The 72089-nt window shown below is 39.9% G+C and overlaps 1 protein-coding gene across 1 annotated transcript; it reads left to right on the top strand.

Annotated features, from left to right (window-relative positions):
- Window positions 1–13953: 13953 nt before the first annotated feature.
- Window positions 13954–45021, top strand: CD55 (CD55 molecule (Cromer blood group); the record flags this gene model as incomplete). The annotated part of the gene is made up of 8 exons (XM_080647798.1): window positions 13954–14053; window positions 15418–15603; window positions 17230–17421; window positions 18020–18119; window positions 19428–19513; window positions 31832–32711; window positions 43723–44714; window positions 44956–45021. 7 exons carry the CDS (start codon window positions 13954–13956, stop codon window positions 43835–43837), a joined length of 1659 nt encoding a protein of 552 aa, XP_080503924.1. The 3' UTR covers window positions 43838–44714; window positions 44956–45021.
- Between the last annotated feature and the right edge of the window lie 27068 nt (window positions 45022–72089).

The following is a 72089-nucleotide window of genomic DNA, read 5'->3' on the forward strand; positions in this document are numbered from 1 at the left end:
CAATTTCTAGGAAGCATTGAGAGACCTTGAATTAGTGATCTACAATTAAGTGACCTGAGGTTTTATTATTAAAAGCCCATGAGATGAGAGTTACTGCGTACCAACCTCTGTAACAGGGCTAATACAACGGAGTGTTGAACCAAGTCACTGCCCTTGACAGCTTCACTTATCAACTTATTCATGTGTATTGACTATATCTTCTATGTCATGCACTGCTAGGTAAACATAAAGCTGATTCACTCCTAATCCCTGTCTTTGAGAGGCCATGGTCTAGTGACTTAAACAAATGATGACAGATCTTTGTGAAGGGCTGTAATAGAATACCCTACAAAGGGTTATGAACGTCTATGTGGGGAGGCTACAGAGGACTCCGGGAAGCTGACTATAGTTCACCTGCATTAGAGTAAGAGACTTAGGTAAAGGACCTAGCAGTTGCAGTGAAAAAAGAACATAGCAGGTAGGAAAGAATAGCTAGTTCAGCCAGGCTTTAATGTAGGGTGCGTGGAGGCAAGAAGCAAAAGGTATCAATGGGAAGGTATAGAGGAAGCAGATTCTCAAGGGCCTTGAATGTTATGCTAAGGAGTTTGGATTTTAATCTATAGAAAGTCAAGGTTCTATAGAATTTAGAAGAAATATTTTTAGATAGCAACACAAATTGAGAATAGAGGAGGGGTAAGGGTACGGGAAACTCAAGGCTAGACGATCACTTAAAAGATAATTACGAAAGAAAAAACTTGTGATAAAGAAAAAAGATAGAAAGAAAATAGGAGATGTTTAGAAGGTAGAATCCATCAGACTTGATGAGTGAAATGTATGTTGAAAATGAGAGATGAGTAGAGAAATTCTAGAATGACCTCAAGGATCTGACCCAAATGTACCTGGTGTCTTATAGTGCCATTAATTATGATTAGAGACAGTGGAGGAGATGGAATTTTGGTTGGAGGAAGAAGAAGAGATGACAGTACTGGTTAGGGAGGGAGATGAATATATCACTTTTACAGGATGGATTTGTGATGGCTCTGAGAACTTCCGGAAGTGGTCTCTGTAAGTGGATGGTTATGTGAGTCTGGAACTCAGAAGAGAGTTCAGGCTGAAAGTATAATTTGAAAGTCAGTGTCTACGTTCTCCCCAAGGCCATGAAAGCAGATCTTAGAGGGCACGGAGCTCCGATGCTCCGTCTGAAAGGCCTGAGATGAAGCAGACACAAATGAAAATGTTTTTCCCTTTAACTTTTTCCTGCTACTTTGAAAATCATCTTTGCTGAAAAACAAAACAAACAAACAAAAATAAGTGGGATAGAAGTTGATGAAAGATAGCAGAGTGGTGGAGAGCATGCAGTCCCCAGAGGAAGCTCTAGATGTCTTATGTTTTTTCCTTATGCATACATACCTATGATAAAGTTTAATTTATAAATTAAGCACAGCAAGAGATTAAAAACAACTAATAATAAAATAGGATCATTATAACCACATGCTGCAATAAAAGTTATATAAATGTGGTCTCCCTCAAAATCCCTCACTGTACTGTACTCACCCTGGTTCTTGTGATGATGTGAGGTGACACAATGCCTATGTGATGAGGTGAATAGAGGTGAATGATGTAGGCATTGTGATGTAGCATTAGGTTATTGTAAGAGTTACTAAAACACAAGCACTGGGATACCTCCACAGCCTAAGCAAGAGATGGTTTATTTTTTCTATCTCTGTTAAGTATAACTTTGTTTCCATGTTAATGCATAGTCAGATTATTATCTTACATATAGAATTTATAATGTTCATCTTGCTTGATACCTCAATTGACTAAGACGGCTCCTAAGCAACTAATCGGTGAGTAGTGTAGACAGAGTGGATACACTGGACAAAGGTGATTCACATCCTGGGCAAAGGAAGCAGAATGACATGGGGTTTCATCATGCTACTCAAAATGGTGGGCAATTTAAAACTGATGACTTGTTTCTTTCTAGAATTTTCCATTTACTAGTTTTGGGTTGAGCCGGTGTAACTAAAACTGTGGAAAGCAAAACCTCAGCTAAGGGAGGACTAATGAACTTGGACCATGCTAGGTGGGGAGGGGTTTCCTTTTAAGTGAGTCAAGGTAAACTGTATGCTAGAGGTCAGCAGGAAGGCAAGTTAACCCGGAAATAGCAAATTGTGTTCATCCAAAAATAAGACCAGTGAGAGAAAGGCAGGGAGGAGTTCATGTGAAATGATAAAGGGCCTTGATGGCAGAGTAAGAAGACTAGTTTATCCGGTGGAAACAGTAAGTGATTGTTGAGCATGTGGGAGCTTAATCTGGATATGGTACATGTAATCAGTTGACAGGAGAAGACGAGGTGGGAAGAGCAGGTAAGAGCTTGTGGGGACAGCCTCAATGAGAGTTACTAGGATCGAGACTGGGATGAGTGAGAGTGGGAAGAGAGGGCTGAGCTCTGGGTGGGAAGAATCACTGAGACATAAAAAGAAAGGTTGGATTTTGTCTTCTCTACCAAGAAGGAAGATTTTCAATGTAGAAAGGATGAAACAGATGCGATTAAAATGGAATTAAACTGCAAGAAGTTCAAGTAGAATATCTGTGTTTTTTTAAAAGTAAGTTTAAATCACTAGATAACCCAGAATAATCAAATATTTAGCAATTATGAACAGAGTCAGCTAACAGAATTTATTTTAAAATGAAATAAAGATTTCTAGAATAAGTAGTATTTTTGCTCTATATGGGAAATGAATAAAAATAGGAAGAAGAAAAAATAAGCTAACTTCAACCCACCCCAGATTTAATTGACATTTTGGTTTATTTTTTCCATCACTTTTAAGTATAACTTTGCTTCCATGTTAATATATAGATTGATTATTATCTTATGTATAGATTTTATAATTTTCATCTTGCTTGAATAATCAAGATCTTAATAAAATACTTCATATTCTATTACAAATTTATTTGTACACATGACTTTTAATAATTGCATAGCATTTAGTAATATGAGAATATTATTTAACCAGAGATAGTTGGATATTACTACATTATAAATTTTCTTTTTACATCAATGTAATATATTTTTGCTTAAACCCTTTTCCTGTATTGTGGATTATCTCCTTGGGCTATTTTTCCAGATATAAATCTTCAAAAAAACACACAAAATATGAAATAAATATTCAGTTTAAACATAACTTTTTAAAAAGTTAGATGAGATAGTTCATCTGCAAAACCTTAGTGAAGGAAAAAAAAAAAAAAAAAGAAGAAGACCATTGTTTAACCACCCTGCTGCCCTGAGGGACAGCTGATAATGACACATGGGAAATAACATGACATAAAAAACATCTAAGGAGGCACAGTCAGGTTTGATAATTAACATCAGAAGCACAGCCCAGTTAGATCTATATTTATGTTGTTATATTGCACTTAAGTCTATTTATATGTATTTCTATTTAACTGCAGAAATGAACAAAGCATCGGTATAATTGTTCTCTTAATTCATCATGTTGTTGTTTTAAAATTCTGAATTAATGGAAACAGTAGACAATAGTAAAAAGATATCTGAACCAGGTAATACCCATTGAGACTTACAGTAGAGGGAAAATTCTGGTGCCTGCAGGAGTCAGCTATTGACTTGGCAGTTTACTGTGAAGAGTGAGTGGTATCCAGGACTAAGCACACAGTCTGCAGTCAGATGAATTGGGTTTGTTTCACCCTGATGGTTAGCAGTTGTATGCTTTGGGACTAGTTAAGTAATCTTTGAAATTCCTAACACCTACTTCACAGAGTGGATCTGAGGGTTACACCCCAGAGCAATGAAGTCCTACACACATCTAAATTGTTGCTGTCATCACTTCTGTCCTTGCATTATCCTGGCACAAGATTCATGGTGATTCACTGAGCAGGGGAGAGAATGTTGCAGGAGAGCCAGAATCGCTCCTCACCAGCTCTGAGATCATGTCACCAGCTCCTCAGAGGGAGCAGGTAGAGCACACTGGGCTCAAAACTGGATGGATAATGGGATCTTCTTGGTATCATCTGGTGGGAAGTTGCACTGGAAGTTGCCATGGATATCCTGGTAACTGTGAGTAGCCTGATTTGACCCTGTGCCTCTCTCAATAGGGTAAACAAACAGGCTATACTATCCAAATTAAACGGTCTATCCGACATGCTTTTATAATTGTCTTTGTCATGTTGCCAATGTTCTCACACACATAACAGCTCAGTTTTTTGAAAGTCAGTAAAGTCCACTAATGTTGTTCCATATACTAAGATTATTTCCCAAGCCAGGTTAACTCTACTTAAAACTGATTACTAAAATGGGGGACAAAAAGAGAAACGGTATATTTGATTGCGCTATCCTTGATCCAATGACCTGCTTGGTTTTCTGTGGCGAAAGCCCACCGACGTCAGAACTGAAGCCTCTGATCTCATTTTATGGTTTTAAATCGATTTTATTAAGGGGTAGTTTGCATAAAACAATGGAAAATTTCAGGTAGTTAGTTTGATAGATTTTGACAAATGTAGACACCATGTAACCACCACTCCAATCAATATATAGAACACTTTTGTTGTCCCCAAAAGTTTCCTCTTTCCCCTTTTCAGTCAATCCTCCTACCCTTTGCATTCCCCACCCTCCACAGTCACTAATTTGATTTCCATCACTGTAAACTGGGATTCCAGAATGTTATATAAGTGGAATGATTAGTATGGACATATGTATCTAGCTTCTCTGGCTCAGCATATTATAGAGATGTGTCCATGTTGTATATGTCACTAATTTGTTCCTTGGGTCAATACTTAGACATAGAATTGTTGGGTTACAAAGTATTTATTTAACTTTACAGTAAGTTACTGGAGTATTTTCCAAAGTGACTGTAGCTTTACATTCTCACAAGCAATGTAAGAGGGTTCTATATCCAATTCAATATCTTCACCAATGCCTGGATTTTTGTTTTAGTCTTCTAAAACTTTAGTCATTGAACGTGTGGTTAGTAGTATCTTATTGTGCTTTTGATGTGCATATCCCTGATGAATAATGATGTCTAGCATTTTTTTCTGTGCTTATGTTTTCCAATCCAATATCTTCTTTCATTATATTTCTTCAAGTAATGGAAGCAATAGGCAGAGAGGCACCTAGGTGTGGATAAATAAGAGGGCTGTTCTTTGAGGTTAAGCAGGTTTGAAGTAGAGAGAAAGATGATGAATATGAAAGTAAGCTCACTTCCATCTATTTCCCAGATAACCTCAAAATCATACTATATAGGTCTTTTATTCTGGAATATTCTTTCCTCTCTTTCCTACTTATCAAAGTTCTAATATGGCATAGAAGTCAGTGAAGGTTTACCTAAACTATGAATCAAGAGAGAGAAATGCCAAAGGTTGAAATGATGTTTTCAGTCACTTGTTTAATATACCTGTAGTATTTATTGAATAAATAAATTCCATGATCATAAAGAAGGTAGACTGGTAAATCCAGTTTAACAAACATTTATTCAGTGTCTACTGTGGGCGTGGTATTGCACCAGGGAGTCACCCTTAATGAATTCAATCCCTGAGATGTAGACTTGTTTCAACTAGAGGCTGGTGCACGAGATTCGTGCACTTGCGGTGGGGGGTGGGGGTCCCTCAACCCGGCCTGTGCCCTCTCGCAGTCCGGGAGCCCTCGGGGGATGTCCAACTGATGGCTTAGGCCCGCGTCCTGGCAGGCCTAAACCAGCAGGCAGTCAGACATCCTTAGCACTGCCGCGGAGGCAGGAGAGGCTTCCGCCACTGTGCTCGCCAGCTATGAGCCCAGCTTTTGGCTGAGCAGCACTCCCCCTGTGGGAGCACACTGACCACCAGGGGGCAGCTCCTGCGTTGAGCGTCTGCCCCCTAGTGGTCTGTGCGCATCATAGCGACCAGTTGTTCAGCCGTTTGGTCAGTTTGCATATTAGCCTTTTATTATATAGGATTAGACCATACATGGTGGAATGGACTAAGAAAGTACCAGCAAAGAGATGATAAGTGCTTTGGGAACACAAGGATTGATGCATAGGAGGGGAAAGAAGGGATATCACAGAAGTCTCAGAAGAAGGGGTAATAGATGGGGACCTTGAGGAAAGAGTAGCAACACATTGCAGATGGATCAGGAGAATTCTCACTTCATATTACACAGTGTTTTACAAAGTATCATACTTTAAAAAGATATTAGCTTGTAAGAACATGTAATGAATAACTTCAAAATGCAATGGGGATTTAATTTTAAAACGTGCCTTTAACATTTATGTAAAATGTTCTTTTGTACCCATTCAGTAGAAACTTATCTGGCCACTGGGTAAAGCTGGCAGTAAAACTACTGGTCTGCAATGTGTTAATTGCAGTTATTGCTTGTTTAAGGTAAACTGCCTTCTTTATAACAGACTATTTAGATTTATATGATAAAGTGCAATTTACCCTAGGGAGATACTCAACATTTAGGTAAATAGTTTATTTGACAACTGAAAGAAAAGTGGTAGGAAAGTATTTACCCACTAAGGCATACTTCTGAGAAATATCAAGGAAACATTTAGCTTTATTTATGCACCAAGGTAACACATGTAATGGAAGGACTATAATCTCTGATGTACTCAGACCTGCGTTCAAATTTTGGCTTTACCATCTGTATGCTTTGGTCCAATTATTTTCTCCTCTGAATCTCTGTTTCATCATGTGAAAATGGATGTAATAAAAGTTTATTCATGCCATTGCTGTAATGTTAGGTCTCAAACTAAGAGTAGCACATGGTATGTGATCCTTAAATGTAAATTTCTTTCTCCTTCACCCTTGCGCAATTCTAATGAGCTCAGATTGTAAATCTGCTTCTTCATTGGCAAGATCATAAATCAAGGCAAACAAAATGCAGATGGGACTACAGTGGAGGTAGGGGAAAAGGCCAAGGTTTAAAAATACTGAATCTTGTAAATGACCTAATTTTTGCCAAAAAAAAAAAAAAAAAAAATTCTAATGGGTGGGGAAAGAATACTGAATTACCTCAACACTATTAGCATCTCCTTTGGATACTTTATATTTGTTTTATAGATTTTTTTCTGATTACATGTCATGACATGTCCTCTTTTATAGATGACATGAAAAGTAGGCAAGTCCTGGTATATGAACGATTCATTCATGTCAGTCATTACCATCAATTATTTCTAATACTAGAGGCCCAGTGCACGAAAATCGTGTGGGGGTGTCCCTCAGCCTGGCCTGCACCCTCTCCAATCTGGGACCCCTTGGGGAATGTCTGACTGACCAGCAGTCAGACATCCCTCTTGCAATCCAGGACCACTGGCTCCTAACCACTCACCTGCCTGCCTGCCTAATGCCCCCAACTGCCCTCCCCTGCCAGCCTGGTTGCCCCCAATGGCCCTCCCCTGCCAGCCTGATCTCACCCCTAAACCCCTGCCAGCCTGATCTTGCCCCTAATTGCCTTAGCCCCCACCACCGTGGCTTTGTCTAGAAGGAAGTCAGACGTCTGGAAGATGGCCGGTTGACCTGGTCTAATTAGCATATTACCCTTATATTAGTATAGATTTATTGAACTAGAGGCCCAGTCTACAAAATTCATGCACAGTGGGGTCCCTAGGCCTTGCCGGTGGTCAGGGCTGATCAGGGCCAGGCTGATCAGGACCAGGCCGGAAAGGAGGCAATGGTCGCCAGGCTGGGTGCAGAAGGAACAGACGCCAGATGCTGACGGCACCATCATCAGTGCCCTGCCACCACAGGGTTCCCCCCCTCCCCCCTCCTCCTTCCCTTGATGCTGAGCTGCCACTGCAGTGTGGATTTAATGGCACAGAGCAGTTGACAATCAGGCTGCACAGAAAGGGAGCAATGGAAAAGCATGTGAGTCTGTCAGTTTGACTCCCAAACCCTCCCACTGTCTCTGTGCTATGCTGTCTCCCATCTCTTTCTCTTTCTCGCTCTCTTTGTCTCTCTCACACATACACACACACACATATACAGCACTCACATCCACACACTCACACAGTCACACACTAATGTACACATACATATACACACATATACATATACTCACACACACAGTCATACTCACACACACATATATTCATACATACACCACACACATACAACACTCACATACACACTCACACAGTCACACACTGATATACACATACATATACACACCCACATATACATATACTCTCACACATAGTCACACACTCACACACATATATATTCACACACACACACCACAACTTTCCTGGCCCCTGCCTCTACCTCTGCTTAGGTGAAAATTCACTGTTGTCTCAGAATATTCGGGTTTGGCAAAGAAATGCTCGTTCACTTGAGTCAAGCATTAGATTTCCATGTGGCTGCTGAGCCTTTCCTTATGAACACAGGGAAGCTAGAGGCAGGGCAGGAGCCATCATGTCAGGTTACATTGTCACGTGGTGCTAGGCCATGTTTACTAGGTATTGCTAAACGTTCATCTAGTGACAAAAAGAAAGACATACTATACTCAATGTATGCCTTGATTAGTGAGTTCCTGGAGAATAAACTTCCTTTATAAGAAACAGGAGATCGCTTTGCCAGTCACATAAATGTCTAACCACTACGCTGTACAACTGAAACTAATATAATATAGGCTGTCAACTGTAATTGAAAAAAGAAATAGGAGTCTGCTCATTTGTTTTCATTTATTTTTAGAAAACAAGCCTCTTATTCTGCAAAACACAATTGCTCTCCTTTGCAGCTGCATGAAAAATACCTCAATAAAACATTTTTGCTTTTCATGGCCACTTTAAGATTCACTGAGAATGATGTTTGACTGAGTGATGATTGAAAATATGAACTAGACTGATTCCTTAGACTGAGAAACTGACAGGCACACGCAGGACTTGGTAAGCATAGAGGAAGGTACTTGATCTGATGTGGGGAGGAGGTGATGTCAGACAGTGTGACAGAGAGGTTACGATCCAAGCCCCAGCTCACCCCTCACAAGCCATGTGGTTGGGGCTGGTTACACAGTTTTCCTAAACACCAGTCACCTCACCTACCTGGTGGGTGATACTATTTGGCTCAGTTTTGTATCCACGGACTTACAGGAAATCACATTATCCTCTTTTCTTTCCACTACCTTCTCCTTCCCCTTCACTGTACTCTAATTTGGGGGTCCCCAGGGCTCACCCCTTGGGCCTCTTGGAGTTTCTGTTTAACTCTCTCCCTTGGTTACCTCGCTTTCAGCCATGTCTCCTCCAACATTTCCATCTCATGCTGTGCATCTCCACACAGACACCCTGCTAAGCCACTTTAAATCAACAACAACCACGCAGCCACGTTTGTTATTTCTTCCCTCCATTTCAAAATAGGGCCCCTAGTCTCAGACACCCCAAAACTCTGAGTCATCTTTACCGCTTTTTTTTTTCTTGTTCTTTATCTAATCAGTCGCCAAATTCTGTAGGTTCTTCCACCCAAATTTCTTTGATAAGAACAGGTCTGGAAACACAAATGGCTATAATAGTTGTGTCTGACCAGGCTGTTTCCTTAATACAGATTTATTCATTTTAAAACTAAAATTAAAGGCATTTCTGGGTCTCTGCTGGCAGGGCCTCTCCCTATGCAGCATCTTGCACACAACTCCCCAAATAATCTTTAATTTTCTGCTAAAATCTTCATCAGCCCTCCAATGCTGCTAAGTAACGGAGACTGCCTTGTGTGGCAGGCCCTCTCAGACACCGTGGCAGCCTCTCTGGCAGCCTCTTCTTCCATCGCTCCTGTGAAATGCCCCACGCTCAGCCTAAAGTAATCCCTTCCCTTTCTTGAAATCAACTCACATTTTCCTGACCCCAAACCTTTGCCATACCATTCTTATTTCTGTTCCTATTTTCCCTATTGCATTGGCATGTTTGTCATTATTTAGCCAAGCCACTAGACCACGAATTAGCGGCTAGCCGCTTCCACCCTTATTGGCCAGTTTTCTTTCTCTCTTTTCTGAACACCCACACACCCACACTACATTGGTTGAGGCATTTCCATAACATTTATCACATAAAACCTCCCTGGTAGAATTTATTAGAGTAAATTCCCTGACCCAATTTCTACATGGGAAGGGGGGCGGGGGAGGGGAGGTGGTGTTACATCAACACCAATAAATAATTCTCAGCACTCTGACACTATTTTCCCGAGATAGCATGGTATCACACAGGTTAAGAATTTAGTCCTACAAGAAAGCCTCCCCCCACATACTAACAATTTTTGCACACCAGCACGGTGTCCAAAAAGTCACTTCCACTCTGACACTATTTACCTAGAGACAAAGATAGCATCGAAATCCACCGGTTCAGGATCCAGCCCTACAAGACTGGCCTTCCCTCCAAACACACACACTTCCGATGACAGCGGCAAGCCCGGGCTTCTGTGCTTCTGACCAACTGGCTACAGATTGGAGGTTCCAACAAACCCCTCCACTTGAGAATGCCACTTGCAGGTTGTTACCTGTGCTTCTAATCAACTGGCCATAAGTCAGAGGTTCCCACAACTCAGTCTGTGGGTTCTATTCATTTGCTAGAACGGGTCACAGAACTCAGAGAATCCTGTTAGTTATTAGATCACTGGTTGATTGTAAGAGGCTATAACTCAGCAACAGCCAGAAGGCAGAGATGCATAAAGTATGGGGTAGAGGGAGCAGAGCGGGTAGAGCTTCCATGCCCTCTCCGGGTGCACCACTCTCCTGGCACCAACACGTGCTCACCAACCCTGAACCTTCCCGGACCCAATCTTCTTGAGTTTTTATGTTGGCTTCATTGCAGTTCTGACTGATTAACTAATTGCCATTGGTGATTAATTTAACCTCTAACCCCTCTTTCCTGGAGGTCCAGGAGGGACTGAAAATTCTAACCCTCTAATGATATAGTTGGTTCCATTGCCAACCAGCCCCCATTCCTTTGTGAAGTCCAAAAGTCGCCTCATTTAACATAACGAAAAACAACCTTTTCAGGCCTGGCGGGCATGGCTCAGTGGTTGAGTGTTGAACTATGAACCAGGAGGTCATGGTTTGGTTCCCAGTCAGGGCACATGCCCGGGTGGTAAGCTCAATCCCCAGTGTGGGGTATGCAGGAAGCAGCTGATCCATGATCCTCTCTCATCATTGATGTTTCTACCTCTCTCTCCCTCTCTGAAATAAATAAAAATGTATTTAAAATATTTTTTTAAAAAAACAACTTTTTCAGTCTCAATGCTTAGAAAATTCCAAGAGTTCCTGAGAGCTGTGAGCCAGGAATTGTGGACAAAAACCAAATATACATAAGAAATATATTTAGATTGAATGACTCAATACACATTTCTTGAAAATCACAATTTCTTATATATCACAATTAGAGATTCCTGAATGCAAGTATTGGCCCCTTCCTTACTATGCTTTTAAATACTAGGTGATCTCCAATTTATTAAAAGCCTTTGATGTGGTCCCTGTATGGTTCCTGAGGCAGGGGTGAAAGCTGTGTTAACTCTTTTTTGCCAAAAACATAGACCTACTTTCTATTATTATTTTTTTAACCTAAATTTATCATTTTGGAATTGGAAAGCTCTACAGAGTTTATTTTAGTTCTAAAGTCTTTCTTAACCAATGTGGAAATGAAACCCTGAGGGATAGGGTGACTGGGCTTAGAACGCATAGCTAGCTTCTGGTAGATTAAGTATGAAGACTCAGGTCTACATATTGTTGACACCAGAAGGAGCTTGGTTCTCAAATCAACCTCCAAAAATACCTAATTCCGTGCCCTCCAGGTGGAAGATACCTTTGCTGACTGACTGCAGTAAAAAGAATGCAGTGTGGTAGAGTAAAAGAGGTTAAGTATAGGTTTGGAATCAAACAAATTGGATTTAGATTCTGGCCTGGTCACTTAATGAGCTGCTCAGATTTTGGTTAATTAACTTCTCGGCTTGTTTTCTCATCTATGAAATGTGGGCAATTATTCCCAGTTCATGAAGTTGTGTTGGTGAAAAGGTAAAATGTACTTTATGAAATGATTGAAACCACAACAATTTGAGGTCATTATTTAAAATAATCCTTAGCAAGTTACAAATTTGTATATTTAATGTTTCTTAATAATGCATACATTTTCACCTTAGAAACTTTTTTGGAATTGAGTAAATGTATAGTGGATTTCTCTTTTTTTCTTTTGCCCTCAGAATGTTGAAATTTTGGGGGTGGCCAGAAGTGTTACTAAGAGTCCACCCAGTTATTTCTCGTAAAAGTTCCTTTTTTTTCAATGTATTATCAAGAACCATGTGTTTTGGAAAGTGAATGCTTAGAGCATTCAGTGTTGCTGGGTGACAGAGATAATTTTTTTGACACTTTGCAAAGCTCATTGTTTTTTCCTTTCTGGATTAAAAAAAAAAAAAGCTATTACATTCACTTAATAAATACGTACCTCTAAAGTTAAGTCTTCTCACAACTCCATGACTGATCTTGACCTTCAGCTCCTTGTCATGATGCTACCTTGCCTTTCACACCAATTCTATGAGCTCAAGCAGAAACTAAGACTACCTGCCCATAATGGCCTGGCAGAAGGGTGCGGGGGCAAGGTCCTGGGGGGCTCTTAGGGAGAATAAATGAAACCCTGGTATCACTTCTAAAACACAGCTGGGCCCTGATAAACTTAGTGTTTTTATATCAAACTAGAGGCCCAGTGCATGAAATACATGCATGGGTACGGTCCCTAGTGACTGCTGGATGCCAGTGGGGGTCTCCCTCCCCGAGATTGGCCAGCCAGCCCCGTCCCCTGGTCGAACTCCCGGTCAAGGGGGCAATTTGCATATTAGGCTTTTATTATATAGGATATGAAAGTAAAAGTAAGGTGGTTTAATATAAAATGTGAGAGTAACACCAGATGATTTTAAAAGCCCAACTTCTTATACTCTAGCATGTTTTAATACTGACAGGTTTTTGTGAACTATTATAGGAGTTCCTCTCCTGGAATCCCTAAAGGATCAGTTCCAGCACCGGGTGACCCAGGGTTCTGTTCATTGTAAGTAAGCATGAGTCAGAGAAAAAAACGCTCCTGTTGGAAAGTGCTTTATAAAGCTCCTACTAACCCACAAAGAACGATCAAGAAGTATCTCAGGAAAAATATCATGACAGGATGTAACAATTAGCCCCACTGCTGGTCCAGGGACTAAGGCATAATTCCAAGCCTGGGATTTTCTTACCCAGGTAAGGTGTTTGAGGCACAGACAGGAAAGCTAGGCTAGGACTCTGCTAACCAGACTCAAGTATATTACTAAAGGGAAACAAGTTCTTGAGGTTACTGCACATGCATGTGAGCATCTGGCCTTTCCACTGATGTCCTTTAGTGCTTGACAGGCACAGTGCTGGGCTGAGTGGCTCTGTACTGTGGCCAGTACCATCTAAATCAGTGTTCTCCACCCGGCTGCACAGTGGAATTACTTACCTGAAGCACTTTAACTAGTCCTGATGCCCCGGCCATTCTCATGTAACCCAGCTGAGGTGTAGCTGGGACATTTGGATTTTTTTAAAAAAGCTTCTCCTGTGATTCATTCCAGTGTGTGGCCAGCCACCAAAACCACTGACACAGACTTAAGACCTTCTAGCAAACCTTCCTTTTAAAACCCACCACCCTATCATTTCGCTTTCTGGCGCTTGGTTTTTGTGGTGTCATATTTCCCTCCACCCACCTATGGTGAATTTCTCCCTGCAGTCAGACTAGATTAGTCCCAAAGTGGAATTCACCAGCCCAGGTGCTCCTGGGAAATAAGGAAAGCGCTGGCAGGAAAGCGGGTCCGCCCAAACCTGGTGTGAGCAACAGTCCCGCCCCGCTGTGTTGCTCCACCTGCTTCTTACGACCTTTCACACTTGCATTTTCCAATTGCCAAGCGCCCTGGAAGACTACGCACCGCGCCCTTTTCTCTCGCGTCCTCTTCTGGGCATCTGACAGGCTCCCTAGCAGCAGGCACCACGTCCCTGGGGGGGAGGGGGCGGCGATGGCGGCGGGGGGCACTACTTCTCAGCTCCAAGCTTCGGAATCCACCGCGCCTGCCGCTCAGCTTTGCAGCACCAGAGCGCCTAAGGTCCTCTTATCAGGTTCCTGGGGCGCCAAGCCTGGCCACTTAAAACACTCCCCTCTCCTCTGTTCCCCCAATATTTTTGTTTACCTAGAGAGCAGATCTTTACTTTTTCCAGATGGCTGCTCGTCGCAGGCCCCACCCCAGCAAAGAGAAAAAAAATGTCCCAGCGCCCAGCTCCAGAGAGCTGGTCTCCCGGCCCAGGACCCCTGGTCCACAGTCAGGGGTCCCCAGGGGCCAGTGACGCTAGCGCCCCCGCCCTTACTCCGCCCAGCACCTGGCGCGAGCAAACCCCCTTCTCCAGCCGCTCTCGGCCCCACCCTTTGGTGATTCAGAGCCCTGAAACCTCCCAAGGCGCTAATTTAAATTGATTTGCAGGACAACTAGGCTCCGCTGCTACCTACAGCTCCGCTGGATCTTTTTGTGGAGGCTGCCGAGTGCGGGCGCTGGGTCCCCGTCGCCGCGCCATGCTTCCCGCCTGGAGGGGCGCCCCCGCAGTGCTGCGCCTCGCCTGCTGGCTGACCCCTTCGTTGCTGTTGCTGTTGCTGTTGCTGTGGTGTCCACACGCTGCGCGGGGTGAGTGGGAGCCCGGGACCCAGCCCAGCGGGGTGAACCCTTAGCCTGAGTGTGTGTGTGTGTGGGGGGGGGGGGAGGTGGTGGTGGTGGGAGGGCTGGGTCAGTCTCCGTGACAACCGAGAAGTTGGGGTTCTGGGAAGGTGAGGGATGTGGACATCGGTAATTGTTCCCTGTAATCCTCTACCTTTAAAGATCAGAGCTCCTACTGGCCTCATCCCGCGGGACAGGAAGAGGATCTCCGCTGCTAACCAGCTCTTAGGGGTCTTGCTGTGCGGGGCCCCAACTGGCATGGCTTTAGGAGTGAGGCGTGGATTGCTGAGACAGCAGCGGCTGAGTTTGCAGAGCAGCCAAACACTGGGAAGCAGAAAGGCAGTGCTGGGCTGGGGGGACTTGTCAACCCCCCAGCATCTCTTTCAGAGTTGGAGGCCAATAACCCACCACGCTGTCCCCTCACCAGAGTCCAGGGGTGTGCAGCACCTGGGGCTACACATTTAATTGCACATCTCCAGGTGTAGCGTTCCAACCTGGACTCAGTCTTTATTGTGTGCATAGCAACCGTATCTAAGTGGAGAGAAATACTAAACTACTTCAAAAAATAACAGAGAGGAGGGGTTTATTCTCGACTTATTTCAGCCTTGAATTCATTGTCAAGATTGGAAGCCCAGCAAGTTGTTGGGCTGTCAGTCGGCACTGGATAGAGATGTGTATCAAAAGCCATGGCTGCTTCCCTTTTGCTTGGGGAAGGGAATGTTGCTCTCAATGGAAACATGGTCTTTTCTTTAGTTTCATTTTTTTTTTCATCTCTAGGTGACTGCGGTATCCCCCCAGATGTACCTAATTCTACAGCAGATTTGGAAAATCTTACAACTTTTCCTGTAGGATTTGTAGTAGCATACTATTGCAATGATGGTTTTGCGAAAATTATTGGAAAGTTAAACGCAGCGCACTGTCTTCAGAACGGTGAATGGTCAGAGGTGGCAGTATTTTGTGCACGTAAGTTCTTCCTTTCTTTTTAGAAAAGTGAGGGGGCCCTGGCCGGTGTTGCTCACTGGTTTGAGCTTCCTCCCATGCACCAAGAGGTAGCTGGTTGGATTCACAGTGGGGGCACATGCCAGGGTTGCAGGCTCAATTCCAGTAGGGCATGTGCAGGAAGCAGCTCATCCCATTTGTTTCTTTCTCATTGGTGTTTCTCTCTCTGTCCCTCTCCCTTCTTCTCTCTCTAAAAATACTTTAAAAGCATATTTTTTTAAAGTTATGGGAATGGAATGTGTCCTGTTAAGTTAAAATATATCCCTCTTCCCAGTGACTGGCAATTGTTACTTTTCTGGCATTGTTACACCCCAGGAAATGTGTGTTAGCACTTCACATTCCAGCTAGTTAAAGGTATTACTTCCAGCAATAGATCCTGCTTCTTCATTAACAACCCCCTCCTACTCCCCACACTGTATCTCCTGAACTGACTAACAGAAAATAACCAATAGTTACTGTTGTTGTTTAGGGAATAAATTAAATATGAACATGTTGGGTAATTACATTGAGACACATAGCATGGGTGCTGTGTTTGAAATTCGATTTCCTAAAGAAGGACTTACCAAGTACAACACTGGGGGCATTTTTAAAATGTCTCTTATCTGTACCTCAAAACCTATGTATGGCCCAATAGTAGTTTTGACATATACAAGAAGGCATAAAGATAAGATTTGATTCCTGCCTTTGAACAAGTTTGCAGCATTGGAAGCTACAGTATACATAGAAACTGCCATCACAAGTTTTTTTATTTTTTTTTAAATGGGCTTTAACTTCTTTTTAAACTTATCTGTGATAGAAGGCAGTAGGTTGAAGTACATAAGCCTTTGCACATGTATCCTTGTTACAGAGTTTATAACTCTACCACCTATATTACTTTATTTAATCCTCCAGACAATTCCATCATTTTACAGTTGAGGAAACAGGTCCTGAAAAGTTAACTGCCTTGAGATCCGCAGCTCTTACACAGAAGAGCCCAGGTTCAAACTTGAGTGTTTTGACAATAAATCCAGCTGTCCCATGCCTCCATAAATTCATGTTTGCCCAGATGGCTCAAGCTTGTAAATACTTGAATGTACACATTGCCTCATCTGAGCCTTGCCCCAGTAGGTTGCTGTGGGATTGAATGAGTTTGCTTGCAGAAAACGTTTAGAAGCATCCCATAAATATTAGCTATTATTGTTACTATAGTTGTCATTGTCCCCGACATTAGCCCAGGGGTGTGGGAATATTTCATCTACCCCTGTGCTACATGGGGCAGGCAGGGCAAGGGAACCTGCATTTATTGACTCAGTGCCAGAACTGTGCCATGCAACTTAAATGGGTTATATTCTTCAAATTGTGGGCCTAGTGACACCTATGTGCCCAATCTACTTCACAGGCCTCTAGTCATTAGGAAACAAAAGCATATATTTGAATATGCTTGATACCCTATAAATGCCTTATTGATATTCATATAGCTAAGTGCCAAATATGTACAAAGAAGTACGCAAAAGGAGGGGATGTGAAGACAGATGGTTCCAATAATTAAATATAGATTATGAAATAAAGTGATATTGCTCTTTGTTGTTGTTGGTTTGGTAATACTTTTAGGTAGCTGTGCGTCTCCACCCAGGGTACGTTATGGACATATGCAAGATATTTATATCCCAGTGAGTTATCGCCCAGCGGGTTTCATTTTGAAATATGATTGTAATCCGGGCTACGCAAGGAACCATTCTGTATCAGCAAACATAACTTGCCTTCAGAATTATACGTGGAGCAAACCAGAAGTATTTTGCTATAGTGAGTATAATTTTAAAGAATATTCTTAAATGCATGGTATTTGGGTAAATAGTATTTAATCCTTTATTCATGCTGGAAGTCTGTATGTACATATTATTATTTGGAATGATTTTTTAAAAAAAGAATGATTAGAGTCATCTATATATATAAAAGGCTAATATGCAAAGTGTCCCCTCGGGAGTTTGACTGGGAGTTCACTCGCTTGCTATAACATGTGCTGACCACCAGGGGGTGGCACAGAATGAAGGAAGGCCCCGACCAGCAGCCGGAAAGCCCTGATCGCCAGCCAGGCCTAGGGACCCTACCCATGCACAATTTTCGTGCACCTGGCCTCTAGTTTTATTATAATTAGGCCAACTAAATACTTGAGAGAGTTAGGAATATTAATTGATGCACAGATTTCACATTTAATTAGTTTAAGATTACCTTAAATGAAATGAAAGAAGTATATATTCCTAAATAGGCTGCTTCTTTGAAACTTATAAAATGACTGTAGGATTTAATCAGTCTCAGGATAAGAGATTACCAGTGGTTCAGATGATGAATTTGCATAGATGTGCCTAATAACTTAATAAAAAAAATTTCTACTGTCTTCTAGAAAGATCATGTCCTGATCCTGGAAAAATAGAAAATGGTCATATCAGTATACCAACTGACACATTATTTGCCTCATTCATCTACTTCTCATGTAACCCAGGGTAAGTTTTTGCATACTAACCACTCTATATTTAACAAGCGAAAAAACAAATTAGAATTTAAGATGGAGATTTTTAGAAGTGTGCACAGTGTTCACAAGCTAGTAGCAATAAAGCAATCCCTCTGCTCAAAGGTTTTCCTCATGAGCTTATCAAAGTTAAATTTAGTAAAATGGGCTAATAAAGGAAGATGTTTTATACCACCAAATCCTCTAAATTCGTAGGTTTGAGCACATATGATTCATTATAAAAATTTAAATGTCGTTAGTAAAAGAAATCACTTGCAGAAATTAAATCTAAGAGTTAAATGAAACCAGTCTTTAATTTACCTAAATAATAAATTTGCATATGTTTTTTAGCATGTATTTATTTTGCTTTATTGATTAAGGTATTACATATGTGTCCTTATCCCCCCATTGTCTCCCCCCCCCCCCAACTCATGCTCTCACTCCCCTGGTGTCTGTGTCCATTGGTTAGGCTTATATGCATGCATACAAGTCCTTTGGTTGACTCTCCCCCTTACCCCCACCCTCCCCTACCTTCCCTCTGAGGTTTGATCAGTGCTTCTCTGTCTCTGGATTTGTTTTTGTTCATCAGTTTATATTGTTCATTATATTCCACAAATGAGTGAGATCATGTTAATATGTTTTTTTATATGCAAACAATCTGTTATAAAATATCTTAGGTTAAAAACATGTAGTCCTAGTGTTACAATATCATCTGACCTAAGGTCTTTTATAAGTTCTCTATGTAGAGAAAAGGGCCTCACTCATTTAGTATTATCAGTGTCTCAGATACTGCTAAAAACTTTATATTCATTTTCTCATTTAATATCTGCAAATTGAATTATGATATTTTACTGTGTGTGTTTGTCCATTTTTTATAAAATAATATCAGTATCACTTATCTCCTGTACTAAACACAGATATTTAGATCATTAATATCAAATCTGGGGGTACTTTGAACCCTTTAAGTATAAGTGTATTCTATTATTCTATGAAGCCTGTATTGATCTTTGAGAACTCAGAAACAGAAAATATTCAAGCATCAATATAATTTTAAAATCTTTTAAAACACTTTAATATTTTCTAAAATGTGACCCACCCAAATAAGAAATGTTTTGCATGTCTTATAATTGTTTATTCTTTGGATGTCACTTTTTTTAATTTAATTTTTTCTTTTTCTTTAAACTACCATATGAACTTTTATCAACTATTGTTTTGCCTCCATCTACTGGTATAGTGAATATTTTAAGATGATATTCTGGAGAATTTAAGAGAACTCAACTTTTCTTGTCCTCTTATTATTTAGGTATAAATTAGTTGGTAAAAATTCTACTTACTGTTATTATCAAGGAAATGATATGATTTGGGATGATCCACTTCCAGAGTGCCAAGGTAAGACTGAAAGAATCTAAGCACTCACATTGTGGGGCTAAATTATCAATGACAAATTACTTTCTGTGCGTTAAGAATTATTCACAGTGTATATTTGTAGTACCCTTACCTTCTAATGTATGTCTGAGCTAATTTAAAGACTTTTATTTGTAACTAGTGACCTGGTGCATGAAATTCATGCACATTAAAAGGGCATTAATTAGAGAAAATAATTTAATATTGCTATTTGCCCTTTCTCTATAATAGAAGTGTCAGAGATGAAAGAAAATTAGTAAAATGCATATGAAAACCTTCCTTCTGTCAGAGTCTGGGGCACACCATGGGACCCAAATTCAAGTCCCTGCCCTCCCACCTGCACCTCAAAATCGGCCGGCCCCCTCGCCCCCCCATTGGGCTAGATCCAGACCTGGCCAGTCCCACCTTTGTCAAGTCATGCCGGGCAGGAGGTGTACCCTCAGGTCCCCTGGCCCATCACCAGGACGGGGCTGTGGCCTGAGGTCCCCCAGCCCAGACCATGGCGGGGGCATGCCTTGAGGTCCTCCATCAAGCCCTGCCAGGTGGGGGACATGGCCTGAGGTCCCCCGTCAAGCCCCGACAGGAGGGGGGAGTGCAGCCTCAGGTCCTCCGGCCCAGCACCGGAAGGGGGGTGCTGCCTCAGGTCCCCCAACAAGCCCTGCTGGGTAGGGACACAGCCTGAGTTCCCCCAACCCAGCACTGGGGGTGCACCTTGAGGTCCCCCATCAAGCCCCGCTGGGTGGGGAGCTCGGCCTGAGGTCCCCTGTCAAGCCCCACAGGGGTTGGGGAGGGCGTAGCCTCAGGTCCCTACTGATTGCTCGTTAAGGCTCCTTATGGGAACTTGGCCTCAGCTGTGGGTGCAGCCATCTTTGTGATGGAGTGATGGTCAATTAGCATATTCTCTCTTTATTAGATAGGATTCTCCTTAATTTATTACCTTTGGAGATAAAGCATTAAAACCAAACTAAAATTTGTGTTGTGGTTGGTCATTTATTATCTTGCCATTTCTCCTACCAATCAGACAAAATAGGGTGGGGGAGGAGCCCTCAATGGACTCATGCTGTCAGCCCTGAAAATCCCCCGTCTAGTGGAGAGAGGCACCCCCAGAGGAGGGCCGAGCATCACCTTTTAAAGTGTGGGAGCTAGGGCAGGAGTTCCACTTGCCTGAGTTCAAAGGTCATGCTGATTGCAATGGCCTCCAGCCTTCATTCTTGTACTCTATTACTGCTTCATCTATACTCTACCCAGAGTTATCCATGTGACACACGAACATGACTTGTCTTTCCTTCGGATAGCTTATTGGGGCTGGCCAGCAGACCCTGAGTGATGGATGAATGATTACTCTGACACAGGATTGCTGTGAAAGAGAGGGCTAAGGGACTGCCTGGCCAAAGACACCAGATAGCCTCCATCACCTGCCTTGTTAGGCTTTTATTGTGACAGTAGTTTGAGATAAAGTTTATCTTTTAGATACAATCAGTAGGGTAAGTAATCTTGGGAGAACACATGTGTTTGCAGTGTCCTTTAAGCAAGAACACCCAAAGATTAAGCATAAAGATTCCTGTAAATACCTGGGGGTCTGCACATGCACAGACTTGTTTGGAAAAGTTAAGGAATAATTAGGGGTGCCATAAACAGGCTGCCTTCAGCACACTTCCCTTTTCTTAAATGTCCTCCTTACAAACTTTCCAACCAAGTCTCATGTGCTCCTCAACATAGCTTATTAGTGTCTCCTCGTCACTTACAAAGTCCAAACTTCTTGGTATAATGTACAGGCTGGGCATGGTCTACCTACTTCTCCACTCTCATGTCGGGCCCTCGTACTTATGCTCTACCCATGCAGACTACAGTAGTTTTCTGTGTACCTCATGCTCTTCATGTCCCCATATCACTCCTTATACTGCTAACTCTGCCTGATATGTCCCTTCTTTGCTTGATTGATTGGGTGTGTTTTTTCCTTCTTAGTATGAGTCTGCTCTGATTGTGTTTCTGGAAGCTTTGTCTGACCTTCCTAGCTGGTTAACTGTCCTTCTCTCTTTCCACACCACTGTGCATGCTTTTGTGTTAACCCTCACCATTTTTGTATTGAAATTATATCTTTAAATCTCTTTCCCTACTATATTTGAAGACATTGGAATGATATCTTATTCTGTTTTGTACTTCTATATGCAGGACAATGCCTGGTGGGTATTAGGTACTCAGAAAATGTGTGAACTGAACTGATGGTGATATGGTAGTCATCACATACCTTAGCCTAGTGTAAATCAGATTACTCCTGATTTGCTCCTTGCTTTGATTAATGGCCTAAAAGGAATTTATAAAGTTGTTAGTATTCTCTGGGTACATAAGGACATTTGGTGTAATATAATTTGATGTACTCATGGGATCACATTACTTTCCTGCTTAAATAAAAGAGAGGAACAGCCGAAACCGGTTTGGCTCCGTGGATAGAGCGTCGGCCTGGGGACTCAAGGGTCCCAGGTTCGATTCCAGTCAAGGGCATGTACCTTGGTTGCGGGCACATCCCCAGTAGGTGGTGTGCAGGAGGCAGCTGATCGATGTTTCTCTCTCATCGATGTTTCTGGCTCTCTGTCCCTCTCCCTTCCTCTCTGTGAAATATCAATAAAATATATTTAAAAAAAAAAAAAAAGAGAGAGGAACAACATCATGGCTCTACAGAATGTGGAAACACTAAAACTTTTATTGGGGCGTCTGCTAGGGGCAGGCCTCTGTTTATAATATAACTAGAGTAATTGTGCTTATATATGTTTTACAAACTCAGCTGCTCGATAAGATTTACTTTAAATAAAAGGCTGTGAGTCAGTACATGCCTCGAGATTTGTATCCTAAATGTCAAAATCAAAGTGGGACATTCAAGATCTTTTGGTGTATCCCAATGATCTATTACTATTTCCCAAGTATGTCTTTCATTTGATATCATTTCCCCAGGGAATGAACAGCAATGCCCTTTTCTCAGTTCTGTCTTAGAATAAGGGTACATCTTAGGTTTAAACTCAAGTTCCATTTACTCCCTAAAGTCTCTATCCTATGTTTTGGCCCCTGAACTCCTTTACTTTTTCCAGAACCTGTTTGATAGATAACGCACGCAAACTTAATTGTAATTTTTGTTTTACGTGTGTGTTCTAAATCTTATTGCAGTCCTCTGCTGCTAATGACATTCCCGTCAATGATGGACTGCACTTACAATGATGGTTTTATAGGGTTATAAAGGAGCCTAGGTGTGCAGTAGGCTATCCCGTCTAGGGTTGTGTAAGTGCACTCTATGATGTTCCCACCGAGACGAAACTGCTTAACAAGGCCTTTCTCAGATCATATCTCCATTGTTAATCTACACATGACTAGCTCTATAATTTGGTCTTAAAGTTAGCATTCATGTTTTACAGCATTTGTATCCCAAACTCTAAATATACTACCTATTACTTAATAGGTATGTATAAGCATCCCTCACTGATAATGCTAAATTTAGAAAAAGGGTAATTTTAATCTTTTTAAATAAAATATTTAATATATTTTGATCTTACGTATCATAAAAATACAGCTAAGTTTTATTAATTTAAAACATGTGGAATTTTTTCCAAATAATTTATTGTCCAGAGCCACCAGAAATTAGCAATGGAATAATTCAAAGGCAACAGAGTTCTTACGAATATAGACTTTCCATACAGATAAGGTACTAGAAAGGCTTCTTCCTCATTGGAGACAACTCTATTTATTGTGTTGTAAAGTACAACATGGCCAAGGAAAATGGAGTGTCCTGAATGCAAAGCTAATCAGTTTACACAGCTATATTTTACTGTCAGGTCCACATACAGGCTTCAGAGATTCTATTCACTCCCTAAGAAAGAATTGTCCATAAGCATATTTGCATTTTTCTGGGGAGCACAATTTTTCATCAGATTTTCAGAGGGTTCTAAAAAGGAAGTTTTATATACTTACATATATGAAAGTATATACACATTTATATACATACATATATGCCCCATGTTTTTAGTGAATTAGCTTAAATTTGCTATTTCTATTTTTTTTATTTAAAATTATTCCCATCCCTACCCCCTTTCTTTTGGCAACCATCATTTTGTTCTCTATACCTATTGGTTTGTCTCTGTTTTGTTTATTCATTTGTTTTGTTTTGTTTTTCAGATTCCACATGTAAGTGAAATTATATGGCATTTGTCTTTCTCTGTCTGACTTACTTTACTTAGCATAATGCCCTCTAGGTCCATCCATGCTGTTGCAAATGGCAAGATTTCTTTTATGGCTAAATAATATTCATGTACACACACACATCACATCTTCTTCATCCATTCACCTAGGTTAATGGACACCTAGGTTGCTTCTATATCTTGGCTATTACTAGTTATGATGCAATAAACATAAAGGTGCATATATCTTTTCAAATTAATGTTTTATTTTTCTTAAGATAAATATTCAGAAATGGAATTGCTGGATCATATGACAGATCTATTTTTAATTGTTTGATGAATCTCCATACTGTTTTCCAAAGTTGCTGCACTAATTTACAATCCTACCAACAGTGCACAAGGGTTCCCTTTTTTTCCACTCTTCTCCAGCACTTTTTTTTTTAGCACTTGTTATTTGTTGATTTAATGATAGTCATTCTTTTTTTTTTTTAATAAATAAATCTTTATTGTTCAGATTATTACAGGTGTTCCTCTTTTTTTCCCCCATAGCTCCCCTCCACCTGATTCCCCACCCCATGCCCTTACCCCCCACCACTGTCTTCATCCATAGGTGTAAAATTTTGGTCCAATCTCTTCCCGCACCCCTCAAACCCCCTTCCCCCTGAGAATTGTCAGTCCACTCCCTTTCTATGTCCCTGATTCTATTATATTCACCAGTCCATTCTGTTCTTCAGATTTTTTATTCACTTGATTTTTAGATTCACTTGTTGGTATGTATGTATTTGATGTCATTTTGTTGTTCATAATTTTTTTTTAAAATATATTTTATTGATATTTTACAGAGAGGAAGGGAGAGGGATAGAGAGCTAGAAACATCGATGAGAGAGAAACATCGATCAGCTGCCTCCTGCACACCTCCCACTGGAGATGTGCCTGCAACCAAGGTACATGCCCTTGACCGGAATCGAACCCGGGACCCTTCAGTCCGCAGGCTGATGCTCTCTCCACTGAGCCAAACCGGTTTCGGCTGTTGTTCATAATTTTTATCTTTACCTTTTTCTTCTCCTTCCTCTTCTTAAAGAATACCTTTCAGCATTTCATGTAATCCTGGCTTGGTGGTGATGAACTCCTTTAGTTTTTTCTTGTCTGTGAAGCTCTTTATCTGACCTTCAACTCTGAATGATAGCTTTGCTGGGTAGAGTAATCTTGGTTGTAGGTTCTTGCTGTTCATCACTTTGAATATTTCTTGCCACTCCCTTCTGGCCTGCATAGTTTCTGCCGAGAAATCAGCTGACAGTCGTATGGGTGCTCCCTTGTAGGTAACTAACCGTTTTTCTCTTGCTGCTTTCAAGATTCTCTCTTTGTCTTTTGCCCTTGGCATTTTAATTATGATGTGTCTTGGTGTGGTCCTCTTTGGATTCCTCTTGTACGGGGTTCTGTGCACTTCCTGAACTTGTAAGTCTATTTCTTTCACCAGGTAGGGAAAGTTTTCTGTCATTATTTCTTCTAATATGTTTTCAATATTTTGCTCTCTGTCTTCTTCTGGCACCCCAAAAATTCGGGTGTTGGTACGCTTTAAGTTGTCCCAGAGGCTCCTTACACTATCTTCATATTTTTGGATTCTTTTTTTTTTGTTTTCCTGGTTGGGTGTTTTTTGTTTTCTCATATTTCAGATCTTTGGTTTGATTCTTGGGGTATGTTGATGTACAGTTGAGTTTCTGTATATTCTTTATTTTAGACAGTGTATGCTTAATTTCTGACTGGTCCTTTTCCATTTTTTTGGCATTCTCATTAAGGTCCTTGAAGGTCTCACTAAGCTCCTCGGAGGTCTCATCAAGTTTCTCGGCGGTTTTTAGAAGATTCTTGAGTAACCTTATAAATGTGATTCTGAACTCTATGTCATCCAGTAGTTTGCTTTCCTCCATTTCTTTCATTCGTGACATGTTTCTTTGTCTCTGCATTTTGCTGCTTCCCTGTGTTGATGGAGTGGCTTTGTGTGGTAGGTGACCTATAGGGGCCAGTAGCTCAGCCTCCCCAATTACCTGAGGTGGACGCTCTTGGTACACTCCTTTGTGGGCTGAGTGCAAAGTCTTGGTGTAGTTAAGCCTTGATTGCTGTTGGTACACTGGGAGGAATTGACCTCCAGGCCAATTGGCTGTGAGGACCTGCTGTGTCTATAATGGAAGACCTGCTGTGGTAGAGACACGCTTATGGGGCAGGACTTGCTTCAGTGGGGCTTTGGTGCTCACTGAGTTTGCCTCTTGAATGTGTCACTTATGGATGTGAGGAGTTGAAATCTGGTGTCTCACACTGACCACTAGGTACACTGGCTTCTGGATCTCCAGTGGGGTACAGGTCAGCTACTGTCTGAGGCCACCCAGCAGGAGCTACAGCGAGAACTACAGTTTTCTCCTCTTTGCTTGGGGTTTGGAGGTTTTGGAGCTATCTGACCCGGGCTGCAAGTTTGCTAGGTTAATCTGCAATAGGGTTGGCCATTCATATGCTAAAGCCGCTGCTTGGAGCTTGGGTGGGTTTGTAGGTTGTGCGGGGTGGGGTGTCAAGACGTCACTAGGCTAGGGCGTGGCAAACAGTGATGGCTGCCAGTTAACTGGCTCTGCATCTCAGACCGTGTCCCCAAGTCCTGCGCCCCAGCGCAGTAAACAATTATTCCTGTGCGCAGCCCTGCAAGCAAGCCTCCCTCATTTTCCGACCCGATGGCACACAGTCCAGCTTCTCCCCGTAGGAGTTTGGGTCCCCCGCGTCTCCCCAGAAACTGGAGTTCAGAGTAATCGGGAGTTTGTCTCCCTTCGGGTTGAAAAAAGCAGCGCTCCCAGTCGCCCGCCACCAGCCCGATTCGCGCGCCTCCGTACCTCAGCTTTTCAGCACTTGTGCACGTCTCAATGCTCTTTTCTCTTTCCTTCTAGTTGTAGAACTTCCACTCAGCCAGCTTTTCCGTGGTTCTGGGTGATAGACATTTTGTCTTTTAGTTGTAGTTTTGAAATTGTTGTGCGAGGCAGCAGTTTAGGTGTTTACCTACGCCGCCATCTTGGATCCTCTTCTGATTCATGATAGTCATTCTGACCATTGTGAGATAACATCTCATTTTGGTTTTACTTTGTATTTTCCTGATGAACAGTGATGTTGAGCATCATTTTACATGTATATTGGTGATCTGTATGTCCTCTTTGGAGAAGTTTCTATCTAGGTCCTTTGCCTATTATTTAATTGGATTCTTTGTTGTTTTGGTGTTAAGTTGTATGAGTTTATAATGTATTTTGAATATTAAACCCTTATTGGATGAATCAATTGCTGGTGTCTTCTCCCATTCACTGGGTTGTCTTTTCATTTGGTCGATGGTTTCCTTTGCTGTGCAACAATATTTTAGTTTGATGTAGTCATATTTGCTTTATTGTTTTGTTTTGTTTCCCTTGCCTAAGGAGACGTATCCAAAAAGATATTGTTAAGAACAGTGTCAAAGAGTTCACTGCTTATGTTTTGTTCTATTAAGTATTATAATTTCAAGTCTTATATATAAGTCTTTAATCCATCTTGAGTTTATTTTTGTACATGGTGTAAGAAAGTGATCCAGTTTTATTATTATTTTTTGCATGTATCTGTTCAGGTTTCTGACTTACTTTACTTAGCATAATGCCCTCTAGGTCCATCCTATAGCACTATTGAACAGACTGCCTTTATTTTTATTTAGTTTTAATCTTTATTGTTGAAAGAATTACACATGCCCCCTTCTTTTTCCCCTATTGACCTCTTCTAGTCCTCCCCTGTCCCCTCCCCCCAGGCCTTCACCACCCTATTGTCTGTCCATGGGTTATACACATATGCATACAAGTTCTTTGGTTGATCTTTTCCCATCCACCTACCCACCCCTGCCTTCCCTCTGATATTTAACAGTCTGTTCCATGCTTCTGTGTCTCTGGACTTATACAAAATGAACAGACTGTCTTTAACCAATTGTATATCCTTGCCTCCTTTTTGTAAATTATTTCACTGTATTAATGAGGATTTACTTTTGGGCTCTCCATTTTATTCCATCACTCTATATATCTGTTTTTAGGTCAGAACATATTGTTTGGTTATTATAGATTTATAGTATAGTTTTATATCAGAGAGTGTGATACCTCCCACCTTGTTCTTTCTCAAAATTTCTTTGGTTATTTGGGGTCTTTTGTGATTCCATATAAATTTTAAGATTAGTTGGAAATTCAAACAAATAATAAAAGCATGGAGTCACAAAAAATGTAAAACATGAAAATACAAGAGAATATGAAGAACACTGACAAGGGTAAATGAATACTGAAAGAATAAATGCAACATCTTGTGGGGTTTGAATTGTATGTAGAATACAGACATACAATAGCAATAAACCAAAAGACAAGAAGGGGTAACTTCAATTTAAAGGTTCTCAGGTTCCAGCAATACTAAAAAGTGGTAAAAGAGTTAATCTGCCTAATTGACTTATAGTCTAATACTGTAATCTCTAGGGTTGTCTTGAAAATAATAATAAAAGAATATAAAAATTACAAACTAACAAAGGAATTATAAGGAATATTTAATTCAAAAAGCAATAAGAATGAAGGAGTGACAAAAAGAAACATAAAATAAGTCCTGGCCAGGTAGCTCAGTTGATTAGAGCATCATCCAGATACATCAAGGTTGCAGGTTTGATCCCCAGTCAGGGTACATATGCGAATCAACCAATGAATGCATTAATAAGTGCAACAACAAATCTGTCTGTCTCTCTCTCTCTCTCTCTCTCTCTCTACCTCTCTACCTCTCCCTTTCCTCCCTCCCTCCTTCTCTTTCTCTCTAAAAAATCAATTTAAAGAGGGAAACATAAAATAGGTGGATGGAATAGAATACTGATAGTAATGCATTTGATCCAAACCTAATTGTATCAGTTAATTACATTGTGATTTGGCTAATATTGTCAGACTAGATTAATAAAGTAAAAGTTAACTATTTATAAGAGCCACAGTTTAATGATCAGAATACTGAATAGGTGAAAGTTAAGGATGGAAAAAATATGCTATGCAAACAATTACCAGAAAATAAAAAGCTGGTGCAACTCTATTAGTATCCAAGTATACTTTAAGATAAAACAGTTAATCATCATAAAGAGGTCAGTTCAACAGGAGTATGTCACAATCTATGTGCCCTTGAAAAAATAGCTTCAGTCTATATATAGCAGAGATTGGCAGAAAGAAAAATAGACAAGTCCACAATTATAGTTTGAGAATTCCACATCTTTCTCTCAATAGGTAACCAAAAGTCAGAATATAGAAGACACGACCAACAATTAAACTTAAAAAAAAATAACAGATAAGACTATTGAACCCTAAAAGTGTTGTTTTTAAATATACACAGAATATTGACAATATGCTGGGCTCTAAAACACCATGCATTTAAGAAGATTGAAATTACTCAGAGCATGCTTTCTAACCCCAGTGGAATGAAAGTAGACATCAAATAAAAAGATAACTAGAAAAGTAACTTCCAGGAGATTTAAACTGCAGTACTACAAAGTCCGTTGGATCAAAAATAAGAACTTGGAACAAAACAAATTGTATATATGATGGCCTTAGATGAAAAGTCCATATGAAAACTTTACTTACCCTAATAATAAAACCTATCATTTTCTGAGTGCCTGCTAAGAGCCCTGTTACCTGCTATGTATTTTACTTGTTATCCCTGGCAGGGGTGGGGAAACTTTTACTGCCAAGGGCCATTTGGATATTTGTATCATTCGTGGGCCACACAAAATTTGTCGGGAAGGATGTCCGAAGGACATCCGGAAGGCTGTCCGGAAGATGTTCAGTCTAATTAGCATATTACTCTTTTATTAGTATAGATGCCACCTTGTCCTAAAAATGCAGGTTGTTCCCAGGTTTTCCTATCGTGGAAGGGGAGCCTGCAGTAGCATCCTGGGTTCTGACCAGGGCTTATGCACTTGTGCTTTATCTCAGCAGATGAGATTCCTAGTAGAAGACTCTTGGATGTACCTTGAACATTTCTATCGAATTTGCCAAATCATCCTCCAAAAATGTTGAACCACTTTAAACTCCCACCAGCAACCATGTGTGTGCCCTCCGACCCACTTTGATGCCAATATCATTGATTTCTCCCTAGAAGCTTCCCTCTTGTCAGCCAAGACTCCTTGGTACTTGAGCCAACCTCATTGTTCAGCTGGGGACTTGATTTCCCAAGATAGGATTATGGAGGAGGAAAAATAGTTTTCCTCTACCTTTCTGAGTTCTTAGTGGAGGCCCTTGTAATGAAAGACAGATCACCAAGAGAAAAGCAAAAGTTCATTAACATGTGTACCTTGTGTATATGTGGGAGATACCAAGGAAAAATGAGTAACTCCCCAAGGTGGCTTAGAATGCAGACTTAAATACCTTCTTCCTAGGGAAAGGGGACAGGAGAGGTAGGCCTCTTAGAGGAGAGTAAATGATTTTTAGGAAAGATGAATGGGGGTGGGGGGAAATAGTTTGTAACAAAGTTTGGGTGTTATGTCAACTTCTACTCTCCTGTCCTGTGACAGGAGTCAGTCTTCTCTGCCTGATGACACTTCTCCCATGAAGGGGACCTATGACATTTGAGCTCCTTTTGGGGGGTCCTATTTTAAGCAGATCAGGAGACTTCAGTGAAAGCCTCTGCATGCATTTGCTATTTTTCAAGCATCTGCAGCTCAAGATCATCAATATAACAACACAGCATATGTTGGGGTGGCATGTTCTCTGACCTTCAGAATAAACCCAACAAAAGCTTGTTTCCTCTCTTAGATGATTTGCCACAGTAGCATTATGCCCTGGAGACGGTATTCTGACCAGACCTTCCTGGGAGTGGTCATAACATACCCTGTGCTTATAGAAAGGTGTGGGCCACATCACTAAATAAACCAGGGGCAGTTTTCTCATCTTGTGGAAAGGGAGATAAAGTTATGATAGTTTATCTCCCTTTCCACAGGTTTCTTGTGGGTTTGTGTCTCCGCTGCCGCCCACCCACGCCCTCCAGCAGCCCCAGCGCCTCCACCTCGGGGCTGCTGGGTGCCAGGCCTGCAGGTTTGTGTCTCCAATCCACTCCATCCCCACCCCCAGCCCCAGGTCCGCGGTGGTGGGGCTTGGGCCTGCTGGGTGCTGGCCTCCCTGCAGGTTTGTGTCTCCCATCTGCCCGGCAGCCCCAGTGCCACCTGGCTGCTATGGGCCTCGCCATCTTGGTTGGGTTAATTTGCATACTCACTCCCATTGGCTGGTAGTGTAGGTACAGTCAATTTGCATGTTTCTCTTTCATTAGATAGGATATGCATAGCCCATGGACACAGGCAATAGAGTGGTAAAGACCTGGGGGAATGGAGGGGTTGGGAGGAGGGGGAAAAAGGAGGAGAAAATAGGCGATATCTGTAATACTATCAAAAATATATTTTAAAAAACAAACAGTTAAGTGGTTCTGAAGACCTAAAATTTTACTGTGTTGTTATTTGTGATTCTCAGAATAAGATCTTAACTGAAGTTGTGCTTTAGACATTTGTTAGCTCACCTAAAATCCAAAGAGGAACTAATCTAATGTGTGTAAAGTTGGTAACCAGCACAAGAAGAGAAAAAAGGGGAGTTGTTTTATTCTGACTGACTTTATTACTTTAAAAAAGAAGTGAAACGAGACGTTTCAAGGTCACTAACATATCCTGAGAGCTGCAGAAAACAGAACTCTCTGATGATCTCTGTTGTGATTATCTCTGTTGGTCCAATGTTTGCATCCTGCTGTTCTTTGGTCTTGGCATGAGCAAAGGAAGACGATGTAAGAGAGAAAATATCTTTATTTGGGGTGTGTCACAGAATGAGGTCACTGCAAACTCAGACTTTGGTTTCCTTTCTTCACGCAGAGAACAGTTTAAGTATCTCAGTACTACTTTGGTGTGTTTAGTTGCCTATAGGTATAATTTATGTTGAAGCAAAAACAGTGTAGCATTTTAGATCCTTGGGAAATACACAAGACTTGGATTACTAAATGTCATATTTAGGTATTTGTGGGCCGAGAAAGAGAAGAGTCGTTGAGTTAGCAATTGGTTCCTAAATCTTAAGAACATTCCTTTGCTAATGTTTTAAAAACATTTTTTCCTCCACAGAAATTCCTACAACTACTCAGAAACCCACCACAACGGATGCTCAAGGTACCAAAGCCCCATCAGTTCCTCCGAAACCCTCCACCATAAATGTTCCAGGTACAGAGTCCCCATCAGCTCCTCAAAAACACACCACTGAAAATGTTCCAGGTACAGAGTCCCCATCAGCTCCTCAAAAACACACCACTGAAAATGTTCCAGGTACAGAGTCCCCATCAGCTCCTCAAAAACACACCACCATAAATGTTCCAGCTATTAAGTCCCCATCAGCTCCTCAAAAACCCACCACAGTAAATATTCCAGCTACAAAGTCGCCATCTACTCCTCAAAAACCCACCACAGTAAATAATCCAGCTACGGAAGCCCCATCAACTCCTCAAAACCCCACCACAGTAAATGTTCCAGCTACGGAAGCCACACCAACTCTTCAGAATCTCACTACAAGAAATTCTTCAACTACAAAAGCCCTACTAATTCCTCAGAAACCCATCTTAACTGTTCTAGCTATGGATGCCCCACCAACTTCTCAGAAACCTATCACAGCCAGTGATTCAGCCACAACAGCCAAAACATCTCCTGTCTCAAAGGCTCTATCTACAGAGACCCAACTAACAGTCCAGACTCTCCTCATGACAAATTCTTCTGCTACACGAGCCACACCAAAACCCCAGAGCTTCACAACAGCAAAAGCTTCATATGCACAGAGTCTTCCAGTAACACAAAAATTCTCTACTGTACATGCCCCAATGACTAAGGGTCTCCATACAACCCAAAGATTGACCTCTGCTCATCTTGCAGTAACACAGAATCAAGTTGTTTTCACGCCACGTAGCACCTCTAGTGGAAATGGACTCCTATCAGCAGGTGAGCTGACACTGCTCAGGTTCCAGAGTATACATGGATCTAATGTGCTATGGTGGAAAATGCCAACTTGACCAGGATTATGTAATTAAATAATCTGGGATTTGCTGTAGTCAGCGTTGTTTGCATACTAATGTTTTGGACTTTCTTCAGAGGCAGAGTTGGATTGTGTTAGGGCAAATCTTTAAAAAAGGAAACATTTTGCAATAATATATGAAAAGGTGTGGCCCCATAAAAAACAACGCTAAGTTAAGGTTGGTGAAGAGATTCTGTTTTCTATATTAGCTTTAGGGAGTCGTTGAATTTTTCAAGACTCTTCAAAGAACCAAATATATGCCATCCTTAAAGTTGATTTCTGGTCTGGTTCATTGACAGAGACCCCTCCCTCAAGCATGCTAAAAGATCTCTCCAGATTCCCTAGAGTTGCTAATTTGGTAAGGCATCTCAACAGTATCTTCTAAGTAACTGAAAACACAGTTCTTTGAAATAGTTCATATTAATGCAGGGCTCCTTAAATAAAGGCACTTGAAGTAGAATGTGCTATAGACTTTAGAACTACCTGTTGAGTGACTACATGAAACCCATCTTGCTAATTAATGCTGCTTCGGACCACTAGGATGTCTTCTTGTCCCACATCTTGTCCATAAAAATGGACAGCCATTTTTATATGCATTCTTCTCCAATAGGGATACCTATTTTGTTTTATTTTATTTTATGTTGTTCCTTGGAAAATCTCAATAGAACTGAGCCAGGAGATAAGTTTTAAAAACATTATTTTAACATTTTTATTAAAGTAATGGCCCATGCAGAAAACATACATGTGTGGTTCTATAACTTTTTTAAAAAATTAAATTTATTGAGGTGACATTGTTTAATAAGATCATATAGGTTTCAGGTGTGAATTTCTGTTACATGATCTGTATTTTGCACTGTGTGCCCACCGCCCAAAGTCAAATCACATACCATCATCATATATTAGGCTCCCTTCACTCCACCCCACACCCTTTGATCTGGCAACCACCATACCGCTGTTTGTGTTCATGAGTATCAGATTTATATCCCACATATGAGTGAAATCATATGGTTCTTAGTTTTTTCTTCCTGACTTATTTCACTTAGCACAATATTCTCAAGATTCATACATGTCATCACAAATGGCAGTATTTCAATTTTTTTATGGCTGAGTAGTGTTCCATTGTGTATATGTACCACATCTTCTTTATTCATTCCTCTATCACAGGACACATTGGCTATCTCTATGACTTGCCCACTGTGAATAATGTTGTAATGAATATAGGGTTGCATATGTGTTTTCGAGTTTTTGGGTATATACCCAAGAGAAGGATTGCTGGGTCATAGGGCAGCTCTAGTCTTAATTTTTTTGAGGAACTGCCATACTGTTTTCCATAGTGTCTGTACCAGTGTACATTCCCACCAGCAGTGAATGAGGGTCTCCTTTTCTCCACAACCTCTCCAACATTTGTTAGTGCTTGTCTTGTTGGTAATAGCCATTCTAAAAGGTGTGAGGTGGCATCTCATTGTAATTTTGATTTGCATTTCTCTAATTGCTAGTGAGGTTGAACATATTTTCATATATCTGTTGGCAGTTTGTATGTTTTCTTGCAAGAGGTGTCTGTTCAGATCCTCTGCCCATTTTTTAATTGGGTTGTTTTTTTGTTTGGTGTTGAGTTTTATCAGTTTTTTTATATATCTTATATATTAAACCTTTGTTGGAGTTATTTTTTGCAAATATCTCCCATTTGGTTGGCTGCCTCTTTGTTTTGTTGTCTTTGTTTGTTTGTTTGTTTTTGGATTTTTTGTTTTGTTTTTTTGTTTGTTGTGTTTTTTTTTGCTGTGCTGAAGCTTTTTAGTTTGATATAATCCCATTCATTTATTTTTACATTTACTTCCATAGCCTTTGGGGTCAAGTTCATAAAATGTTCTCTACGACCAAGGTCCATAAGTTTGGTACCTATGTTTTCTTCTATGTAACTTCTTGCTTCAGATCTTATATTTAGGTATATGATCCATTTTAAATTAATTTTTTAACATGGGGACAAACTATAATCCGGTTTCATTCTTTTGCATGTGACTTCCAATTTTCCCAGACCATTTATTGAAGAGAGCAATGTATTAATTATTACAAATATATTTATTTGAATAATTTTTGCAATGCCTCACTCGTATTCATTGAAAGGTTTAAATAATAAGGTGATATAGTAATTTAAGTTTTGATAACATCTGCTGAAAAAAACTTCAGTTTCTGATAGTTTCTTGATCACAGGATTAGATCAGTAGTTACTATTTAAGCTTTTGAACTTGTTTCTTGTCATCAAATCATATGACCAAATTTACATGGTGTTTGTTTCGGTATTCAGTAACTCTTTATCATGTCTACTATTTATAATGTTAACTTGCTGAATAGATATAGGCACTGGTGTGTATTTTATTTGATTGTTCATAATGTGTAATTGTTTTCATAAATTTATTTATAATTATATCTTTTAGTTATGGAAATCTGAGTTACTTTTGAACTTTCAAGTATAGTTTATATATATTAAATTTGTAGCAAATAAATGACTTTAGTAATCTTTTTAATTTTCTTCTTCTTTAGGGCTGACCATCATTGCATCTGGTAAGTCTTACTCCTTGACATTTAAAAAAAATTGTCGTCCCTGTAGTAGGTACATTCCATGTTACTGGAAGAGAATATTGTCTTATAACTGTCTTAGGCATACTGTTAAAAGGCTGTGTACAAGGATGCCAAAGAGAAAACAGGTAAATGTATTTCATGATCTTGTTTTGTGGACACCATTAAGTACTCGATATGTTTCTAAATACTATTCCCAACCATGTTCTTGCTCCAAAGTAATATTAGGAGCACTTCAAATCATTGGGCCAAGCAATCAAGTATTATTACATGCCTATTGTTTTAAGGCATCATTCTAGGGGCCAAAGAATGACAAGAAAAGATAGTTAATAATACAGTTTCTAGCCTCGAGTATTTTACAATTAATCAGAAATGACTTCTTGGTTTTTTTTTAAATCTTTATTGTTGAAAGTATTATATATGTCCCCTTCCCACCCCCCCACCACTGACCTTCAAGAAATTACTTCTTGACCATTCCTACATTTCTGTCCTACCTTCAAATAAAACAAAGAGTGCTACCTTTGATTACACGTTCTTTCTTTTCCCTTCCCTATCAGTGATTGAAAGCAAAATTATTTTTTAAAAAATATTCTGTTGCTTTAGGCATGAGGCCAAAAACATCTATCTGTGTTGCAATTTATTTTTGCATCTGGTCCAGTCCTTTATTTTATCCATAAATCTATTATTTAATGTTATATATTAACAATAAGATTAATAAACTTCCAAAGAAGATGCTAAGAGAAATGTTTGTTAAGAAGCAATACAGTTAAATTTGCATATTGATAGGTAACATTCAATAGAAAATACACTCTTGTAAAAAAGTGAATATTTTAAAATTATGTCCTTATAATCTGGAGTCTTCTGTCTTATGTATGTATGAATTAGCCAAGGGACTATAAAGCTGAAAACAGGTATTGTGAAATTATTTTTTAAAAATTATTTATGATAGTTCTTTTATATTTTCAATAAATGTCTCCTAAAGTTTAAAACTAAAAGCTTTGTTTTGAAAGATTCTATCAGAATTCAATTTGTTTATTTTATATTTTAAATAGAAATAAAATGTATTATAAATGAATATTTCATGATTTTATTTCATGTTGACAACAGTGATGTGTTTAATAGATGAGGTGTTTTCCACCAACTCAGTGCTATTCAATAAAGATTTGAAATGCTTATTATTTTCTCTTGAAATTCTTAAAATATATATTATGTGATTTCTCAGAAAGCTTTTTTAAGTGTTAGTTGTAATTCTAAATTATCCTCAAAAATAAAGAGGAATTTCTTCTCTTTTAAATCAGACATATAGTAATATTTTTATTTGTGATCATATATTTGTAAAATATAAACTTGAAAAAAAATTTATTTAGAGTGACATTTTTTTAAATCATTGTTTTTCTTACTTTTCATTTGCAGTTGACATATAATATTATATTAGTTTCAGGTATACTACCAGTAATTAGACATTATCTAACTTACTAAGTGATCACGTTGATAAATCTAGTACTCATCTGACAACATACATAGTTATTACAATATTATTGACTTTATTGACTATTCTGTAACTACCAATTTATACATTTCAATCACATCACCTTTTTATCTATTTCTCCAAACACCCCTCCTCCCATCTGGCAACTATCAAAATGTTCTCTGTATCTATGAGTCTGTTTCTGTTCTGCTTGTTCATTTGTTTAGTTTTTTAGATTCTATATATAAGTGAAATCATATGGCACTGGTCTTCCTTTGACTTATTTCACTCAGCACAATGGCAAGATTTCATTCTTTTATATGGCTGAGTCACATTCCACTCCTTTAGTTATTCATCTATTGATTGACAGTTTGCTTGCACATCTTGGCTATTGTAAATAATGCTGTAATGAACACATGGATGTATATGTCTTTTTCATTTAGTGTTTTGGGTTTCTTCAGATAAAAATCCAGACATGGAATTAGTGGGTCTTTGTTTTTTGTTTTTTTGTTATATAGCCTATGTTTTAAAATCTATTTTGCCTAGTATAATTATTGCTACTCCAGCTTTTTTGTTTGTTTGTTTCCATTTTTATAAAATATCTTTTTTCTATCCCTTTACTTTCAGTCTGTCTGCATCATAAGGATCTTGTTTTGTTATCTGTTCAGCCTTCAGATGTCTTTTGATTGGAGCATTTAATCCATTTGCATTTAAAGTAATTGTTGATAGAGATGTATTTATTGCCATTTTATTCTTTATATTTTTATCTTTTTTCTTCTTAAAGAAAACCCTTAAAGATTTCTTGTAACATGGGTTTGGTGGTGGGGAACTCCTTTAGCTTTTCTTGTTTGGGAAACTCATTATATATCCTTCGATTCTAAATGGTTACTTTGCTGAGTAGAGTAAACTTGTTGGTAGGTCCTTGATTTTCATCACTTTGAATATTTCTTGCCAATATCTTCTGGCCTCAAAGTTTCTGTTGAATAATCAGCTGGCAGTATCATAGGAGTGACCTTGTAGATAACTAACTGCTTTTCTCTTGCTGCTTTTAAGATTCTCTCTTTGTCCCTAACCTTTTGCATTTTATAGCTGTACTAAGAGGCCCAGTGTACGAGATCGTGCACTGGTGGTGCGGGGGCAGGAAAAGGTGTCCCTCAGCCCGACCTGCGCCCTCTTGCAGTCTGGGAACCCTTGGGGGATGTCCGCCTGCTGGCTTAGGCCCACTCCCCTGAGGAGTCCTTAGCACTGCCACAGAGGCGGGAGAGGCTCCCACCACTTGCCGCTGTGCTCACCAGCCGTGAACCTGGCTTCTGGCTGAGTGGAGCTCCCCCTGTGGGAGCGCACTGACCACCAGGGGGCAGCTCCTGCATTAAGCATCTGCCCCCGGGTGGTCACTGCGCGTCATAGCGACGGGTCGTTCCGCTGTTCAGTCGATTTGCATATTAGGGTTTTATTATATAGGATAGTATTCCATTGTGTAAATGTACCACAGCTTTTTTATCCACTCATCTACTGATGGCCACTTGGGCTGTTTCCAGATATTAGCTATTGTAAATAGTGCTGCTATGAACATAGGGGTATATATTCTTTCTGACTGGTGTTTCAGGATTCTTAGGGCATATTCCTGAGGAGTGGGATCACTGGGTCAAAGGGGAGTTCCATTTTTAATTTTTTGAGAAAACTCCATACTGTTTTCCACAGTGGCTGCACCAGTCTGCATTCCCACCAGCAGTGTTCTAGGGTTCCCTTTTTATTGTGTCTTAACACCTGTCTACGCATGACAAACTTAAATCCCATTATAAAGTGACTTCAGTTATCTACTTGTTATTCAAAGTTAAGTCAGATAATCATATAACTTTTCAGTGATCTTTTTGGCCTGGAAAGGAAAGTGTGTGGATTTTTTTTAACATTTTTGAAGAAATACAGAGGCACAGAAAATCCAATGATAATAGCAAGATCCTGTAGATGTTGCTGAGGAAGGTGTGTTAAAACCTGACTTATAAATCTGAAAATTGAAGGTTTACTCAAGCATATTCTTTTCTCTTCGGCAAAATTCTCTTTCCAGTGTGACTTCACTTTTCCACAATTTCAATCCCTTTATTCTGTTACATTACATGAGATTATAAGCAAGAACTGAATCTATCCACAACTTTCTTATATTTTAGAGCATAAGGAATATGTTTCTACTTTATTAGATGTAAGTGGGACCTTTTGAAGTGACTGGGTGAACCCATATTTCTTCAGAAAAGGAGACTGGTATCATTTCATTAACACAAGATCTTGTAGGTAGAATTCTGATTTGGATTTTTCAAAAATAAAGATGATACTCTGTATATTGCTTCCGTTTGTTCATCTGCAAAAAATAATATCATTCGATACAATTTAATAAATATTTATAAGCACTTTCTGCTATTTTCCAAGCACTATGCTAGTTATTGGAGCTGATCAAATGAGGTAACAGGTGGCAAACAGCTTTGCAACATTTTAAACAGTGTAAAAATATTTCTACATCCAGGGACATTACTAAAACACTACCTTTTTTTGGAGAAAATCATTTTTAAAGTTAGGTAATTTTCTTAGAGCTCTTCAATTAATGACTAGGAACACTGGAATCACAATCATAATTTTATTAATAATCCATAGTTTCACTTATCCCAAGTTGCATAAATATTAAATTGATTCTGATTCACCTTTGGGATAGTTTTCTGTAGGTACCAAGTGGATTTTAACATCATAAGTTATTGACATTATACCTTAAATTCTTTTCCTTCTTTCTAATTTGTGAGATAATACTCCATTGTCAATTTATGAGGAATCATTTACGTAGATTTGTTTCTCAAACTTCTGTATTTTGCTCTGTTTTTTTGTTAAGCCATCAACCTTCACATAGTTTCTTCTAGAATTACATATATGTACTAATTCAAGTTCTAGAAATAGGCTTTTACTTCCATCATCTAGCTATTTTGGATCACTCTACATTTCTATATTCATTTATCATTCAACTTAAAAATGGAGGTTTTTGCTATATTTGAAAATAATGGGATTAATGAAATGTGGTGAAGGGGGGAAAAAAACTCAAAAAATGTTGAGGAGCCATGGTTTATTTTATGAAAATGATATGGTGCTAGGGCATAAGTTAAAGAAATTGACTGGGTGAAGTGCTATAAAAACTTATCTGTGGTGGAAATAGCTGTTTTGTGTGTTTTTTAATAATTTGTCCACATGGTAGTGCAATTGTGTGGTATTTATTTATTGCTGATTTGGAACCAGATATACTCATTAGACACATTAGCTTCAGTTTGCTTTTCTAGTATCATCTCTACTTTCCTTTGCAGTACAGATCAGAAGAGTAGAGTTCAAGGACATTGGAGAGTGGAGTGGGGAGGAAATGCATATATGAAAGATCAATGGTCAAATCATTTAAAATTAAGCATGATGGGGTTAAAATACTTAATAATTTTCTCAAACCTATCAAACTAATTTTATCTCATCATTATAATACTTTATTTTTAATATTTTATTTCATTTTTCTTTGAAAGAAAACAGAACAAAGGGTAAATAATATGCAATTTTTACTCTCAAACTTGTAACATATAGAAGCCATATGCAAAAACATAATTTCTGTCTTCTGTATTTTAATTTGCCTCATACTATTGCCTCACAATGTCCTTATGAAATTACACTGTATACATAATTGCTTATGTGTCTATTAACTGTGTTACCATATTTTTCCCCTCTCAAGGATTTACTGTTGGTGCTATAATAATTGTTATTATAATTCTAAACAAAATTTTCGGGAACTGTGGAAGATCAGGGTGAGCAGAAATTCTGATGACTTAAAACATTTGCTCTTAGCTTCTTTCTGGTAAAACTTGATATTTTATCATGAATAGATAATTTCCCTCACTTAATTGTCTTTTTAGACATGCTATCTCTTTATTCCTTTTGTCTATAATGACTACCTTGCATAAACAGACTTTGTGTCTTTTTAAAAACATTTCTCAATATATTTAAAAACATTAATAACATTTCAAAGGAAAATGATTTGAAAGCCAAAGTCTCACTTTGCAGTCTATTAATCACTTTGCCTTTTCCTTAGTACAATTCATGGTAGCATACTAGCATGTGTGTGGCACAAAACCAAAGAAATCTAGGGCGGGGGGGAGCCAACCTCTAACATATTATTAAATCGCCTGTAATTAGGCCTGTCTGTGAGTTGCATTTATTGATGCATGCCAGTCCAGCCAAAGATGACAGGCTCTGGCATCTGACTGCGTGGTTCCATCCTGTGTCTACTGTTCATGTGCCATGTCACTGTAAGCAACTTAAACGCTCTGTGCCTCAGCCTTCTCATCTGTAAAATGGGGGAAATAGAGAACCTACCTTACGGGATTGTAGTAAGGATCAAATGAGTTTCCACCTATAAAGAAGTTAGAACCTCACTTGGCATATAGGAGGCCTTTGGATGGTAAAATAGTAACACATAGGGGAAAAAACAGTCTGATCTGAAACATCTGACCTGCTTTGAACATTCATATATTAAGTATATTGTCATGGTTGGCTCTGGCATTTTCTGCAGACAAACAGAGGATTACTTAAATTGACCCTCTTCTGGCCTCTGGGCAGAGGAAACAGCATGTGCAAAGGCCTGAGAAACAGAAGGTTTTTATCTCATTAATCCTTATAAACACGCATGATACCTTAAAAACATAAAAACAAATTAAAAAATTGACCCTCTTCTGTTATCTTGCAGATTTTATTGTTCAGAAAACTAATTATGGAGTTCATATAAACTCTTGAGTCATTTCTGTACTTCCCTAATGCCTCCATTTTCATTCATTAATTAAGAACAACTATATTTATGCTCTTACTAAATTGCCTGTCTTCATTCTTTGATGGATGTGAGCTATCTACTTTTTGCCCCATTTAACGATTTCCTTTCTCCTTAAATTAACAAATATTGCTAAGTAGTCTAGTTAAGCCTATTATAAGCTAAAGTAAAGTATGAATGTTCTTTAAATCACTGAAGTATTTTAGCCAAATATTAGACCATTAGGTCCTGGATTTTTAAAATAGGTTTTCCTGTTAATAAAGTAGTCTTGAGGCTATAATACTAAATGTAGTAAAATATAACTTTCTCGTCAAGATTTTCAGGAACTTTTTAAGAATGGGCTTTAAAGCCGAGCCAAAAACAAGTCTAAGTCATTAAAATGAGTTGGTACAGATGCCCCAGCAAAACTACTCTGGGAAAGAAAGTAAACCAGCCACCTTATGCTCTTCCTTCCATTTGTTCCATCTCTTCTGTTGGGTTGGAGCGTTAGCGGTTTACCTTCCAAAGCCGGTGCTTTGGGACTCCGCAGACGAGATAGGTGGAAAGTGGTGAGTGTACAGGATGCTCTAGCTCTTAGCTGTCATCAGTTTCTTTACTTTGGCAAAGTAATTGGCCATGGTATTTTTGATAGGATGAAAAGTGTTGAACCATAGAAGAAGGGACTATTTGTTTCCCTAATTCCTCTATTTCTGAATAAGAGGAAATTCAGGCAAAAACCCGTAAAGAATTTGCCTTTTTTTTTTATGTGCCCTTTAATAACACTCCACTTGCCTTAATTGAGAAGTAAAAGCTGTTGAGAGTAAGAGCTAACTTTATTCATTCCCAGTTATTCTCCTAATTCATATCACTTTTAAAACTTTCGTTTCAATGTAATTCAAAATTTGATCTTAATGAGGACAGGGCAAAGAGTTCATGAGTCTGACGGTGATAGTGTACCTTCACCCGATGATCCTTGTGTTTGCCTATGAGAGGATTTACTTCTTTTAGAAGTGTTGGGTTTTTACGATACCTTTGAGCTCATAAAAATAATGTGGTTGCGAGCAACTGCTGGTACTACTTTTTGATTCAGGTCAGAATTATATAATTCAATTAGTGTTTTCCCTCTCTACTATTCAGCTCTTATTACCTCCATGAGAACAACAAAGCACTCAATGTTATGTTTCATAATTTAACAGAGACTGGTGATGCCTCAGAAGTATGACCTTCTGGTAAATTACAAAAGGTATATAGTTCTATAAAAATCGCATTTCTTGCAAAATGTCCATCAATACTGTTGGCTCAGGGTTTGTCTGGTACTATTCAAAGATAATAGAGGCTTTAACCTCTATTATTGTCAGAACTATTTCTCTTTTTTGGAATGATTAACTGGCATTGAATCTCTCATTAGTATGACGTCAGCAGTTCTTAACACTTCAGCAATATGCTCATCATCTCATTCTGTGTTTGGCACTCAGTTTATTGTAATGATTAGATACTAGCAATGACATCAATATTTTGGGGGGAAAAACAATAGGTTGAAACATTAGGTCTACAAATAAGAATGCCTTTATTCTAACTATTTGCATAATGAGATGATGGGCTTATATTGTATTTGTTTCTCTTGTTTGCTTGGTGGCTTTCAGAGTTTCCAATGTTTAGGAAATATTAAAATTTGGTGTACAGTATATTTTATAAGTCTTGCTTATGGATCTGATAAGATAGCTCTTTTATGTTGTCACAGGAAATTGTTACACAAAAATAACTTCATGTTAACGTATCTGTGAAACTTTCTAGGTGTCTTCTTCTTGGACAAAACTTTCCTCTATTTCACGTGTAGGGGTTCTCATTGACTTTTAATCTGAAAGTATCTTAATTGATACTACCTCGACCACTTAATCTCACAAAACTATTTTAGCTGGTGTTGGCCATAGTTACTATACTCTAGCTGCACAGTGGCTGAGGTTGTCTATATGTATAACTTACAAAATTTTGCATGTTTGACACCCCCAATTCTTCATTGTTTATCATGTCATAACTTAACATTTCATGTTTATCACCAATAAGTAAAATTACTTTGATTTTAACTTTTTATTTTTAACTTTCAGGACATACATTTATGACATTGACAGTTTTGCTTATGATGCTGGTAGCCACTGGCTACCTGACTTAGCCAAAGAAGAGATAAGAAGAAAGCACATACAAATACATAGAATATCCTAGTTTTTATATGTTTCTGGAAGCACGGACACAATATATGCAGTAGTGCTCTTCATCTTGCACTTCGTCTTTAAGTGCTCTTCGTCTTTAAGGTGTGCAAGAATGTCAATAAAGCGAGAAGAAACTGATCTGTGCTGGAATCGCATTCTCAACATTTCTAAGCCTCTTGAAAACAGAACAACTCACAAGACTGAGAGTGATTATGTGTCTAAAAGTGTAGATATTTGTGAGCATGAAGAAAAGGAAATAAGTTATTTTCCCCCCATTAGATTTGTAATGTTATTTTTACTTACAAAAAAATAAAAATTAAAAACATTAATTGGATATTGAAAACAAATGAAAAAAACATTGCCCGGTCTCTTCTGAGGAAAATTGCCAAAGAGAGATGAACCACATTATAAAATAACCCTTCTTGACTCTCAGGCATTTTTATCTTATTCCACTCAAATGAGCTTGAATGGGTTGGCAAATGTTTTCAATGAAAAACATGTTAATGACTCAGAGTGTCAAGTTTCTTGGATTAATTGGTGGCAAAGGAGAAGTATAGAAGGGAGAAATAATTATTTCTTTCCCATATAAGTACAAATAATTAACAAGAATTTAGCTCCTTTTAAGAGGGATCAGTGACAATTTTAATTTTATTCTTAGGACAGTCTTTTTTTTTTTTTGTAAAAGGATCCTGTGAAAGGGTGAAAGGATGGAATGTGTCTTTTTATTAACTTAATGTCTTTAAAAGTATCCAGAGATATTATAAGATTAACATTACAAAGGTTCTATATTTCTGAAGTGATTCTAAATTATACATCTTATTTTTTTTGTGATATCAAGATTATTTATTTATATTAGTGAACACACTGGTTTTACATGTATAACAAAAAAAGTTCAAGAAGAGCCAAAACCGGTTTGGCTCAGTGGATAGAGCGTCAGCCTGCGGACTGAAAGGTCCCAGGTTCGATTCCGGTCAAGGGCATGTAACTTGGTTGCGGGCACATCCCCAGTAGGAGGTGTGCAAGAGGCAGCTGATCGATGTTTCTCTCTCATCGATGTTTCTATCTATCCCTCTTCCTTCCTCTCTGTAAAAAATCAATAAAATATATTTAAAAAAAAAAAAAAAAAAAAAGTTCAAGAAGATATGTAAAGAAAAATTTATTTTCCCTAAATGAAATAAATAATTGATCACATTTTTTTGGTCTCATGTAGTATTTGAAATTTACTTTCTTAAATATAAATAATTTATCTTTAAATAAGATGTTCCCTTTCTGCCTCCCATAAGTAGTTTACAAAGATATCCTTTTGGTTATCCTAAATGTTTGGTGAAACATTTTTGGTTCCTTTTAAATTATACTGTATTGTACTTTCTTAAGCATGTCATAATCCTCTCAGAGTATTATACCACTTGTTACTGATCTACCGAAAGGCCATCCCATTAATTTACCTAAAGGCAATCCCATTAATTTTTAGATTTTTAATGTATTCTTGTCATCTTACATTTTAAGTTATAGAATAGACTAGAATATACACGTAACTAAATTTAACAATAATTATTTGTCACATTACATCATCTGCTTTGTTGTTGAAGTACTTTAAACTAACTTCCATATGCACCATGGCATTGCACTGTAAATACTTCAATATGTGTTTCTAACAATACGGATATATTTTTTTCCCTAACCACAATCAGTACAAGTAACAAGACTTAACAATAATTTGCTAATAGTTTCTAATATTTGGTAATTCATTTAACTCTCCTAAAAGTACCGTGAATAGATGCACATCCACCTACTAATTCATTTGTTTGTTAACTAGGAGGGCCTGCTCTGCCTACTCTGTGACAATCTCGTGTTTTCTGGGGTAGTAGCAAGGACGCTGATTCAGTTATTCAGGAACATATCTGTGAGCCTACTATGTGCAAGTTACCATGTGCTACTGGCTGGCGTTACCAAGATGACAATGACACAGTGTCTGTACTCAAGTTGCTTATGTTCTACCACAGAAAGACCAAAATTATATACTTATTGAGAGAAAGAATGTGGAGTTGTAAGTGTTATAGTAGTCGCCTGTACAGAATACAGAGGATGCCTCAGCTGCCTTTGTTAAGTGGATGAATGTTGGGCAGGGAGATATTCAAGACAAGATGTGAACTAAGAAAGGACAAATAGAGGAGGGTCACATGGCAGGATTGGCAACTGCAAAGAGCATCACATGCTCAAGGCAGAAAAGGATTGGAGAGAGTACTACAGTATGTCATTTGCTTAGTGTAGAAGTAAAAATTATAAATATTTTATTGCACCTTCATCAAATTAAAAGTTAGAAACAATGGACACAGGTTTATAATGGCAGGAATTTTAAATATTAGGAAATATTGAACTTTGACATTACAGTACATTGAGTTAACCTTTATATTTTAATGTCACTTAGGTAAGGGTAAAAGCTAAAAAAAAATTTAACAGTTTTCTTAAAATAATAAGAATGGGGCTTTCTTATAGGATTTATAATTACTTTGTATACTGTTATGAAGTTGAATAATATTTTCCCAAGGTAAGTTCTATAAGATTGTACTTTGGGTGCAAAGATTATCTTGTCTTTACACTTGAGACAATGTTTACTTCTTGTAAAAAATTATACTTGCTTAACCACAGAAATCTGTGCTTTATATTATTTAACTCCCTATGTTATGGTGTTTAGAAATGGGGCCACTGGGAAATAATTAAGGTTAGATGAGTTCACAAGGGTGAGGCCCTGATGATGGTATTAGTACCCTTATAAGCCACTTGGTCTATGATATTTGTGATGGCAGTTTTGAGTTAATACTATGGCTAAATATAGTATTCACCATATTGTTAGTTTATAGAATTATTGGTAAATTCACTTTACACTTTAAAGGTACACTTTATATATATTCATTTTTAAACTGAAAGTATACTGAGATCTTTAGCACTGTGATTTTGTACAAGATATTTAACCTCTCTGTTTCTTAGTCTACAAAAATTACAGTAGAATGTCAATATTTGTAGAATGCTTAAAATAGTGTCTGGCACATAATACATTATGTGTTCATTGAAATTAAATATAAGTAAACAAAATAAGGCATGTTTCTAAAGTTATTTATCTGCATTTATATGTTTTTATTTTTTTTTAACATAGGGAATTTGTATTGGCTTCTTGTACTTAGCATAATGTTTTTGAGGTTCATCTAATTTGGGGCCTGTATTAGTACTGTATTCGTTTTTATGGCTGAGTAATGGTCTCTTGTATGGATATACCACATTTTGTTTATCCATTCACCATCTTAATGTTGAGGGACATTTGGGTTGTTTCCACATTTTGGCTGTTATGAATAATGCTGCCATGGACATTCGGTACAAGTTTTTCTGTGAGCGTTTATATGTTTTAATGTTTTCCTTTTACTACAGAAAACAGTTCAGGCTCCATGCCTCCTGTGTTTGTTTTTCTCCTTGGGCCCTTTCATGACTATTAATGATTGGGCTGTTGCTATTTAACATATTCTGTTCCTCTATGTTGTAATTCAACAGGGATGCTGAGGACTTTAAACCATAGATTTCACTTTTCCTCATCCTGTTACATACCCCAGTCAGGATGGAACCTGCAACCTAGGCATGTGCCCTGACCATGTGTCGGCTACTATTTCATGTATAGGACGATGCTCAACCAACTGAGCCACACCAGCCAGGGTTGTACTTCCAATTCCTTTGAATCTAGGGAGGTTTTATTAGTGCTGCTTTATTGTTTTTATTTCAGAGATAGCACATTTAAAATATTAGGGATGCTATCTTGGTGGTTTATCCTTTTTTTGGAGTATCTTAGAGACTCCTCCCAGATGTATGTTGCAGTTGGTGGTCTTTTTATATTAATACTGTGGGAATTCCATTGCACACTAAAGACAGTATTATCTTTCTAGTAAAGAATTAGGTACATAAACTTGTCTTGATCAAATTCCCACCCATAGAAACCGAGTTATATTGAGAATATATGAGGGTTACCTTCAGTGCCCATTTAGGGCTCTTGGCTTATACTTGGACTTCACATTCCCCACCTTTTAATTCATGGGCTTCCCTTCAGGGAGAAAAAAAACCTGATCATCTTCAGTGGCAGAATCTCATCACATGCGTGGGCAGAGGGGAGGTTATGGCTGTCCTTTTTGTCCGAAGTAGAGAAAGGAAAGAGACAGGCCACTCTGAATCAGGGCAGTGGGGGGCTCCCTTGCAGAGACTGTTGTGCTCAGAAGTGCCCATCAGGGCCCGGAGTGAGCTTGGGAAGCGCAGGTCACAGTGCGTATGTACCCTCCAGGGGGCAGTGCTGTTACTGAGGAATCTGGGGCGGGCACAGGTCCCTGTACAGATGCTCCTCTCACATGCAAAACCAAGCCTCCCTCTGCTGGGCCCTCATTTCACTGGCAGCGTAAGAACCTCTGCCTGCCTTTGGTCAGATCCCGAGGCAGAAGCGCAGGAGGTTAGGGATTTAGTCACCCTTCCCGAAGTGTGAAGGCTTGCAGACTCCCTCATGTCATTAAAAAAAAAACAACAATCTGGATCCTGGGATGGGACCTCAGTGACAGCAGATGGCAGCAGCCCTCCCTCTGAGCCGCAGATGGAGGGTAACCTCCCTGCTTGTCAGCCTAACACCCCCACCTCAGCTTAATCATTCAGTCTCCAAGCAGGCGTTCATTTAAAAGAGTCAAGGACCCATAATTCTCTGTTTAATAGAGTCCAACAAAGCTATGGGTTTTACTTCACTTTTTGAATAATTGGGGAAAAAATTAAATTTCAAAGCTCTTCCTTAAAAATAAAACAGTATTTTTTTAAATCTTTGATAAGACATATATATTGTGGAGAGCAGCTACAGTGTTTGGACAGGTTCAAGCCTTGGACTAATGAGAGGGCACAGTCCTCTCATGGCCACGTGCAAGTCCCAGCCTGGAGGGCATAGCTCCCAGCACAATTATAGCCAAAAGTTGTAGTTGTAAGCTTGAACCTGTGGTCCGAACACGTGGCCCCAGGTGCCTGAGTGACGTGGGCTTGATAGAGTTCAGGTGCATGTAGTTGAGTAGGATTGAAACCCACGAGAATGTTGTAAACATCTTGCCCACGCCCTTACTTGCCCTCGTGGAATCTGCTATAAAATAAAGACACGGCTTGTAGTCCGTGGCGCTGTCTCTCTCCATCAGAGAGGACCCAGCTTTCTGCCCTTGTCTGTCTTGTCTAACTCCTTCATGGCCCCCACTCAGGTTCACCCTTGGCCGTGCTGGCTCAGCAGAATATATGAATTGAAATATCATAGCAGGGGCTCGCATTATTACAGCAACCAATCAGGAGCTCATACTTTCAGGGGGTATGTTACAAACCAGAGGGTGACTTTTATGTTACGGTCTGAGAGGCTTTGTAGGAGAGATGGCAGGAAATACATGGTACCCAGGCTGGCCTGTCGTTAAGCAGTCAACGCAGGCTTTCCCCTTCCGAAAGCCCCACTCACAGACAATGGGCTTTCACTAAGCTGGGTGATTTACTAGCATAATGGACAGTATTCCGCACTACTTGCTAAGAAAACAGAATTTCTTACTGCAGGAAAAAATAAGTTCAAATCAAGACAATAGAAGTATTCATTGTGGAAACGTTGTTGAAACAAAAAGCACTGTGTTGTGCTTAGGTTTCAGGAGAATTAGAAATTACCTAGATTAATGATTTATGATGCTTGCAAAAGGGGAACAAGTGAAATTGTTTATCTTCACCCCAGGATTGCAGGAGCTACGCTCAATTTGAGAGTTATTGTAATGTTCACAGTAGCCATTGTTTCATATCTTTATCTGATTATTTAAAATTAAGGTTTGTCAAATGATAAAATTAAATTATCATAAAAGGTACTAATATACATTTCATAATAGGTAAACCAATAGAGTGAAATGTATAAATACAGATATAGACCCAATACTATATGCAAACTTAATTTTTAAAGAAGTATTTTTATTGATTTCATAGAGGAAGGGAGAGGGAGATATAGATACATCAATGATGAGAGAGAATCATTGATCGGCTGCCTCCTGCACTCCCCCGCACTGGGGATTGAGCCCACAACCCAGGCAAGTGCCCTGACCGGGAATGGAACCATGACCTTCTGGTTCATAGGTCAATGCTCAACCACTGAGCCATGCTGGCTGGACTGCAAACTTAATTTTGAATGAACTTGACATCTCGGTAGAATGCAGTATTTTAAAAATGAGACCAGCATAAATGTATGTTGTTCTGGAAGACAAAATATTGCCCCATCACACCATTTACTGGTACATAACTAAAACCCAGGATTAAATATCTAAAGTTTACATATACATGTATTATTTTAGGATTACATGAGTGTTTACATAATAAAAGTTGAGAATAACCATTAAATAAACAATGCCAGAAACCCCCAGACTATAAAAGATTGATCACATTACAAACTGTAGATGGCATGTCCTGGTAGATCAGTTGGTTGGAGCGTCGTTCCCATACTCCAAGGTTGCAGGTTGGGTCCTGGTCAGGGCACATACAAGAAACAGCCAGTGAGTGCAGAAATGGGTGGAACAACAAATCAATGTTCTCTCTCTCTCTCTCTCTCTCTCTCTCTCTCTCTCTCTCTCCTTCTGCTCTTTCTCTAAAAATCAATGACATTATAAATGGCAATTCACTATAAATGTAAATCAGAGAAAAAAATATTTGCAACCAATATAGTAGACAACAAGTTAATACCTATTATAAAATGATTTCTTTCTATACATTGAAAACAAACAGATAAATAAGAAATTGGATAAACAATACAAATAGGCAATTACAGAGGGAATATTGCATGTAGTCAATAAAAATATGAAAACAGTTTCAAAATCAAAGGTACTCAAATTTATTCAAATATAAATTATAAGTTAATTTGGATTCATCAGATTGGCAAGTTTATCAGAACGTATTGCTAATGTACACATATTGTCCCATATGCAATTCTTGGAGGGTGAGTTGCTTGTTTTCCCCTTCTTTTAAACAGGCAAGTGAACTTTGACCAGTTATGATTATGTCTCCATCTAGTGGTGGGAATATATTTCAAGTATTTGTACAATAAGTAAAGTCACCATCACACTGAAACATCTGAAGTGCTATATAAACAGGAATTACTGTGGTTGTTACTAGTACATGTCATCAGGGTCTCCACAATTTATCTTGCTGTCACACAGGGAGGAAATAATATTTGCTGTTACATGGTAACTTTATTTAAATTTTACTTGTCTCCTTTCAAATTAGTAGTGTCAAGGTTTTGAAATATTAGCAAGAAGATCTTTTAATCTAAAATCTAAAATTCTAATTTAAAAACATATCTTAAAGGTGCCTCCAGTTCTTATTTATGTGATGGAGTCAATTAACTAGATGGCCATTTTATCAGCTCTGCCTAGACCTAAACTTCCTTTATACACATGGCCTTCTTAACCCTTCCCACAACTTTGCCAGAGGATACGTGTTTTATGTATCTGTCTTATGATGAAGAAATGTGGTGCAAAGAGATCTTACAATTTACCCAACCTCAATAAACATGGCAGAGATGAAAATTTATCTTAGATGCCCAGATTCCAAATCCAGGGCTTTTTATAAGACCTTCCCCATATGCAATTATGATGAATAAGTGACCTAATATTTGTATAAATACTCACATCCAATAGTAACATAAATTATTATAAAATTACATAATAAAGATAGCAATAAGGTCCCTGAGGGTGAGAAGTATGTGGGGTAGTAAGGTCAAAGATTACTTCATAAAAGCTTATACTTTAGGCTGAATTAAACTGACCATCAAAAAAAAAATATCCAGAAATTTGAGAGGCTTCAAAGACATACAATTATACAAATATATATTTTTCTACCTTGCTGGTCTTTTTCTACAGCCATCTTCTTAAAACACTAATGGGTGAATTATTGCCAAGGTAAGACTTCTGCCATAAATTAGAAGAATGTCCAGGAGAAGATGCTATATAGTTCAACAAACATTTGTCTATAATTTAAAAATAAATAAAGGGGGAAAAAACAAGCTAAGTGTCTGTATTTGTTGATTGCATAAGGCACCCTGCAAGACATGTGCATGTGAGAGGCAGAGACCAAGTGGTATCAGGTTCTTTTTCTTTAAAAAGCTGTTTTTTTTGTCTTCCTACACATCACTTTTCTAGTCACTCTGGTTCCATCAAAGGAGTTATGACTTGTATAAAACCATGAGACAACAGGAATGGAGGACAGAGATAAAAGGTCTTACACTTTTTTCCGTTCCTGTCAAGGTTCTATAACGTCTGAACAAGTAGACTCCAAATCCACTTGGAAGTCCACTAATTCTTGGGTACCTTAGAAATCTTCTGAATTTATTTGTGGACTAGTAGATCCTGACCATATACTCTATGTGAAAGAGCTACTGAATTGGGACCTCAGTTTCTCTTAATTTCTGCTTCCTGCCCTCCATCACCACCATCCCATGCACTCCACTTAAAAATAATGGGATGTAAAACCCAAAGCTATAATCTCAAGCCCAGTCCTCCTTGTCAGCTAGTATTGTTATTGGTAGGGTGTTCTCCCTTTCCCCAACAGTTTGCTCGAGGGTTGGGGATGGGATGGGAGGTGGGGAAGTGGGATTCTTGCAATGACATGAGAAAAATAATTTTCTGAGACTTGCAAGGGAGAATGAGTGCCCTTTATTTGGGTGGAGTTAAATCCCTGAGTTTCCAAGGTCCAATTTCCCTCGGCCCCACTATGGAAGAAATGTAGCTGTGACTTCAGCAGAAGTAGAATTAAAGCTGTTGCCCAGCCCTAGTTGGTGTGGCTCAGTGGATAGAGCGTTGGCCTGAGGACTGAAGGGTCCTGGGTTCAATTCCAGTCAAGGGCACATGCTGGGGTTGCAGGCTCGATCCCCAGTAGGAGACGTGCAGGAGGCAGCCAATCGATGATTCTCTCTTATCATTGATGTTTCTATCTCTCTGTCCCTCTCACTTCCTCTCTGAAATCAATAAAAATATGTTAAAAAAATAAAAGCCTTGCCCAGTTTCTGTTCGATGCTGGGGCACAGTCCAAATCAGCATCAGGCTAGCTTAGTTTGTGTTCCCAGGTGCAGTGTATCAATCCATTGCATGTGGGGGCCACATGGCCATGGGCCATGCTGCCTCTAGGACCACAGGGCTATGGAGGAAACACGGGTGATTGCAAGAGAGCCACACAAGAGCCAAGAGAACAAACTCCTTTGTCTGGGTGATTAAGTATCCCCACATTTTCATTGACTTGCAGTGGGGCCCATCCACTCTGGCCAATGATCTTGTTCCCAGGTTTGATTGACAGGCACCTTTCCTGTATCACCCCAACTTCACTGCACATGTGCCCATCTCCCCTTTGTCTAGTCCAGGGGTGGGCAAACTTTTTGACTCGAGGGCCACAATGGGTTCTTAAACTGGACCGGAGGGCCAGAACAAAAGCATGGATGGAGTGTTTGTGTGAACTAATATAAATTCAAAGTAAAGGAGCGGAGGGGAGAGCAAGAGAACCGGATAGAACAGCCGGATCCGGCCTGCGGGCCGTAGTTTGCCCAAGGCTGGTCTAGTCCTTTCTACCAGCTCAGCAGGGACTGCACCTGTGGTTCCCTGGGGAGGTTAAAGTTGCATCGGATTCCTGGTAAAGCTGCCCAAATGACATGCCTACAATGTCTGGCCTTCCTTTTGCTCCTTTCCTATTATTACTAACTAGTAGCCCTGCGCACGAATTTATGCACCAGTAGCTCGCCAGTAGCTGTCCACCCACTGCCCCGCCCTCCTGTCGTTCCTCCTGGCCTCCCTCCCCACCACCCTTCTTCATAGCTTGCTGCCCTGCCCCCTCCTGTAGCTCTCCGCCCCACCCTCCTGCTGATCCATAATCCAGTTGCTACAGATGGTCGTTACGCCTCAGGGTGTAACGGATAATTAGCATATTCCTCTCTCATTGTATAGGATTAGCTCATTACAATGGTATCAGTATGACTAAAAATGAGGGGATTGAAATCACTTGTGTCGGTAACCAGGCACACTCAAAACTAATCACAGATTTTTATTTTAGTACAGACACAAGGGCTAAAGAGTACCCTGAACTTCTTCCTTCCTATCACAGGTTATACATAAGTACAGCCTGATCGATATTTTTCCTGCCCCTGGAAAGGTTCCATTACGTCTGGACAAGTGACTTCCGAACCCAGGTCAATATTATCTTAATTGTTTTTCACAGACAGGCCAACTCTGAGCATGTTCTCCTGCCCGGGACTTTTGAGTTGTGTCTTGAACGGACACCAGGCTGGGTGTCAGGAAATCAGATTCCAGCCGTAGCTGTCACTGACTTTTATGACCACCTTAATACCCTCAGGGCCTTCATATCCTCCCCTGAGAACTGAATGAGTTCAAGTGAAGAATCTCAAAGGTTTCTTCCAGCATTAGTGCTGATTCTAGTATAATTTAATCAAAAGCTAGAAATGAGTTCCTGACCTTCCCTTCAAAAGTCCCTGGAACTAGAATGAGTTGATTCTATGAGCAATCCCTGCTGAAAAAGTAATTGAAGCAAACTTGGCATATGTTTTTCCAAGAGAGAATCCCTTGTTTCTTTTCTCTCTCTCTCTCTCTCTCTCTCTCTCTCTCTCTCTCTCTCTCTCTCTCTCTCTCTCTTTCTTTTTAGAGTAGACTGAAGCAGTGATTTTTAAAACAAAGAAAGCAGAACTAGAACATCTTAAATTTTTAATCCTTTCTTTATAGGATACCTAAGACCACTTTTGATTAAGAAAACTGTAGAAAGTTAGTAACTGCCACAATCTCTTCTTTCTTTTGGTTTAACGTTTTGTTTGCCACCATAGCTAATCTGTTTTACAAGGGCCAAACGGATCGATTCAGCTTTATCTCTCTCTGGAGAGCAGTCATTATTGCTGCTTTTCCTCTTTCTTAGTAAACGCCAGGGAAATTACAGCTATTTGGGGTGCGTTTAGCTTTTTAAAATACACTGCTTGAGTGTTATCTTTGTGGGCTCTTTGAGACTCCCTCTCTGAAGGAGGCCTTGCCCAGCGGCTGGAACGTTGCCTCTGTCCTCAGCTTGGCAGCAAGACCCACCAAGTCTGTTCTGCTCAGTGCTGAGACCACCTCACTCCCAAACCTGTCCTCACCCCTTACTTCTTGCTCCTCCAGCGACCCTGGAAATTGCTGCGCAGAGGTTTCCAAAGATCCTAATGTAGAAATCAGGTCCCCAAATACATTATTCCCCTGCTGTGCCCCCCCACCAAGTTTTTCAATTGAGTGTCATATGTCCCTCATTCTCTGTGTCTCCTCCTTAGGAGAATCCTCTGACTATTCAGAGCCTCAAGTTTTCCAAATAATCCATTCTTTGGCAGAAAGCAAGAAGTTCCTCCTCCTTTCGGGAAGTCTGAGGCCATCCAGTGGCATAAATTTCCAGCTAAGCGTCTCTAGGGATTTTCTTAAAGTGAGGAGAAATGGGGTGCTTCTAACCCTCCTGAAGTCTCCAGCTGGGAGATCAACCGGAGGCCCTCTCCGTCCCTGGCTACATAAGCCCTCTGAGATACGCTGCCCTTGGTGGAGCTACAATCAACAAGTGTGGAGAGTGTTCAGAGTTCCTACAGCTGTCACCTCCTCTTTACAGAAGGGGTTCCTCTCCCTGCACCCCACTCCGCCCTGGCTCCAGATCCTGAGGCTGCCCCCTGGGTGGCCTAGTAACAGACTCCCAAGAACGCCACCACTCACTGCTTCTTGATCCCCTACTCCCATTCACAAGGCTTTGTTTCTCATGCTGTTTGCTAAAGCTCGTGATATATTTCTCTATACATTTTTGTTTATCTGAATTATGATCAATGAAACAATCTCAAAGGATTGGCTCTAATTTGTCACTTTCCACTCTAATTTGTCACTCATTGAAACATGGCTTCTTACAGAAAGTATTTCTTATTGAGATTTTCCTAATGCTATATTTTCCTATCAGATTAATGGCTGGGGGGGGGGATGTTAAAGTAGCTACTAGTTGAGAGATTCTTTGCATACTTAAATATTTAACAATTGTCTTAAAATCAAATAAAAATGGAGAAATTTTGTCTTAAGTTATATTTTAAAGAATTTGAACTTAGTAAAATACTAGTTCTTAGGAAAATTTTAGAAAGCTCCCTTGTGTTCTTTTCAACAGATCCCTATTCAATACCATATTAAGCTGGTGTTGCATTTGAAGTTCTGGAGTATACAAATTAAAATAACATGCTCCATGCCTTATTGACGTACCTTATAATCAAATAAGGAGATCATAAATTCATACACTCACATCTAACATTCTTTTTTGGAACAAAGCATGGGATAAATAATACATTCATTAAAAGTTAAAGACTATCTGTGATTCAGAAAAATGTGTGCCTTGAGAAGCAATATGATGCACCTCTTATTACTACACATACATCAAGTCAACACAGTAGACGATACTGACTTTGGAAGTTCCCCTTGTTGTGGAGCGAACATCAGTAAAGACCACTGGAGTCCAGACCAAATTAAAATTTAGGGAGCCTTTATTGCTGGCCAGCGACTGCTCTCTCTCCATGCAGGGAGGTCAGAGAGCAGCCCCGACCCTTTGTGCAAGACCACTTTTAAGCATATTAACCACATCCTGTTTCTACAGAGTAAGTAACCCAAGACAAAACAGTTTTTCCCAAATAATGTCAGGGCCATGCTATTGACGACCATGTTATTCATAGGGTCATCCTGTTCTTCAGAAAGCTGACAGTGTTCTATCTTGCAAGGCTATTTTGTGAGGTGCAGTGGGGAAGGGGCCATGACACCATATCTCAAGACCTGGCCTGGTGTCAGCACTGACAACTCTATCTGGGGCATGGTCCATGGCCTCTCTGGAGTGCTCAAAAATTCCCACTCTCTAACACCCCTTCCCACACAAAATAATACAATAAATTCAAATTAATGTTTTAACATACATAACTGAGCTTGAAATTAAGAATGGAAATCCCCAGGTAGGAGAAATGAGTACAATATTCAAAATCAATGTAGTGAGCAAGAGCTAAACCCAATGACCTATAGAGGAGTTCCCTATGGAGACCAGGGTTGGGAGTTGAGTTCAGAGTCCCAGGCAACATCAGCCCTAGAAATGGGCCCTTTCATAAATGTGAGAGCCAGTCCGTACAATGGAAACTAGAATACCCTGCCCTCTAGGCCAGGAAGGCAGCAAAAAGGCAAGAAATATGACATAGGAAACCCACCTCAAACCTTGCTCAATGTGTTGTATGAATTTGCATGAAGACATGCAGAAAACCAGAACTAATCAAATTGAAACCCTTGTGGCCTTGATACATTCTTCTGATCATTTTTCACCCACTGTTTCTGGTTTTATCTGGATGCTCAGTGCTGTCCAATATAATAGCCAAACTTGTGGCCCACAACAGGGGGACCTTCTCAGACCAGTCAACTTAATTCCTGTGGAAACAACTCCCAATGAAGAAGAGTTCCTGGTAAAAATGTATAACCCCCAAGAGGAGACAGAGAACTAAGGAAGAGACAGAGAAATAAGGTACAATGAACTTAGAGAAATTACATCTAAAGAAATACAGATAATAGAAAAATATGAACATGCCATCAGTTAGGGATATTTATAATGTTCAAAGAGAAGTGAGGAGTAGAAATCATAAGACAAGAACAACAGATAATGCAAAGGACTAGATCTGATTAAAAAATGACAAAGCAAATTCTAAAAATTAAAAAAATATATAGTAATTTACACTTCCGTATCTGGCCAGACAGCATAACTAGTGCCAGGCTTGTCCTGCTTCCGTAAAACACAAGTAAACTGGATTACATATAGAGAGCAGTTGTTTTCCGACATTAAATAACAGCTGAAGTAGGACTGTGATTCCTGAGAGAGGAAAACAAATTAGATGGCTCCTACACTTGCTGTGGCTTCTGGTGGAGACATGTTTTGGATCAAAACAGAGAGAGGGATGCCCTCTCAAAAATGCTGAGAGGTGAAGATCAGAGTTCAGGAAGTCTGAAGTGGCAGAAGCTGTAGGGTAGAACAACTGTAGGGTGGAACCTCAGCCCCAGGGTGAATGTTTCCTCTTGTAGCGTATCACAGATCACGTGGTTTAGACCTCCCTGACCTTTCACATCACTGGTCATGCAGTTCAGACCCTCCCCTGACCTTTCCTCCCCTGGCATTTTGCTGGTCATGTAGTTGACCCCCTTAGAGGAGGAGCAAGGGGCTAGAGAATAGCCTCATTCTACTCCCATAGAAGCCCTTGCACTACCACTCCCTTAAGCATTAAGGCCTAGAGATTCAATTGAGTTTCAGCTCCAGGTCCAGAAAAAGCAGCAAGATCAGGAGGAGTGACCACATGGCTGACATCAGGACCAACTGCAATGACTAATGACCCCCCTGTCCTGGCACCAACCAATCAGTAGAGACCATGACCCTGAAAAGACACAGGTGGTAAGCTGATGAGCATTCATTCTATTGCGATCCTCCCCCAGAGACCTCCAGGTAAAAGCCTTTAAGATAAAGACCCAGCAAGCATTCTCTCTATCTCTTTAGCACACCTGCCCTTCCCACCTCCCTGTCCCACCCTCTTCTCTACCCAGGGTGCACACAGGATCTCTCTCTCTCTCTCTCTCTCTCTCTCTCTCTCTCTCTCTCTCCCTCCCTCCCTCTCCCTCTCCCTCTCCCTCTCCCTCTCCCTCTCCCTCTCCCTCTCCCTCTCCCTCTATCCCTCTATCCCTCTATCCCTCTATCCCTCTCTCTTTCTCTCTCTCTCTGGAGCACATGCTCATGCCTTTCTTCCTCTCCTTTCTCTGGCTGTATAACTTGGCCTTTCTTTCCCCTAAGCTCCAAGGGCCCTTCTTTTGCCTCTGAACTCAAGCATGTCAAACTCAAGGCCCACAACGAATATTTTTGCGGCCCAGCCAACATAACGGTATGTAAGAAACGTTTTAATAAAATTTTCGCAATTTAATTTTTATAATATCTTGTTATACATAATTATTAATAATGAACTACCACGTTCGCTAATGACTGATTACTATAATCGTGTTGCATTGATTTCCCTTACACACCTATGCGCAGGCGCACCATTTCTCTCCACTAATACTGGCAGTGAATATTTTAACAGCCGACTGCCCTGTCATTAGTCTTGTACTGACTTGTTTGGTGTGTGCAAAAGGAAATATTTCGCTTTCGGAGAACAAGAAAAATAGGTTTATTTGCCTTATGCTTATTAATTTGTGCAGTTATTCAGTGTCTGGTAAGAAAAAATATTAATTATTAAAATGCTCTATTATTTTATGTTAATGATTACTCATTTATTTCAGCCCTTTGTATTCAGCATGTCTCTATTGAAATAAACCTCCGTTTCTACAAAAATTGAAGCTTTTTGATTTTTTGCGGCCCACATAAACTTAAACCTTGTTTATTTGGTTCGTGTTAGCCTTTGGGTTTGACATGCTTGCTGTAACTTGTTTCCTGAGCTGTCACAACCTAGCTGACTCACTTCTTTCTATTTCTGTGGCTTCCTAAAGAAACTTTCTCTTTCCATTTGATTTCCTTTGTTGGAGAGTGGGAATTTTTGAGCATGCTTACTACTACCATTCCAAAGAGGCCGTGGACTATGCCCCAGATAGAGTTGTCAGTGCTGACACCAGGCCAGGCCTTGAGATACGGTCTCATGACCCCTTCCCAGCACGTAGGCCTTCTTTCATAGAACACTGTCAGCTTTCTGAAGAACAGGATGACCCTGTGAATAACATGGTCGTCAATGGCATGATCCTGACGTTGCTTAGGAAAAACTGTTTTGTCTTGGGTTACTTGCTCTGCAAAAACAGGATGTAGTTAATGTGCTTAAAAGTGGTCCTGCACAAAGGGAAGGGCTGCTCTCTGGACTCCCTGTGTGGAGAAAGGCAGAGCAGTCGCCGGCCGGCTAATAAAGGCTCCCTAAATTTTAATTTGGTCTGGGCTCCAGTGGTCATTCACTCGCACTCGCTCTACAACATTTGGAGATGCCCCAGCGAGATAACCAGCCTTTGCCTGGTCCTGTGACCAGAGCCCACCCAGGGTCCCCGGACTCTCTGACCCAGGGGGAGATCTCTGAGAGACGTTCCTCAGCCCCGGGACTAGTAGAGGTCGGAGACACCGCCTGCTAAATTTCCTGATTGACTCTGATTGGAGCCGCCTGGATCTGGTTCTTATGGGTAAGAAACTTATTTCTGGTCTTGGTTCTGTTCTGTGGGCGCCCATCTGGGGTCTCTGGAAGGCTGGACACAGCGCTACTTCCAAGACCAGATCCCGGCGCACGACGGTGCCCCGGTGATCCTCAGTCGGTTGTCTTTGTCTTTTGTTATTCTGTGTTATTGTGGTCTAATTGTCTCTATCATTAGAATGGGTCAGTCTGCTTCATGTTCTTCTGTCTGTACTCCCTTGCAATGTTTTTTGAGAAATTTTCAGGAATTCAAGCGGCGAGCGGATGATTACGGAGCCTCCGTTAATGCTTTTGATTTACAGAAATTTTGTGAGTGGGACAGAAAGGGGAAGTGCTGGCGCAGGAGGCCGCCGCATAAGTAAAAAACTCAGACTGTCTGATGTATAAATGTAAGTGTGAGGGTCTGTGTGAAGTGAAAGCTACTTTGTGCCATCTGGCTGTACACATGAGAGTATTTGTTATCTCTTTCTGTTGTTTAATTTGTTTAAAGACAGTGCACCTCCCTGCTTTAGAGGGAAGACAGTTGAGAACTTTTAATTGCTTTTCTTTGATTTATAATTTTGCTGTGTTAGTTTAAAATTTTGGAATTCTAGGGTTAATTTGTGAAGGTTGCCAATCCAGAGAAGTTTAAACAAAGGCTTGTGGGGTTAAGATTAGTCATAATTAACTGCTTTGTAGGCTGCCTTTCAGCCCTGCTAGCAAACAGAGAATCATGTGGTCCTGAGAACTGCCTGCCCTTCCTGATAGATTTACAGTGGGTCTCTCTCTGGGGGAGGAAAAGAGCCAAAAACTGCTCCGGAGAAGGTGTGAGAAAGGGTAGAGGCAGTGGAATTCACTCTCAGCCTGCTGAGATACAGAAGCCCTTGGCTGAGGGACAGGGGGATGGTTGGAGATATCAGAAGTGGTGAAGGTTGAGATCCTCTGGGGCCTTGCAGTATAGAAGGAAAATCTGGGAGGAAGAGCAGCTGTTCCTTAAGTGTAAAATGCCTGGTTATACAGGATCTCAGACCGCTTGCCTTATTTCCCCTACTAAGGACAGAGTAAATAGTTAATGCAGAAAAGGGGGGGCATCAGCGGGGAGAGCAGGGAGAGATAGGTTTTTGTTGATTTTGCTGGGTACAACCCGCTCTGCTGGCGTCCTTGGTTTCTTACTTATCTGAACTATTTTGGCTTCAAGGCTTTCTGCAAAACACAGTGGATCTTCCTCTGCCCCGTTTTCTTCTCTTTAACCCTTCCAATACACATAAAGAAAATCTCATTGTCCGAGCCTGGCAGGGAGAGGTTACTGGGTACTTCTTGGGCGGTGGTGGAATATTTAGCAAAGGAACTTTAAGATATAATATCTTTAATGTTACAACTAGTTTAAGTTTTAAAAATCTCTGTCTCTCAAAAAGAAATATTTTTACCTGCTCTTAGTTTTATCACAGAAGGTCTAAGTCATAAATGTTAATCTAAGAAATTCTGGCTGTTTATTTTTAGGAGTCATTAAAGGATTAAGGTTTCAAAGAATAAGGAATTCTGAGTAGAAGGTCTGAGGCATGGTTATGCATTTTTAAAGGCCATAAAAAGAAGGTTTAAAGGCTAATTTAGAAGTGTAAAATTTACTAAAGGTTGTGTATGTAATAAGAAGGAGAAGAGAAATATTGAAAAGGAAATAAAATAATACAGGCCAGTAAGCCAGGAAGAGTAAATAATTTGCATTTTGCCTCCCTAAACAGAGGGTAAATAGCTTATGCCAAAGTACTTAGGGAGGGACTGATAAAAGAAATCTAACAGTTACTGTTTGTTCAGAAAATATTACTTTGGAAAGTCCATAAAAAGGACTGGCAAGGAAAACCCTATCTTAAAGCAGGTCAGTATATTTTTCTCCTTATACAATTCCTCCGAAATTTGGCAATACTTAATAGATAAATCATGGCAATACATTTCTTTGCATGAATTCAATAAGACCGGTTTCCAATAGTAGTTTTATTAGCCAGAAACTTTGACTGGAGTATCATGTTTTAAAGAGCCCTGCCTAAACTCTGAAGACTTGAAGCCAATAAGAGTGCCATGGAGAAAGCCTGGTATCCTGCTTGGTAGCCCTAAAAATACCTGGTGCTGGAGCTTCAGGCCCATGCCCTACCATCACTGGCAGTTGGTCAGAGTAGAAGGGGGAGCAATAAGGGCGCCTCTGCGTCCCTGCGGGACCCCCATGCACTCTGACAAGTAGGAGGGCTGAGATGGACTTTGAAGCCTAGGGCATGGGCCCGGGTAGAGCCACTACAGGTGAGGACTTCACCTAACTCAGCAGATACTACAGGCAGGCCTGACGGCAGCTGGATGGCTTGGCTTCCTGGCCCTATGGGGCACATTAAGATTCAATCATGAAATTCCGGCAAAGGTAGTCCATTACCATTCTTGTTATGTTTATGCAAACAATCAGGCCAAATTAAATACAAGAGATAAATTAGTCTTAATTTGGCTCTTTTGATAAACATGGGGGTAATTTTGAGGAGAAAAATTCTATTTCAATAGAAGTTATTAAAACTAAAAGGTTTTCTTTCCAGACCATTTGTTACAGTTTGTCTCTGCCAGGTCACAAACCCACCTCCTTCTGTGCCCAGGCCTCATTGTCCCTCTGACAGACAGCAAGGATCTCTTGGCTCTGAGAGAAACCTCTGACCCGCCTTAGCAGTAAGTAGCTAGAAGAGCCCACCGACGTCCATTTTCCCTAAAAGAATTCAGAGCCAGGATCCTTGAGGTAATATATTAGGCAGTTAGACAGATATGAGCAGAGCAAGGACGATGGGCCAACTAGCACTACCAGATGTAATTAAGTCTTTCCATCTCTACCTATGTGAGACAAGGGGACTCCCCATAAGCAAGAGAGAACAAGGCTGCAGATAAAGCAGCCTGGGAGGCTGCCCTAAAACCAGTGGGGCCTCTACAGATTCTAGCGACTCTTCCAAACCCTGACCTACCCACCTCACCAGCTTACATGGAAACCCAATCTAGAAAAGCTGAAATCCATAACTAATCTTTACTCAAGTTCTTACAGGCTTTACAGTCCATCCAGAAAGCAGTCCAGAAGCATGTCTGATCCGGTCCATCCTTCCACCCTGGTGACTCTGTTTGGGTAAAGAAATTTGCCACTCAAGGACTGACTCCTACCTGGAAAGGACCACCTCCACAGCAGTCAAGGTCAACGGGATCCCGATGTGGCTTCAACACACCTGGCTTAAGACAGCCCAGGCAAAATAGAGAGTCCAGGACTCTTCGGACCCTCTAAAGATTAGTCCTGGCCCTCATTCCAGGCCCTTATCTTATAAACAGGCCCACTGACTTTATTCAGCGAAGAATTAATTCTATCAAGCTTATGGTCCTAAGGGGTCAATATAAGTCCCTTGCCAACAATAACCCAAAAGAGTCAATGATTTGACTCATGTACATAAAACCAGTGGGGAATGTTGGAGAGTGGGAATTTTTGAGCATGCTTACTACTACCATTCCAAAGAGGCCGTGGACTATGCCCCAGATAGAGTTGTCAGTGCTGACACCAGGCCAGGCCTTGAGATACGGTCTCATGACCCCTTCCCAGCACGTAGGCCTTCTTTCATAGAACACTGTCAGCTTTCTGAAGAACAGGATGACCCTGTGAATAACATGGTCGTCAATGGCATGATCCTGACGTTGCTTAGGAAAAACTGTTTTGTCTTGGGTTACTTGCTCTGCAAAAACAGGATGTAGTTAATGTGCTTAAAAGTGGTCCTGCACAAAGGGTAGGGGCTGCTCTCTGGACACTCTGTGTGGAGAAAGGCAGAGCAGTCGCCGGCCAGCCAGCTGGCTGGCTAATAAAGGCTCCCAAAATTTTAATTTGGTCTGGGCTCCAGTGGTCATTCACTCCCGCTCGCTCCACAACACCTTGGCTCTGAATCCTTTCTTTGCCAAAACTGAAGCACCGAGGTTGCTGAACCAAGGTCCAATTACCAATAACACCTGGTACCGTTCTACCACTACCTTGTTGATAGGCATTTGGGTCATTCCCACATTTTGGCTATTGTGAATAATGCTTCAGTGAATATTGGTGCACCAGTGTTCATGTAAAAAACATTCAAACCTGTAAATATTTTTTGTGAGTTTATTTGAGCCAAGCTATGGACAATTGCCAGGAAGCAGAATCTCAACATATTGGGATGATGCTCCAGAATGGCAGTTTTTCACCTTGTTTTGTACATTACAATCAAAGGAGGGGATGTAAGTGGGTCACATGAACTCCATTGGTGATAGATTAGGGAGGAGGGAGAAAGCAAAGCAAGGAAACCTCTGGGATTGGATAAAAAGTAAAATGATAGACACATACTTCTTTCACTTAAGAGGCTATAGGATAGTTAACAATCAACAATTAACATGATAACAATAACAATTAAGGAATCTGTGGTCTCCATCCTGGCGCCCAGGCACATTTGGTTGTGCCCCGAGGGGTCTGGAAAAAGGGAAGTTACGAGTTACCCTGACATTTCACAGGTATGTTATCTTAGATGCAAAAAGACAATAGACTCAATAAAAGATCGATGTTGATCTTTGTCAAGAAAGATACTAGCCTAGGACATGACTACTCACTACAAACTGCTTTTTAATTAAAGGCTTTTAATTTCAGACCATCCTTTGTGGTTATTTCACTAGTAGGTCTCTTGAGTTTGCAAGGCCTCCATGCAGGCCTTAAACTGAGTTAGTCAGGTTAGCATGTGGCCCTTTTTTTGTCCATACAAGTATGTATTGGAGTTTGTGCTTTCAAGTCTTTTGGGTCTATACCTGGAAGTAGAATTGCTGGATCATGTAATTCCTTGTTTAACTTTATGAGGAACTGCTAAACTTTCCCACTGTGGTTGCACCATTTTACCTTCCAATCAGCAATGCATAAGGGTTCTACTTTCATTCTTCTTCTTTTTTTTTGGTGGGGGGGAATATTTTAAGTTGATTTTTAGAGGAAGGAAGGGGGAGGAAGAGAGAGAGAAAAAAATCGATGTGAGAGAGAAACATTGATCAGTTGCCTCCCACACACACCCCAAATGGGGATCAAATCTGCAACCTGGGTATGTGCCATGACTGGGAATCGAACCTGGCCATCTTTTGGTATACTGGACAGGGTTCCATTTTCTTCATTTTTTTTTTTTAAATATAATCTTACTGATATCAGAAGGAGAGGAAGGGAGAGGGAGAGATAGAAACATCAATGATGAGAGAGAATCATCCCTTGGCTGCGTCCTGCATGCCCCCTAATGGGGATTGAGTCCACAACCTGGGCATGTGCCCGTGACCTCCTGGTTCATGGGTCAATGCTCAACCACTAAGCCACACTGGCTGGGCCACGTTCTTTTTTTAAGCTACTTAAATCAATATAATTTTCAAATCCTTCCTGACCAACTGGAAGGAAATTTCTTTTCATTCCTTCCTTTGCCCTTCACATCTACACCAGGACTGTAATGAAATGCAAGAAGTGGTGTTGGGCCCTTTGGTCCACACAGATTATCACTGAAATGTTCTTTGCTGCTATCTGACACCTTCATGGTTGGCAGCTTTCTCTCACCCCCGTGAGACAAGGGACATCCTTGTAAAGCAGAGAATCCCAAGGTTTTTAAGTTCTACTCCCCACACGTTGCTTGCAGCCATTTCCCTCTGAGGTTATGTAAGACGCCAGGTCTACCAGATAGCCCATCCCGGTGGCCTGTAGTCTGAAATGCACAGATCCCTCTCTCAATCCCTAAAAGCATTTTGCTCTCTGGGAGCAAGTTTTATTGCCCTTTCTGTTTGTTGAAACCCCCCAATTTCTCTTAATAATTTTGCACATCTTTACATCCTCAAACAAAAGACCGGAAATCTTGCAGATAACTTCTGCTTTTCTGCCAACCACATACTTTCCCAGAAACGAGGAAGCCCAGGGTCACAGTAAGTTACCTGATCAAATGAGCAGGGGAAGGAAATGGAGAAATTTTAGGAGGAGGGCAGAGTTAATACTTCAAAATATTATCCAGATTAGTAAACAGTTAGATATTAAATAAAAATGTATGCATGCTCATGGAGAAAATTTGAGAAGTGCAGTAAAGATAAAGAAAAAATATTATTTACAATCACATTACCTAAACTTAACATTTTGAATATATCCTTCCAGTCCTTTCTCTGAACACAGAAATGTACTTTAAACTTTAAGTTTATACACATTACCTTTCAACATTTTAGAGTTTCCCTTTCTGAAATAACTAAATAAACTATTTTAAGCTTCTATTTTATGTGATTTCCAGATATCATGTGCCTTTTCTACTATTTCTGAGAATTCTGAATGACAGGCAACCTACTTACATTCTTTTGATCATTTTTCACCCACTGTTTCTGGTTTTATCTAGATGCTTGGTGCTGTCCAATATAATAGCCATATGTGGCTATTTATATTTAAATTAATTATATCTAAGTAAAATTGAAAATTCAAATCCCCAGGCATACCAGTCACACTGAAAATATCCAATAAGCACATATGGCTATCTTATTGCAGAATGTTCTATTGGATGTCATTGCTCTGGTTCACCCTTGTTCATCTGAACCCTCCCCCCCCCCGCCCCCGCACCTGCTTATCATTTCTTCTTATTGCCTAGCTCCCACTCCCATATTTTCCAAAACACCAAACCCACGTTGCTGCTGGATATTAAAATAAAGGTATTTGCTAAAGGTTTAGCAATAGCAGAGGAAAAAGACAGGAAAATAACTGAAAAAGAAATAGGTGTCACTGTTGCTCAGATTCACTAACCTGCAGGTACAATGTATAAATCCAACCAACCAGTAAACTGACTGGGCCTCAGTTGTGCAACTGATGGGTACAGAAATAATTACCTTTTTATTCAAGTGTTAACAGATTTTGAGTATTTGTCATGCTCTTCTCTTCTAATTAAAAGCACCATGTAATAATATATGGTGAAAAGTTTAAAAATTAAGATCAAGTATTCTTATATAACTAGATATTTATTTTCATTTCAAAAGCAATGTTTCCCTAGTGCCTGGACTACTGCTCTATGGTTGACCTTCCTTTTGCTTCTTTTCTCTTTCTTGCTCAAAGTCTCGAACATTCTATCTTTCAGGATACCAATGCAAAAACTGAGAACTTGTGATATGACGAGAAATTAGTCTCTGGTTTTTCTAAATCTCTCCTTATCTAGACTGGCCTATGGCCTTTTTTCAGTGCCAGAGACGCCCCTTCATCTTTCAGAAACAAAAGAGCAGCTTTTCCCTGTGAAGAACGTTGTCATTCTTCTAAAATGCTGAAGCAGTCACTGGGAAATTTCATTTTATAACTGACAATTTGTCTTCCTCCTTCATGCTGCTTTTTGAATTTCCCCATGTTTTCCTTATTATGTTTTACAGATTTCTGTATAATATTTCCTTCTATATCCTACTTGACTTGGCTATCCATGCTTTTAGATATTTGCATGTTTGGTTTGTTTTCATCTTACTACAAACGCAGAGATTATTAGTAACTTCGCATGCACTTCTCATTATTTCTCTAGGATAGATTCCTAAAAGTGAAATTATTTGACCTTAATAATTTAGTAAATATTCACTGCTGTCCCACAGGAGAGAAGTTTACATCCCCTTACCCTTCCTCTCCCACCATTGATGTTGACCTTGGCCAAATGACTTGCTTTGGCCAGTGAAACTTTAGCACATTTGACACAATCAGAAAACTTAAATATGTGTCTGCATTTGTCCTACTGCCCTTTGGTAAACAGCCATGAAGACCTTTAGACGAGGCCCTGGGGAAAAAATGGGGAATAGGCTTGAGTTCACCAATAACCTAGCCCAGCTTCCTCCTTCTAAAGCAGAGTCACCCAGTTGAGCCCATCCTAAATCAGCCAAACGGCCATCAACCTACAGAAGCAGGAGCATGAGAAAAAATATTGTTCATGTGGCAGTGAATTTTAGGATGGTCACACAGCATATTGTAGTGTCCAAATAATGCATTTTTCATATTAAGGTTGCATTCAGTTACAGGGTTTCCCAAATGTTCTTGTCAAGGGTTCTAGGCAAAACTTAATGGTTCTGTTTCCAGAAAACTCAAAGACAAATCTTCACTGTGACTAAAGAATTTTCTTATATTATTTTAGACTATTAGTTTGTTCTTCTCTTTTTTTTTATTGTTGATATTGTTACAGATGTTCACCACCCCCCACCTGTTTCTCTCCTCCAACCACCCTCCACCCCCAGCCCCACCAGGTCTTTTTGACGTTATTATCTGTGTCCATGGACTATGAACATATGAGTATCTGTTCTTTAGTTAATCTCTTCCAGTCCCTTCAACTCCCCTCCTCTCTTAGATCTGTCAGTCTGTTCCATGTATCCATGCCTCTGGTCCTATTTTGTTCACCAGTTTATTTTGTTCATCAGATTGCACATATAAATGAGATCATGTGAAATTTGTCTTTCTCTGCCTGGCTTATTTCACTTAGCATAATAATCTCCAGGTACATCCATGCTCTGTCAAAGGGTGAGAGATCCTTCTTTTTTTCATAGCTGCCTAATATTCCATTGTGTAAATGTACTACCTCTTTGTTATCCACTCATCTACTGATGAGCACTTGGGCTGTTTCCAGATCTTTGAGATTGTAAATAATGCTGCTATGAACATAGGGATGCATATATTCTTTCTGATTTGTATTCTGGGATTCTTAGGATATATTCCTAGGAGTGGGGTCACTGGGTCAACTGGCAGTTCAATTTTTAATTTTTGGAGGAAACTCCATACTGTTTTCCACAGTGGCTGCACCATTCTGCATTGCCAGTGAACTAGTGTTCCCTTTTCTCCACTTCCTCACCAGCACTTGTTATTTGTTGATTTATTGATGGTAGCCATAGTTCCTAGTGTATAAACTTTTAATGTATTTCTGGATCCAATTTGCTAAATATTTTGTTGAGGATTTTAGCATCTATGTACATCAGCAATATTGGCCCATGATTTTCTATCTGTGTAGTGTCTTTTTCTGGTTCTGGAATTAGGAAAATTCTGGCCTCATAAAATGAGCTTGGAAGTCTTGACTGTAGTGAGTGTCCTGTGGGACCCAGTGGTGTAATATTTTTGATCTCCTGAGCTGGGTGCTGTAGGAATGTCCCTTATGTGGGTTATGTGGGCCCCCCTGGTATAGTTGAGTTTTGATTGACATTGTCTGGATAATGGGTGGGCTCAGCTCTTGAGTTGACTGATAGTGCAGCTCAACCCTGGCCACATTGTGCAAACTGTTGTACAGGTACTGACAGAACAAAAAAGACAAAACAGGATCAAACTGAAAACAAAAGGAAATATAAAAACCACCACTACCAACAAAAACAGAAACCACCACAACAATGCATAAGGAGAAAAAAGAGACACACACACAAAAATAATAAAAGATGCAAAAAGGATTAGAGGAGAAAAAACAGCTGAAATTAAAAAGAGAGAATATACAAGGAAAGATAGAAGAGAAAAGAAGAATAATAAAAATTTAAAATAAAATAATTTTAAAGAGTAATAATAGTAAATATTAAAATATAGAATAGAAAAAAATAGGGATAAAAAGGAAAAATAGAATAAGAAAAGAGAAATAAGAAAAAAAGAGAAGTATATAATAATGGGAATAGAAAAGAAAAAGAAAAAATATATTTTTTAAAAATGGAGTGTCTCCTCTGTGAGCTGCTCTCGCCTTTCCCCACAAAACTGCACTCAGCAGGGGCATCCAGGACCTGGCTGGGGTGATTTAAGCAGATTCCCATTGCCGGTGATGCCCCTAACCTGTAGGAGGGCGGTGGGCACACTTCCTCTTCTTCCCAGGGCTGCACAGGCTGAGCTCACTGGAGAGCTCAGATCTGCTTCCCCATGATGCAGCCCCAGGGCCCACAGCTGTGGGCAAACTACGGCCCGCGGGCCGGATCCGGCTGTTCTATCCAGTTCTCTTGCTCTCCCCTCCGCTCCTTTACTTTGAATTTATATTAGTTCACACAAACACTCCATCCATGCTTTTGTTCCGGCCCTCCGGTCCAGCTTAAGAACCCACTGTGGCCCTAGAGTCAAAAAGTTTGCCCACCCCTGGCCAGCACATGCCTAACGCTGGCCAAAGGAAGTGGGTGGGGATCAACAACAAAAGAACCCTGCTTGGCACTCTAATCTTTCCCTGTGGCTGGCCTCAGCTGGGTGGGCCTCTGACCAGGCTCCCATCAGGCCAATATCCGCTCTTCTGTCCAACCTCTCCCCCTTCACCCCCCCCTCCCACCCTCCCAACACACACACCTTCAAACTGAAGAGTAGGAATGCAAATTTCCAGCCCAGCACCATTCCCCTTTGCCTCGGATCACAGCAGGATGGGGCAAACCCAGGAGTTTAGTTGTTGGGTGGAAGGTGAGCTGGAGGTGTGCAAGATCGATCCTCTTTCCCAAGCCACACATTCTAGGTCTCTGACTGGTGCTTTACCCAAGGTCCTGTCAGAGAATAGAGGACCCCTCAAAGTCACTGCTGGGTGTATTGAGCAGACCCCTCCACCAGCCCCAAGTACTGGAGTGTGGCCCTTCCTGCAGTCCCAGACCAGAGCTAACTTCCTAGGCTGGTGTTGTAACAAAAAAATCGCTCTTTGCCTGGGATGATGTGGTTGGAGTCTTAGTGGGCCTAAGCCGTCAGTCGGACATCCATTGCCACAGAGGCGGGAGAGGCTCCCACCACTGCCACTGTGCTCGCCAGCCATGAGCCCAGCTTCTGACTGAGCAGTGCTCCCCCGGTGGGAGCACACTGACCACCAGGGGGCAGCTCCTGTGTTGATTGTCTGCCCCCTGGTGGTCAGCGCGCATCATAGTGACCGGTCATTCCACCATTCAGTCATTTGCATATTAGCCTTTTATTATGTAGGAGAAGGTCTAGGCTTAGAAAAGAGGTGTGAGATAGATTTACAATTTTTAAAAATCATGTACATATATTGGTAATAAATGTATTTGCCTGTGGAGATATAATAGAATGTGAAGAGAGACAGGCCAGGCTTGAGTCTTGAGAAACTCCATCATTTAATTAATAAGTAGAGGAGGAGGAATCTGCAACAACAATGAAAAAATTTTAATGATAGAAAGGAAGAGCAGCCAGAGAGTTAGGTAGAAAACCAGTACATAATATTCATGGGAGCCAGCAGAACAAACTATTTCCAGAAGGAATGTGTGGTTAACAATGTCAGATTCTACCAAGAACTGAAAAATGTCCATTGGGTATGACAATATGGAGGTGACTGTTAATCCAAGTGAGAGGAGCAGAGGCCGAATTAAAGTAAATTGAACATTAGTAAAAGCTGTTGAATAGAATAGGGAACCTATAACTCTGTAAAAAATTTTAAATGTTTGGCTCTGAAAGTAAGGAGAAAGATTGAAAGTGAGGTATTAGCTAGAAAAGGGCCCAAATATCAGGGGTTGAAAAATAGCTTTAGAATTTTATTTACCATTTAAATTTTTAAAAATAATGTTTAAATTTTTATGTCATTTAATTATTATTTTTAGTTATACTTGACATACAATATTATACTAATTTTAGCTGTGTAGCATGGTGATTAGATTTTTGTATACTTTACAAAGCAATCACCCTGATAAGTCTAGTATCATCTGGCACCATACATATTTATTATCATATTATTGACTATATTCCCCATGTAATACTTTATATATCTGTGACTACTTTTATAACTGACAATTTGCACTTCTTAATCCCTTTCACCTTTTTTGTCCATCCATTCAACCTCCTCCCATCTGGCAACCATTAGTTTATTTTCTGTATCTGTGAGATTGTTTCTGTTTTGTATGTTTATTTTGTTTTGGATATCACGTAAGTGAAATTATATGGTATTTGTTTTTTTTATATTATTTATTTCACTTAGCATAAATCCCTTTAGATCCACCATGCTATTGCAAATGGCAAGGTTTCATTTTATTAATAGCTGAATAATATTTCATTGTTTATATTTACCCAATCATCTAT

Source organism: Plecotus auritus, assembly GCF_963455305.1.
Source record: "Plecotus auritus genome assembly, chromosome: 12".
In the NCBI taxonomy this organism is placed as follows: Eukaryota; Metazoa; Chordata; class Mammalia; order Chiroptera; family Vespertilionidae; genus Plecotus; species Plecotus auritus.